The sequence below is a fragment of the Talpa europaea genome (assembly GCF_964194135.1).
Source record: "Talpa europaea genome assembly, chromosome: 12".
In the NCBI taxonomy this organism is placed as follows: domain Eukaryota; kingdom Metazoa; phylum Chordata; class Mammalia; order Eulipotyphla; family Talpidae; genus Talpa; species Talpa europaea.
Genome location: NC_140079.1, coordinates 24,380,624 through 24,443,828, shown reverse-complemented (window position 1 = coordinate 24,443,828; position 63,205 = coordinate 24,380,624). Strand labels below are relative to the sequence as shown.

The 63,205-nt window shown below is 37.8% G+C and overlaps 1 protein-coding gene across 1 annotated transcript; it reads right to left on the bottom strand.

Annotated features, from left to right (window-relative positions):
• Positions 1-13,066: 13,066 nt before the first annotated feature.
• Positions 13,067-58,356, bottom strand: CCDC15 (coiled-coil domain containing 15; the record flags this gene model as incomplete). Its single annotated transcript, XM_084249929.1, has 14 exons — positions 13,067-13,188; positions 14,245-14,393; positions 14,694-14,867; positions 34,742-34,845; positions 35,950-36,042; positions 37,534-37,656; positions 40,112-40,234; positions 40,784-40,864; positions 41,168-41,581; positions 41,841-41,960; positions 46,307-46,420; positions 53,918-54,106; positions 54,650-54,799; positions 58,180-58,356. 14 exons carry the CDS (start codon positions 58,354-58,356, stop codon positions 13,067-13,069), a joined length of 2,133 nt encoding a protein of 710 aa, XP_084106055.1.
• Between the last annotated feature and the right edge of the window lie 4,849 nt (positions 58,357-63,205).

Here is a 63,205-nt window from a genome sequence, read left to right as displayed (position 1 = left end):
ACTCAGCTAAACCTTCACTCCAGAATTTCTCTACAAAATTCTTCAGTACTGGCGTCAGATCCCTGGAGCATAGTACACTGCTGATATCCCTTCTAAAATACATAAATGATTATACTATGGTTGATCTTATCTACAATTCTGCAAATTTTAAGTAGCTCTGGAAAAGATCAGCTTTGCCTCTGATTGAACTACCAATTCAGCTTTCCTTTATCTATATAAATATCAGTATTTTTTCTCTTACTTTTTCTTAGAATCGGTCATAACATCTGCTTAAAGAGTAAAAGTCTTTAACATACATCCATCTGAATATCTGTGTGAGGTTGTTATTTTACCTTTCTCTGACAATTACCTTTCATAAATAGTTATCGTGTATGGAAGAAAATATATGTGCGACACAGAGTTACAAGTAGTACTCTATGTTTCAGCAGGAGTAATTGCTTGTGACTCAAGAAATCATGTTTTCATAGAGCAGGTGGTAGTAGTACTTTGCCTTCAGGGTTACTAGAATTTTAAGACTGAAAATTGAAAGGACATTTCATCAATCAAAAGACCTATTTATCCTAAGGGATTTTCAAACCAACTGATCCAAATATCACTAGCCACGACCCAGCACTCTGGGGTCACAGGAGAAGCCAGACTCAATCCCGTGAAATTCATGTGCAAACAATACCCAATTTGAAGCCAGTCTCCCTATATCTTATCCTGGCAAGCCTTACAACCCTGACTACTCAGTTGAGGACAGACTCCTGGCAAGCACAGAGCATGAGGTATGATAATAACTGGGATAACTGGCTCAACAATTCAAAGCAATGTGTCATATAGCAGAATGTCATATGGCAGAACTGTAGCCCAGCCTGAACAATTCCCTACTCCCTCCCACCTCAGTAGGCCAAGGACATGGTATACATAGATCTAATTGCATCTTACTTTGGGGTCAAGCTAATCTTCATTAACATTTCTTTATCTATACATTCCCAGTTTTCCAGTGTTTAAATGGAAGGGTAATATAAAAGGCTCAGAAAATGTAATAGAAAAATACAAATTTATATAAAAAAAAAACCAAATAATCTGTTAGCATCCTTTGATAATTACCTCTTTATGTGTATATAATAAAAATGGAATCAAGCAGTTTTTTAAAAAAAAAAAAAAAGAAAAAGATATTTAGCAGAGCAATCACCAAGTCTCCAAATAGCATTACTTGTCCGAAGTGACATTCCTTGATGTATGGATTTTCTAGCCTAAGCTATTATAAGTGAGTCTACCACTATTACTTTCTATAGACACTACAATGGAAGCCACTAAATATTAATCAACTAGACTACAAAAATAGCTCTAGTTTTTGAAGACTCATGTCTCAGTAAATGATGATTCCTATTGTGTTCACTCAAGCTCCAATGCTGCTCTACTTCAAATTCTCTTGCCCTTCATCTTCCATTGTCAATTTTAGTCTCAGTCCTGCCCCTTGCCTGTATCTGTGTAGTCTCTCTCCTAGTCTCAGTTCTGTTTCTGGTCCCCCACAACACCCCCTAACCCTCACCCCACAGCTGCCCCTCATCTATTATCTCAAATCAAGTTACTTGTGAGATAAGAACTCTAGAAGCCAGAGCTGTAGGCAGTCAAGGCTTATGTGTGGGATATAAAGTCCTAATGAGATAGAAAAAGATATGTTGGTCAGCTGGCTGACAACTGCTTTGAACTCCTTAAAGAAAACACAGTGCCCACCTGGGAAAACAGGGTAGGGCATGGCACTCCTCTGGCAGAACCATAACACAGTCTTGGCAATGTGATACGGTAGGTAGATCCTGTTGTATGAAAGTATCTACAGTTTTAAACCAGGAAGGATTTATTTATTCAATTTTATTTGACATAACATTGCATTATAACATTGTATGTTTCAGGTGTGCATCATTAAAAAACAATAAATCACCACTAAAAGTCCAGGAAGGATTTAAATGTAGGTAGCATCTCACCCTTTGGTTGAGCAATAAAAAGGTGTGCAAATTTGCCATTTAAATGACACGCCCATTCATTTGGCAGAGAGGCAAACTCTTTCCTTGATTCTCCACCTTCACAAAGCCTTGTTTATGTGGGAAATAGGTTCAGTGTAGGATGGAGCCATGAATAAAATCAAATAACCAAATGCAAATCAAATGTAAATGTCATCATAATCTAGGGAAGAGAAAATGTCATCATAGCTCAGAGAAAACTTTTTTCCTTAGGCATTAACGCAAAAGGCAAACTTGAATGTTCATAATCATACCTATCTAGCCCACTCGCAGCTAAAATCTCTGAAACATCAAGGATTCTGTGTCGAGTCAATGTAAGAGAAGGAGGTGTTGCCTCTTACTGCACTATGCTAACCACAGCAAATCTACTATCTCATTGAATTTTCACAACTCTGAAGTGCTACTATTATTCCCATTTTGCAGCAGATGATACTGAGGCACAGAAGTTAAATTATGTACTTAAGGTCGCACAGCTGTTAAGTGGCAGAATTGGGATTTGAAATGTGACTATGAGCCTAACCACTGTCTCACAGCAAACTCTCCCACAGCAATAGGCCTTTTGAAGACAGAAAGAACTTTGACAACAAAGAGCATATTTTTCAGTCTCTAGAAGATTCTATTCAGAGAGAAGACAGAAATAGATGACTCTTTCCATCTGTAATTTGAACCATGAAATGTTCTTACTCTCATCTCACCTTAAGATTTCAAAGCTCCTTTTACTTAATTACCATTTTCTCTTTTTGTCATTTCAGGGTTTTTCATCCCTGATCTCAAGTTTCATACGCCCCGCTAACTCACCAGATATACTTTATAAAGACAGGTGACTAGGTGTAGGTCAGGTTAATGAGTGTGAGCTATGTTAGGGGGCGTCCCTAGAGATCTGGCTTGATGGAACGAACCTAACTTTTATTTAATCAGTCTCCCTTATAGAAAGGCCACAAAATATTGCAGGCTTGGGTCTTTAGGTACCACTTGATAGTAACGACCATGTCAGAAGTCCCACAGCTAAGAGATACTACTTTCCTACCCAAGCCTCCTATTATTTGGGACAAGGGAAGAAGCGGGGATAGTCATAATGTTAACAAAACCTAAATATTTTGAAGTCAATTGTTTTTAAGAACATTCAAATATGCACAAAAATAGAGCAAAAAGTATAATGACACCTAGATTCACTGTTATCCAACTTTTGCCACACCTACATCCTCTTGTCTCATTTTGTGGAATTATTTTAAAGTAAATCTAAAATGTACTTATATTACATCCCTATATACTTCAGCACCTATAGGTGCATAGGTATTTTCTGATATTACTATAATGTCATCATCTTATCTAACAAAATGAGTAACTTAGTCTCTATTCCTATTTCCCTGATTGTTTCACTGCCACCTTTTTCAGACTATTTTTCCACATCAGTATCCTTACATTATATTCGGTGGTTGTCACCTCTGTAGGTAAGTCTTAATCTAGAAATACCTCCTCATTTTTTAAATTCAAGCCAATTAACTTAAAGAAATTGAGTCCATTTTCCTGTAGAACTGACTGAATTTCCACTCTCTCATGGCATAATTTGTTTCCCTCATGTCTTTTCTTTTTACATAAACTTATCAACTACGCCAGAAAACACAGAAAATGATTTTAGAGATTGTTTCCTCATTTCCTCCAAGGATGGTACAGAACAAGTACCATTCTAGGTGAGTAAATTTATTCCATACAATAGATGGCCTAGGGTAGAGGACTTAATTTTCTCCCAGAATCCAGATGAAAAAGGTTTCAAGTCTTGAGTATAGTCCGTTTCAACCTTTTTTTTTTAACAAAAATACTTCAGAGAAGGCATATAGGTCTCCTGTGCATCACCCCGGAGGCACAATGACTGCTGCTCCCAATTGAGTGAGGTGAGGCTGGAGTAGTGGGCTCAGAAGATGACCATGTCTAATAGTTCCATCCATTCATGGTTTCTGGAAATGTCTGGACTTAAGGGGAGCACTAAAGGCAAGAACCAAGTAATGTCTACCAAGGATGATCTCATCAAGGAGCCTGGATAGGATAATGACTCATAGTGGACAACACCAGACTGTCTTAATCAAAAGGAATCAGTTGGCTTATTCTTGGCATACCTCTCCTCTACCAGTGGTCACTACACAGAGAGCAAGGTGGAGCATTCATTTCTACCTTGAGAAAACTTCAAAAATCAAAGTTGATTTATTCAAAATCTTCTGCCCAGCAGAACAGGCCTAGCAGGCCTGTAGAACATTTCACCCTCCTCTATCACACTCCTAAACTCACAAATCTTTTTTTTCAGAGAAGCATGCCCACTCCAAGGTGGGCTACAAAGCTAATTATGCTCACTACACTTGGAAATTAAAGGAAATATTTTGCTTCTAAAACTGGAATCCAAGTCAGTACACAGAAACCTGCTGCTACCTCTTTTATCACAATTTAAATAGTTAGAAGAAATGAAAGCAGCTGTTTATTTTAGCCTCTGCACCCAGTGGGTGGTCAATCAATTGAAGGTGGGTAGTTGTTGAGATTCTTATTCTTGCCCATCATAAAAGGATTAATTAGGTAAGGGTGAGGCCTGGACAATTAAGTAATACACTAGAACAATTCTTAAAAATCAAAGCAATCAGAGCAAGCTGTTCTGCCTAGGAAGATGTGCAGTACGCCAGGTTTTTGACTGTTGCAACTGCAGGGAACTAGTAATGTGGATCTTTAGCTACTGCCATAATCCTGGACTTGCCTCTATTAATGCATGTTCTGTCTCTTGGCATGGATTCTGTAAGTTGATCAAGTTCCCTCCGGGAAACAGCAAGCTGAGCTTTCCTGGGGCTGTGCTGCTCTGGCTGGACATACACCCATACTTCCCTACACCTCTTGTTGTGCCCTCGTTTTTCCATTGTGACCTATGGAACTTGCATCTGCTCTGACAAGATCAGTGGTAGCCAGAGCAGAGGAGGATCAACTATTCCACCCTGTCTCATTGTCCACAGTGAAACCCACCACTAGTCCACAGCTTAGCATGAAAAGCAAGTGAAAGCTTGAGAGTGATGTTATAAGTTTGAAACACAATTAATAAATTCATAAAATAAGTTCCAGGGAAGATGGATGGTCGCTCGCTATAAACCCTCTTACTTTACAAAGGAGAAAACTGTACCCAGAGGATTGAAATTATTATTTGTCCCAAATCACACTTGGAATAAGGGAATGCAAAACAAAGTAAAATGAATTCTAAGGACCTTTTTGAGATCTAAAACATTAGGAAAAAGTACTAACCATGTAAAAGTATTTAGAATTTTTTTTTAATTTTTTAAAAGATTATTTATTTATACAAGAACTGGGGTACAGGTCAGAAGCACAGGAGGGTGAGAGAATTCACCAGAGCCAGAGCGGGGAGCAGAACAAGCAGATGGAGTGAAGACACTGCTGAGGGGAGCAGCGGGCGAGGCAGGAGAGGTTTGCTGCGCCATGTGGGGTTCTCCCTGGCCGGCGAGGAATCGAACCGGCACTGCAGAGGCTGCAGACAGCTTTGCAGGGCGCTCAACCGCTGCACCAAGGGGGAGGCCCAAAAGTATTTAGAATTTTAAAAAGCAGGTCTGGGGCCTCCCTGGTGGTGCAGCGGTTGAGCGCTGGGTTGCGAAGCTGCCCGCAGCCTCTGCAGAGCCAGTTTGATCCCCAGCTGCTCCCCGGCCACCGGAGGAGGGTCCCACATGGCGCGCAGACCTCTCCTGCCGCCCGCTGCTCCCCTCAGCAGTGTACTTCGGTCCTTCTGCCTGCTCTGCTCCCTGCTGTGGCTCTGGTGAATTCTCTCACCCTCCCGCGCTTCTGACTGTACCCAGTGCTTGTATAAATAAATAAATCTAAAAAAAAAAAAAAAGCAGGTCTGTTCATTAATTTAACCAATATTTACTGGGAGTCTATTGTGTGTCAAGTCTTAAGCACTGGGGATAGAATTTGAACAAAAACAACAAAATCCCTATCCTCCCTGTACATCTAGTAGAGAGAGGAAAAAATAAACATTTAGTAAAACATATAGTGCATCATACAGCTATGAATAGCATGAAGAAAGGCAGAGTAGGAAAAGGCACTCCTTTGGGAGTGGGTAGGAAATTTGTATTTTAAAAAAGGATGGTCAGAGAAGACACGTTAATAAGAGATGGTTGGATAAAAACTTAAAGGAAGTGGGCCTCCCTGGTGGACTAAGGGCTTAAGTATAAGCATTATCAAGCTATCGCCAGCCGCTGCAGCATGAGTTCGATATTAACCCACATGGCGTGGCAAACCTCTCTGGTCTCCCCCGCTGCTGCCCTCAGCAGTGTATTTCAGTAGATCTGCCTGTTCTTCTCCCTACTCTGTCTCTGGTGAATCCTTTCACCACCCCCCCCCCCCACCACAGCTCTGGCCTACACCCCAGTTCTTGTATGCATAAATACATATTAAAAAAAAAGACCTAAAGGAATTAAAGAAGTGAGCCAGACATTATCTGAAGGAGGTGTATCTCCAGGCAGAGCAAATAGCACATGAAAAGACCCTGAAGCAAGTGTCCCTGGAATGCCCAAGGTTAATGAGGCTGAGCAAGGCAGAATGAGCAAGAAGGAAAGTAGCAGGAGATAAGGCCTCAGAAGTAATTGGAACCAGAATTTATGGTGTTGTACTATGACATTGTAAGGAATCCAGCTTTTCCAAAATGAATAGCTGAAGGAGACTCTGAACAAGAGTACTTTAAGGGAAAAGTGCTCTCACTGCTGTGCTGAAGAATGGGCTATAGGGGTTAAGTATAGAGACAAGAAAACCAACTCAGATATGATGCCCTGACTTAAGACAGGGTTGCAGTGGGGCAGGTATACTGCAAAATTGTATTTTGAATATACTTTCAGGGTAGAAACAACAGGGATTAAATGTGAGTTGTATAAGGAAGAGAAAAGGTTGACTACTTGGGTTTTAACCAGAACAACTTGAAAGATAAGTTACTTACTGAGCTGAGAAGACTGTAGAAGGAAGAATTTTTTGTTTGATGTGTGGTGTGTGTGTATATGCAGGTATGTGTAGGGTGGAGATGAGAAGGTTGGCTTTTGAATGTGTTAAGTTTGGCTGCCGCATTGAGAAAGGACACAATTACTGAGGAAGTGATTACAGCACTGTATGAGAGAGGATGTGTCTGGCAGTAGAAGTAATATGAACTGGAGATAAGAGTTTGAAGGTTGAGCTGACACAATTTGCTGATGATGTAATGAAGGATTAAAGAGAGAAAAAGAGGGAAATGAACGATTTCTCCCAGGTTCTTCTCTCAATAACAAAACCAGTGGAACTAACTGATATAGGAAGACTGGGAAGAACAAATTTGAGGGAAACCAATGATGTAGAAATGCTAAGTAAGGGGCCTCCCTAGTGGCGCAGGCGGTTGAGCATAGAGCTGTGAAGCTGTCCACAGCCTCTGCAGCGCGGGTTCGATCCCAGCTGGCCGGGGAGATGCCCACATGGCGCGGCAGACCTCTCCTGTCTCACCCGCTGTTCCCCTCAGCAGTGGGAACAGTCAGTCTGCCTGTTCTGTTCCCTGCTGTCTCTGGTGAATCCTCTCACCCTCCCGTATATCTGGCCTGTACCCCTTTTCTTGTATGCATGAATAAATAAATCTTTAAAAAAAGAAATGTCAAGTAAAACAGGGTTATGTGAGTTTGGAGTTTCAGTGAATGGCCTAGACCAGATATATACAGTTAGGGGTTATCAGCGTGTAGGCAATATTTAAAGCCATGAGACATTTTAAAAGAAGTCACCAAAAGGGTCAGTGTAGATAGCAAAGAATTCCATGAACTAAACCCTAGGAAACTCTAATATTAGAAGATTAGAGATAGGGAAAAATGCAGCAAAGAAAAATAACAAAGTTCAATTGAAGTTGGAAAAAAACACTTTTGTTATGAACAGTTTTGTTATTTGTTATGACAAGTCACTTCAAAAAAATGCAGCGATCAATTGTTTAATTCTGTTGACAGGTCAAGTAAGATGAAGTCAGAGAATGACCACTGGATTTAGCAATGTGGAAAGTCACCAGTGACTTTGAAAAAGAGCAGGTTCATTGCAGAGATAAAGGCAGCTAGTCTTAGCAGAATGCATTCAAGAGAGAAGGCGAGAAGGGGAGCATCACACACAGACAGCTCAAGGAGTTTGTTATAAAGGAAAGCAGAGAATGTTGTTGGTGGCTGAAGGAGGATGCAGGGCATATAGCTTTATCTTTTTCATTTGTTTTTTTAATTGTTTTTTAAGATGCAGGAAATTACAGCAAGTTTATATACTGAAAGGAGTAGTCTGGTGGTTAGGGGAATATGAAGATACAGGGAAGAAATGCCAAGGCAATGTGTTTGAGTAGGTAGGAGGGAATAAGACTCAAGTCACAAGTCAGAATAGGCCTAAAAGGGGAGAACAAATAGTTCATCCATATTAAGAGGGCATTAGCATGTAACAGTTAGACAGATATGATGGTAAGGGTTTGGGAGAGTCCCTTTTTTCCCCCCATTTTTAAATTATTTTTTAAATTTTATATATTTTTTACATCATTTTTCATTTTTGCACAATGTATGCATTTTCATTTTGGTTATAGTCCCCATACAATTCCCATCCCCCCTTGTTTTGATCCTACTCCCTCCTCCCCTCCCCCCCATAGTGTGTCTGGTTTATAGTTGCTTGTTGATTTTTATTTTATTATAATTAGTCTTTTTCCTGGTCCCTTATTTAGGTTTTCTAGATTCCTGCTATGAGTGAGACCATCTGGTATTTTTCTTTTTCTTTCTGGCTTATTTCGCTGAGCATGATCCCTTCCAGCTCCATCCACGCTGCTGCAAATTGCATGAATTTATCTTTTCCGATTGCCGAGTAATATTCCATGGTGTATATGTACCACATCTTCTTGATGCAGTCATCTATTTTTGGGCATTTGGGTTGTTTCCATAGCTTAGCTATTGTAAATAGTGCTGCTATAAACATAGGGGTGCAGGTGCCCTTTTGAATTAATGTTTCTGTGTCCTTTGGGTAAATACCTAGGAGTGGAATTGCTGGATCATATGGAAGCTCCATCTTTAGCAGGTTAAGGAATCTCCACACAGCTTTCCATAGTGGTTGGGCCAGTTTGCACTCCCACCAGCAGTACAGTAAAGTTCCTTTTCCTCTGCATCCTCTCCAACATTTGTCGTTGCTAGTTTTTTTCATATGTGCCATTCTGGGAGGGTCCCTTTTGACTGCCTTTTTCAGCGATATAGGGAGCATCACCACCAAGAGTGAGTGAGAGGAAAAACCTACAGGAAAGTTGAGGAGAGTCAAGAAATGAAAGTTATCTGGAAAAGTGTTCATTCTTACTCAACTGTTTTTTTCTTGAAATGTCTGCCATCTAAATAGTGGGCACAAATCTAATCTTATCACCCTCTCTCTACCCAGAAATCAAAGTTTATCTCACTTAGGCTCGGTTCTTATCTCTAGACCTCTTCTTCCTTATAGTTTAGAAAATTTAGAAAATTTACAGAATTTTCCCAACCTTGATTTTAGACACTTGTAAATTCAGCAAACTCTTAGACTCCTGGCTTCTTTTCAGAGTACATTCATTCAGTTCAAACAGGATTGAATTCAGTTCAAACACTACCATCATAAAAGGTCATGAGACTCAGGTTTCTTCCTTGTAGCTACTAGCTGTACCAGCATTCTCCTCCCCCTTCACCCTTCCACCCCCAAGTAAATTATTAGATACTGTCCACATATGACCAATTACAAGGCAAAAACATACTCATTCACAGGTGAGATTTATATTCATTGACAGAACCTGAAGGAAGAGGACTTGAAAGTTCCCTAACCCTATGCAAGATCTATCTAGTCCTCTCATCAGACAAGTCAATGTACCTACTTCAGAAAACCAAGCTAGGGCCTCCCTGGTGGTGCAAGGTGTTAAGTGTCAGCACTAAGAAACTATCCACAGCTACTGCAGCACGAGTTCAATCCCCGGCCAGGGAGCTAACCCACATGGCGCAGCAGACCTCTCCTGTCTCGCCTGTTGCTCCCCTCAGCAGTGTATTTTAGTCAATCTACCTGTTCTGTTTCCCACTCTGTGTCTGATGAATCCTCTCACCCCCCACACCTCTGGTCTTATACCCCAGTTCTTGTATGTATAAATAAATAAATCTTAAAAAAAAAAAGAAAACCAAACCAAAAAAAAAAAAAAAGAACGAAACAAAAAACTTGATTTATGAGTCCAGAAAAATGAATAACAACCAATACAACTTATCCTAGGAATGAAAGGTTGGTTTAACATGTGAAAATCAATTCATCTAATGCATCTTATTAATAGAAAAAAGGCCAAAAAACATGGTAATCCTAATAGATGCAGTAAAAGAACTTGATAAAATCCAGTATCCTTTCATAATAAAAGTACTCAATAATAGTAATAGAAGGGAATTTACTCAAACTGATCAAGGGCATCCAAGAAAAACTGAGTCAACATCATACCTAAGGGTGAAAGACTAAATGCTTTCCCCCCAATACCAGGTATAAGACAGAGATGTCTACTTCATCATTCCTATTCAGCATTGCACTAGATGTTCCACCCAGGGTGCTTAGGCAAGAAAAGGAAATGAAAGGCATCCATATTGGAAAGGAAGAAGTAAAACTATGTCTACTTGCAAATAATAAGATCTTATATAGAAAAAAACCCTAAGGAATCCCCTAAAAAACTATTAGAAGTAAAAAATGAGTTCAGCAAGGTTGCAGGATACATGATCAATATACAAAAATTAATTGTATTTCTATACACCTCTGAAGAAAGCTATGAAAAAAATTCCATTTAAAATAGCACACAAAAAAACCCAAAATATTTTGGAATAAATTTAACAAAAGGAGTACAAATTTTATGCTTAGAAAACTACAAAACATTGTTGGAAGAAATGAAAGACTGAAGTGAATGAAAAGACATTACTGTGAAGTAAATCAGAAAGAGAAAGACAATACTCTAGTTTCCTCACGTGAATGCAATCGTTTATTATTTGTCTTTCTGTGACTGGCTTATGTCACTTAACAATGTCTTTATCAGTCATCCATGTTACAGAGTGTGACAGGTAATCTTTCTCATTAAGGCTGAAATTATTCAGTATTCCATTGTATATAGACCATATTTTGTTTATCTGTTCATCTTATGGACATTGGTGTTGCTTCTGCCTCTTGGCTATTGTGAATAATGCTGCAATGAACATGGGTGTACAAATATGTTTGAGGTTCTTCTTTCAATTCTTTTGGGTATATATCCAGATAGGACTGCTGGGTGATGGGTACTTCTCTTTATATTAACAAAGTGTTCCAAAAATTTTTTTTAATAGAGGCATGTTATTTATTAATTAATTAATTTGTTTATTTGTTTTGTTTATACATGCACTGGGTACAGTCAGAAGCACGGGAGGGTGAGAGAATTCACCAGAGCCAGAGCGGGGAGCAGAGCAGGCAGAAGGACCGAAGTACACAGCTGAGGGGAGCAGCGGGCGGCAGGAGAGGTCTGTGCGCCATGTGGGACCCTCCTCCAGTGGCTGGGGAGCAGTCAGGGATCGAACCAGGGCCGCAGAGGCTGCAGGCAGCTTCGCAACCCAGCACTCAACCGCTGCGCCACCGGGGAGGCCCATTAACAAAGTGTTCCAAAATTTGATAGTGGTGCTGGCTGCATAATCCTAGAATATACTAAAAACCACTGAATTATATATTTTAAATGGATGAATTGTATGGAATAAGCTGTATCTCAATAAAGCTGTTATAAAAACACAACTCTTAAAGACTGAATCAAGGCTAAGGTTACCTTAAGGATTTTGAATGCACAGGATAATTAAACTGGTTAAATGACCAGACAATTTTGTCATTCAGGTCATTTTGACTCTTATTTTCAATGAACTGGCTAGATGTTTAGGCATTCCTTGAGAAAACCTAAGGGTTTCTTCAACATTGAACATTAGAGGAAGTAGGAAAAAAAAACTTTCTGTACCTGTCTTTAATTCATAACACTAACTTCATATTTTGTGTCAGGAAATACTAAGAAATAGCAAGTTCATACTAATTATAGCAAATTTTATTTCATCTATTCTTTAGATGTACCATTCACCAGGTTTTTATTTTTTAAAAAGATTTAATTATTTATTTATATAAGAACCGGGGGACAGGCCAGATGCGCGGAGGGTGAGAGGATTCACCAGAGATAGAGTGAAGAACAGAACAGGCAGACTGATGAAACACACTGCTGAGGGGAGCAGTGGGCATGACAGGAGAGGTCTGTCGTGCCATGTGGGACCCTTGTTGGCCGGCCAGGATCGAAACGGCGCTGCAGGCTGCAGACAGCTTCACAGCGCGGTGCTCAACCACCTGCGCCACCAGGGGAGGCCCTCACCAGGTTTTTAAAAGAGAAAAAAGGTAGGTGTTTATTTAGAATTCAGATTCACTTTTGAAATGTCATGATTATTTCACATAGAAGATGCTCAAAAGACAGAAAATTTACCCTTATTTGCAATAAAAAGTCACAAAATTAAAAAGTTCTATGTCCAATGTCACTGACCATGGAAAGGGCAATAAATGTGCATCAAATTCAGATTCTTCTCCTCTCTCATTGTTACAAACAACTAGGAAACACAATAGAGACGACACCGACACTTGGAAATTCATTTTGCTTCACCATTTTCTTTTCAGCTTCATCCAGACATTTTCAATATTGTCAAGACTCAAAGATACAGCTTTAGAAAGATGAGATAATCTAAAGGATTTCTCATGATCTTTTTTTATCAGAGCAGAGTTAAGTAAGACAAAATTTACTGAACTGATCATTTTTAAAACAACAGGGTGCATATCATTTACAGCAAAGAGATAAGCTTGTAAATCAGCTTTCCATGCTGGTCCCATGGTGTGGCTGCAACAGTGGTTACCATCTCATTACAGCTAAAGTTGTTATATGGGACCGACGTTTCCAGATTACATTTTAAACACTTCAACAGCTTTCCTGAATAGTCTCTCAGGGTTGATTTTAAGGAAAGGCTGAAATACTAGCAATTGATTTCAGATACTTATTACAGATTTTCCAAAGTCCGTCTGCGTGCTGAAGCAAAATTATGAATGGCTACTCGAAGAGCTGAGCTCCCCTCAGGAAAATCACAGGAATTGATGACTGAATGTAGAGCCCGAGTATACGCTGCAAATAAAGGTTTGCACAGTGATGAAGTCAGATTCTAAACAACTCTCCTACTCTCTTTCCTATCAGTACTGCTTTTCAATTAATCACACATTGTATAAATATTTATTGAGTACTTTACTACCTGCTGAGTACTCTGTGAGAACAAAAAAGATAATGGAAAGAATGGACACAAAAATGACTAAATTGCAGTGTAATACTTCCAGACTAGATGCATATACAAAATGTCATCAAAGAATGAAGTTCAGAATGAATGTAAAGGGAAAGGTGACAAAGATTTCCAGAAGTGGTAACATTTCAGATGGTCATGAAGGATAAAGTAAGGAAAGTAGATATTCTAGGCAGAGAAATTAGTGTGTAAGGTGTAAAATGTATTTTAAAAATGGTGATGTATACTGGGAATAGCAAGTTTGATAAGGCTGAGCATCACCCACAGGAAAAACATGCCAATTATGTCATGCCTTTGGTACTGTAATGGGGAGGTCTGAGGTTTCAGAATAGAATGGTCACATGGTCAAATTTGTGTTTTTAAAATTTGTAACTCACAGTACTTATAAGAAATTCATATTCCACAAAGGGGGCATTAGGAATACAAATATTGGTAGCATTTTCGGTGTGTATATGAAGCCTACATTATCCTTACCCTACATAAATCAATATATTTAAGGACACAGAAACATTAGTGTCAAGGAAAGACCTCTGTTTTCTCAGGTAGTCACTCCTGATAAAGATAGGTTTACGCTGGACCTCGTTTTCCTCATTGTCCCCTGGTAAAACTGGCAGTCTAATGTGGACATAGAGGGGAGCAAGTAAAGTATTAGGATAACAGGGAATTCAACTGAACAGAGGCCTAACTGAGGTGACCATAAAAGACAAGCTCTCATATATATTTATCATGTATATATAATTATCATTTATGCTCTTCCATCATGCCTCAGAGTTGTTTGGTAAAGGGGTCATAACAGTCTTTGACATATAGTAAGCATTCAATAAGTGCTAAACTACCAATATCACTTTTTTTTTTAATTGCCACAAACATTCCTCTATGACACTTACCTCTGTGGTTTTTATAGAACATACAATTGTTGGCACAGGTGTCAGGATGAGCATCCCAAAATTCAGGACCACAGCAGCACAGTGGAGGTAAAGTAATATTATACAGTTGCATTTTCTCCTGTACCTGGGCCCTTAAAGCTTCTACATACCTAAAAAAATATAGCATTGATCCTGATCAGAAAAGTACACCAGGTAAAGTGAACCAGGAAGAGAATGAGCTGTAACTGTTAAAACTATTTCATATCTCTGCGCCCCGACTCTTCTTTGTACTGGGGGAAATGGAGTACTATTCCTGAGAGGTATCAGGCAATCAAGCAAGTTGGTGAAATTCTGCACTCCAAAGTAAGGAAAGGTATGAGAAGGCACAGTCAACTCTCTTAAGGAAAATGAGAACACCGACTTCCTATCAAGTCTCCTTGCAGAACTGCATGCAGAACTTTTCAAAGTACCTTAGGTATTCCTTTTCTTTCTGCTGTTTCTCTCTGGCTTCTTTCATTTCCTCAAGTTGTAGCTGGGCTAATATCTCACTCATCTTCTCCCCCGACTGTGGTTCTTCTTGAGAGTTCATCTGTAGTATCCTTTGCTCTTCAGCATAACGTTGCTGCTCTTTCTTTTTCTTAATTCTGAGAATAAAATTATAACATGTTAAGAATTTCATAAATTATTTATACCTTGTTTCAGATCAACTAATTCAAGAAATTCCCAGAAATAAGGAAATCAGTTTAATAGGCCTTAAAATAGCCTCAAAAATTTCTGATGACTGATTTTTTTTTTTTATCCCACACCTCATGCACATACATAGAATATCATATGGAAACTACCAATGGATACTACTAAGAGTTTTCTGTAAGGAACCTAATACAAATGCTTTCTCTAGCTAAAACTACAAATAGATAGGACTTATATGCTTTTGAATAAAACAAAGTAACAGAGACCAGATTTGCCCTCCTACTTTAAACAACCAAATAAGTAAATAAATCAACCATACAAAATATAAAAACACTGGTTTTCAAGACACTGAACATCAGGCAACAAAAGACAGCGAGTGATCCTTGACAGATGGTAAACAAATGACACGAAGCCTGTAACTGCCCAAGCCGTGGAGCTGAGGTGGAGGCCTGCGGACTCCCTGAGAAAGCGTTAATAGCAGCTTAGCACTTATTGAGTACTTATTATATGTCAAAGACATATGTTATATATTATAACCCCTTTACCAAATAATTCTCAGGCATGGTGGGAAGAACATAAATGATAACTATATATACATGATAAATATATAATAAATATCAGAGTTTGCCTTTTATAATCGTCTCACTTAGGCCTCCATTGATTTGAATGGAGCTGTTCAGTTTACCAAAGTCCAGGAAACAAGGGCAACTAGAGTTCATAGATCAGAATAGCAGAGGAGAGCGCAGTGAGAGAGAGGGAGAACCCTATAGATTTACAGAGGGTTTCCTTCTAATACCCAGCAGAGTGCTGTGCCTGTATGTGAGGAAATGACCGAAGGCTAGGGTCAGAACCATGCTAAAGGGTAACAGTGAACAGCGCCCTGTGCTCACACAGAGGTGAGAACAGTATCTGTTCCCACTAGCCAGACTTTAAAAACTCATAATTCACAGGGCATGGGTAATTTTCAGGGAGGTCTTATCTCAGTAGTAGAGAACAATAATTAATTCCAGAAAGAGCACTGCTCCAGATACACCTAACAAACAATAAAAGTAAGCTCCCCAGTAACAAAAAAATCTAAAAACAAAGCTCAGGAAAATATATAGGGATATAAAGATATTCAGCAACTAACAAGGTAAAATTCACAAAGTTGAACATCTAATCAAAGATTATTAGGCATGCAAAGAGGCAGGAAAATACAATTCATAATGAAGAGAATATCTAGGTCACAATGAACCTAGAATTGATAGTCAATAGAAGAACACAGAAGGCCATTGAAAGCTATTACAACTATACTCTATATATTCAAAAAGTTAAGATATAAAAGACTGAAGAAAGGCAGGGCCCAAGATGATAGAATAGAGAGTACTTATACTCAATCTCCTCGCATGATGACTACAAATCTACACCTAAAAATGGACTAATCTACACAGAAACAGATCTGAAACCCAAATGAACAGAGCTGCCAGAACAAAGGATTAAAAGGCTGTACCCAGAAAGGAAGACACAGAGACACTCTTGCCAAGGAAGAAATCCCATTACAAAGAGGCATAAACAGGAAGATATCACAAAACTTTTTTGTGCAAAACTTTTGTAAGTGGTGGTTTAAGTGATTTAAGGTAGGAATACAAATCTGTCCCCAATCAAGCCACATCTCTGCAGCCAAACAGGGCCCCCTGAAACACAGATGATTAGGGAGCAGACATGGTTACTGGCCATGCTCTCTGACAGCCCAAGGCCTGCAACACCCCACTCCTTATGGGCCCCACCCCCTACTGCAACATACACTAGCCAGGGTGGTGCCAGCATCACCACAACCCCCATGTGCTGCAGCAGAGGCACACCAAAAGCCCCAAGCCCATGCACCTAATACTATGGGGGTGGCAGTCAGTTGCCCTCTACATCTCAGCACTGTCAGCAGTTCGGCAGCATCCCCTGGCTGGGATGCAAACTAGGCCTGCCGTGCTACAAAGTCCACTGTGCCAGCAAGACCAATTATGCCTGTAAGGTCTGCAGTGAGGCTTCAGTTAAGTACTCTCAGTCACATTCCCAATATTATCTACAACCACAAGGCTCATCTTTCTACCAGAGACACGCCCACAAGGCCCCTACCACCAGGTCCCATACAGCTACCGCCTCTTGAGACTACAGACTGCTGCTGACCCAGTGAACACCAACATGGTAGGTAGCCTTGACAAACCAGTTCACGCCCAGAAACATCTCTGGGCAGCCACACGTTAAGGTTGGACCCAGAGCATTACCCAAACATATTAATTCCAAAGTTGAGGACAAATCCAAAGTACCACTGCCTGGCAAGACTGACAGCCCTAGACTGCCCAGGCACAGCAGGTAGGTGGATTGTAAACTAGGAGAAAATATTTGCAGAAAGTATACCTGATAAAGGAATGGTATCTAAAATACACAAAAAACTTTTAAGCAACAATAAGAAAATAAACCTGATTCTTAAATGGATCATACACCCAAATAGACACCTTAGCAAAGAAGATACACATATAGCAAGTAAGTATATGTAAAGATCATAATGTCATCAGGGAAATGCAAATTAACATAATAACTAGATACTACTATACTCCTAGAGGGGCCAAAATCTAGAATGCTGACATTATCAAATGCTGACAAGAATGTGGAGCAACAGGAACTCTCATTCACTGCTAGTAGAAATGCAAAATGTTACATTGACTTTACTGAACATATTCTAACTATATGATCCAGAAATCACACTATTTGGTAGTTAATCAAAGTTGAAAACTATGCCCACACAAACCCAATCCAAGGAGTAGATTTATTCATAACTGGCAACTCCTGGGAACAACCAAGATGTCCTTTAGTAGGTAAACTGGCTATGGTATATCCAGACAATGGAATTATCATTCAGTGCGTAAAAGAAATGAATTATTAAGTTATGAAAAGACACGGACAAAACTTAAATGCATGTTATTAAGTGAAAGTCAATATGAAAAGACTATATACTATATAATTCCTACTATATGATATTCTGGGAATAGCAAAACAGTCAAGACAATAAAAAGATCAGGCATTGCCAGGAGTTGGAGGGGAAAAGACGATTAGGCAGAACACAGAGGATTTTTAGGGCAGTGAAACTATTCTGTACTATACCATAGTGATGGATACATGTCATTTATACTGGCTATAGCCAGTGTAATCAGACAAGAAAGAGAAAAGACATCCAGATTTAAAGAAATAAAACTGTCTTTGTTTGATGATGTCATAATCACTACCTAAAAATATCCAACAGAATTCTGAATAAAGTTACAGGGTACAAGATCCATGTCCAAAAATTAACTGTGCATTTCCATATACTGGTTACATAAACATCAGAAATTGAAATTTCAAAAAACGTCATTTACAATAGCATCAAATACATGAAATACATATAGGTGATGAAAGATTAGAAAGACTTATACACTGAAAACTGTAACTGATAAAAATTAAAGACAATTTAAATAAATGGAGAGATTATAACTTTTTCATGGGTTGGGGCTCAGTATCATTAAGATGTCTATTCTCCCCCAAATTATCTACAGATTCAACACAATCCCAATCAACATCCAAGAAGACTTTTTTGTAGAAATTGACAAGCTAATTTTATATGACCTAAAACAGCCAAGACAACTCTGGTGGGAAGGGTAATTGGACAGCTAACCTATCTGATTTAAGCATTATTATAAAACTACAATAATCAGAATATCATGGTATTAACATAAAGATACATAGTATCTTTAGGACAGAAGAGAAAGTCAAGAAATAAATCCACACACGTGGACAACTCATTTTTAATAATATTTTTATGTATAATTTGTATATCATAAAATTCACCATCATCACAATACAATTTGAGAATATTTTAACACCTCCAAAGAAACCTGTACTTATTAATATTCACTCTCCACTACCTCTCCCCCAGTCCTTGACAACCACTAATCTATCTATAGATGCACATTTGCCTGTTCTAGACTTTTCATAGATATGGGATCATACAGTATGTGGCCCTTTGGGACTTTCATTTAGTGTAATGTTTTTAAAGTCTACTCATGTTGTAGCATGTATCAGTATTTCATTCCCTTTTATTACCAATATTCCACTGTATAATATAATTCCATATAAAAATTTGTATGTGAATATTCACAATAGCTATTTTGGTAATAGCTGAAAACTGGAAACAACCCAAATGTCTATCAACATACAAATGGATAGACAGACTGTTGTACAGTCATGCACAGCTTAACAACAGGGATACATTTTGAGAATGTGTGGTTAGATGATTCTGTTGGTGTGGGAATGTAACATAAATAAATGGAGAGATATAATACTAACCTAGGTGGTAGGGCCTACTACACACCTAGGCTATGTGGTAATAGCCTGTTTTTATTGGGACCGCCATTGTATGTGGTCCATCACTGACCTAGCCATTGGCTGAAATGTTGTTAGGCAACACATGACTGTATATCCATAACTGTAATAGTACTCAATAACAAAAAAGATGAACTATTAATACATACAACATCAGAGGTGAATCTTAAAATAATTATACTGAGTTAAACGAGAAGAGCACAAGAGTACATGTTGCATGATTCCAGAAAATGTAATATATAGTGACATAAAGCAGATGAATAGTAGCCTGGAATGGGGGGTTAGGAGGGACAGCAAGGAGTAGGAAAGAGGGGCTACTAAGGACATGAGGAAGCAATAAGTTCACTAGATTGACTACAGTAATGGTTTCATACATATATGTCAAAATATCTGTCTGTACTTTAAATGTGTGCAGTGTATTGAACATTAATTATACTTTTTATATTATATTTTTATATTTTATACTTTTTAAATTATATTTTTTAAAAACCCATCTAAAAGTAGAGAAAATAAGCAGCTTATTGAGAAAATCATCAGAAAACCTAAGAAGCTCTTGTTAAGAAATATGACTGATTCAAGCCTAGAACTTGTAAATATATGCTGATAACATCAGTTGCTAAAAATTACTTTGAAACAAATGAGCGATTGTTTTCTGAGTAAGTGGTATGAGGCCAACTCATACACACACCTCTTCAATACAGTATGACTGCTGAAAACCCTGGGTTTCTATTCATTTGTGGCAGGCTATTGACTCCAGGGAATTACAGCCTTCCTTTTAGTTTAACACAGGTATATGTTAAAAACCAGGAAGTCATCCTACAAAGGCTGAAAGATCAAGCACTGGAAAAGTACAAGGGACACAGTAGTTGTATTATAAGCAGAACTGAGGCCATGCAGATTCTGACAGCTAATCACAGGCCACTTCTAGCAGAGTGACAAGGCTACTTTAAACAAGGGTTTTCTTACAACTATTCTCCCACACTTGGTGTTCTTTCCTGAACTATAACTGTAAGTCCAAATTGAGTATTCCTCAAAGAATATACAACATAAACATAGCTTTTATGGTGTGATTCAAACTCAATGCAATATAAAGTTGTAATAAGGTAGAGGTGAGAAAATCTCAGTACTGCAGTTTGGGCAGAGAAATATGATTTTATCACAGTGAAGATCAAGGTTTAAAGGTATACAAGGCAGTCTAATAGGTATGTGAGAAAGGTAATGTGGAAAAAGGTCACAACAGGTGCATATACATATCACAATTGACTTTTTTTTAAAAAAGATTTATTTATTTATTTTTTATTTATACAAGCACTGGGTACAGTCAGAAGCACGGGAGGGTGAGAGATTTCACCAGAGCCAGAGCGGAGAACAAAACAAGGAAGTACACTGCTGAGGGGAGCAGCGGGCGGCAGGAGAGGTCAGCGCGCCATGTGGGACCCTCGCCCGGTGGCCAGGGATCGAACCAGCACTGCAGAGGCTGCGGGAAGCTTCGCAACCCAGTGCTCAACCACTGCACCACAGGGGAGACCCCACAATTGACTTTAAAACATATGTCACCATGCCATTACATATCACAATGCAATGTGTGAAATAAACAAGAGAGTGAAAAGAGTACAAAAATTAAAAGATGAGCCTAAGATCACAGCTACTCTGGCTAGGGATCTACATACAGACATCTTATCCCAAAGAGAACCAGTAAAGAAAAGTAAATCTTTTGAGGACATTCCTATTTGCTTAATTCAGTAATTCCTTACCTTGTGAAAAAGGAAAACTGAAAAGATTTCTCTGTAGATAATGAATCAAACAGATTTAAATGGATTCAAGTGAATGACAACAGAAAAGCTTAGTTAATAATATAATTCTCTATGTCAATTATTATCTAGTACCAGTAAACTAAGAGCTAAGGAAACAGCATTGTTTTCAAAATGTTGACACCTTAAGTTTTGGTAATAGGATAATTACTAAAAATAATGGACTCAGCCACTCCCTTTTGCCCCTAGTCATTACTCACCTTAAAGTTAATGTCTGTCTCTATTTCCCAATCTCCTCATCCACTCCAATGTGACTTTAGGACCCATCAATCACACCACCCAAAGAGCTCTATAAGATCAATAGTGGCCAACAGGTCATTCTATCCATCTAGAACATATATTCTCAATGAAAGCAATACTGTACTCAAGAGGGCAAAAACCAATTCAAAGGGCAAAAAAATAATAGATATTAAAATAGTTTTTGGCACTTCAAAGCATCTTAGCACGTAAACAAAAATACAATATTTCAGCCTCCCTGGTGGCACAAGGGGTTAAGCACAGCACGATGAAGCAATCCGCAGCCTCTTCAGCACAAGTTCCATCCCTGGCTGGCCAGGGAGCAACTCACATGGCAAAGCAGACCTCTCCTGTCTCGCCCGCTGCTCCCCTCAGCAGTGTATTTCAGTCGGTCTGCCTGTTCTGTTCCCCACTCTGTTTCTGGTGAATCCTCTCACCCCCTGCATCTCTGGCCTGTACTCCAGCTCTTGTATGGATAAATAAATAAATCTTTAAAAAAAAATACAGTATTTCTAGGCATTCTCCACTTCTTACACTATACCTTTTGTACGTCCTCTGCGCCATTTACCACCCACCACCACCTGTAATTCACAAAGCTATAGTTTTGGCATAGACTATGCCCCTGAGGTTCAAATGTCTTTAACAACCTGTCAATTTGACATCTCTGTGTCTCAAAAGTATTTTTCTGGGATAAGAATCCATAGCTTTGGTCAGATTCTCACATTAAGAACCATTGCCAAACAGTAGTTTCAAAAAGGATCATAAAAGCAACTAACAAATCTAACTAAAAAGGCTGATATAAACCATCATTCTACATCATTCTATATCATTCTTCTCTGAAGTCTTCTAAATCCTCTTATGCAAATATAACTTCCAGTTAACACACAACAGAAACTAAAGTAGGTCAGAAATCAACAAGTCAATATATTATCTTTTTCCCCAGAGCCCTGACATGAATACAATTACAGTTGTTTACTGGTGATGCCAAAAGGTATTCTGAAACCAGTGTCAGACTTTCAGTAAAAGAGAAGAAAGAATTATAACATTACCAACTGGTTTATAATGGGCGTTTGCACATCTAAACAGACAGACAATAATAATTGATATTTTGAAGATAATTCTGAAAATAAAGTTATCACAGGCACACTACATTAAAAATGCAATTAAAAATTACAATTCCAGCAACAATTCAAAAACTCTTGTTATTGATTATCCATGTGATAAGGCCACACCATTAATCCTTTACAAAGTTAAACTAAAATAGAAACCAAGAACCAAAAATGAGGACTACCTTGTTTGGCTCTATGAATTCTTTCTTCTTAAGCAATCACAGAAATTTGCCAACATCAATACTTTCAAATAAAAGTAATTCTGCTTCTAAGATTAAGAAACAGATTTATTTCAGGACTGAAAAAGGTACCTGTAAGAAAAACCTTCTCAAGCAAGTGGACGAAACCTTCTTTGGCAGAAGAGGATTAAGGTCTAATCTAGCATAGTCTAAATCTTTGCCTACTGATCTTGTGTTTCTATCAACCTTTCTCTGTGTCTCCCCACTTCCTAATTCTATTAATATTCTTCCTTAGTGATTTCTGAAATCATTCCTAAAAGTAACTAAAGTAGGTCAGAAATCAACAAGTCAATATATTGTTTTTTTTTCCCCAGAGCCCTGACGTGAATACAATTATAGTTGTTTACTATTTCCTAGTGGACTCTCTATTTGGATTTCCTTTATGCACGTCAACACAATATACCCCAAAATTAATTTACCCTCTCCACTTCTACTTCCTTCTTGGCAAATCTGCTTTACAGTATCCCATTTAACTACTGCCCCAAGCCATGAACTTGGGACTTATCCTTGAGTTCTCCTCTGACAAAATCTGACCAATTCTATGTCATGATTTTCTTAAAACTGCCTCCCTGTTACTACTATTCTAGTTCTGTCTTAAATGAGGCCATTTTAGAGATTTCAAAGAGATTAAGTGCCAGAGTCAAATAAATCTGGGGTTGAATACCAGTGCTGCCCCTTGCTAAGTGTGATCTTAATGTTAGGCAAATTACTTAATTCTTGGGCTCATTTTCTCATCTGTCAAATGAAAGAACAATAAATAAAATTTACCTCACAAGGTTATTAAAATAAGTAAATGAGCTAATGCCATATTCAACACTGCCTGGCACACCAGTAGCTACCACTACCCTGCAGAAACACATATTGATTCAATGACATGATAAGGTATTAACGCACAGTAAGTGTTTAATACACGATAATCTTTTTTAACAAATTGGTTTCACTTCTTTTCTTCTAAAGTATTACCTCAACAATTGCCTGACATAGTTTTAGCCATTTTATCGTTTCCTCACAATGCTTCCAAATAGCAGCTGTTTTCAGAATAAACCAAAGCTTTTCCTTATGACATACAAAGTTCTTGATGATCTTAACTTTCCTACCTCTTTTTTTTTTTAAGATTTATTTATTTATGCATACAAGAACTGGGGTACAGGCCAGAGATGCGGGGGGTGAGAGGATTCACCAGAGACAGAGTAGGGAACAGAAAAATTGTTGTTTTGGGTTTTTTTTGTGTGTGTATAGAAACATGAAAATATTTATTCTCAAAAGACAACATTGATCTTGGCAGTTGGTATTTTCAAGATGTAGATTCTGTTGGAATCATGCAAATTCCAATCCTAATATACAAAATTTTAGTAAAACAAGGGCTGCAGAACAGGCAGATTGACCGAAGTACACTGCTGAGGGGAGCAGCGGGCAAGTCAGGAGAGGTCTGCTGTGCCATGTGGGTTGCTCCCTGGTTGGGGATCGAACTCATGCTGCAAAGGTTGTGGAAAGCTTCATAGGTTGCATCTTAACCCCTTACACTACCAGGGAGGCCCAACTTTCCTACTTCTTAAGCTTATCTCTTGCATCCCTTTTGCTCCAATCACATTTACTGAGAAGTGTCATATTCTCTCATGAGCCACTGCTTTTACAGTGCTCTTCCTTTTGCCTAGAGTTCCTATTTACTCTTTTTCCTAATCCATTCCCATTTGATCTCATATACTATCATGTCTAATCCTTCAAACTCAGTCCAGGAAGTCTTACCTATCCTGCTTCATCATACCCTCAACACCGAGTTCAAAACTGCTTTTGTGCTCTCATACATTCTTGTTCTTTCTTTCTTCCAATATTAATATATTACTTGAGAACCTTACATTTATATTCTGAGAGAAATTACTTTGCAACATTGCTTTTTTATAATGTCTTTGTCAATTTGGCATCCAGGTTACAGTGGCCTCTAGAAATATTCGGATAATATTCCATTTTCCATTCACTAGAATATATTTTAGTCAAACTTTATTTTTCCCTAAAATATCTGACAACTAATGTTTATGCAGCACATATTATATGATAGATTCTGTATTTAGCACATTTACATCTTACCTCATTTATCCTCACAGAAACTTTATGAGGTATATAGCATTATTATCGCCATTTTATATAGAAGAAAGGGAGGCTTATGGAGGTTAACTTTCCCAAAGTCACAGAGCTGGTAGATAAGAGTGGAGACTTAAATACACATTTCACCAGGTTCTGTCTACGTGCTATATTGTCTTGTAAAACTTAATATGTGCCACTATAATTATGTATTCATTCATCTACCTCCCCATTAGTGAAACCTCCCTAGTAAGATTCATGAAGAGCGGGATCATGTCTTCAAATTTTTCATCCCCTCCTAAGTCTGGTATCATGTGCCAATCCCTAGTTGCTCAACAAATGGCTGTTACATGACTGAATGGAAACATATCATTAGATTCTTATAACAACTACGTGATGTAAAGCAGTTATTATCAATTCCTGTTTACAAAGCAGATGTATATTTTAGAATGCTGCTAAAGAGGTTTATCTTTAAATTGAATCAAATAATCTGTATAAAGAGAAGGCATAGTGAATTTAGTTTCTTCAATAAGAAAAAAGCAAAAGATAGTTTTTAATTATTTGCAAACTATCAACAAAATTTAATTTTCTGACACCATCTGTAAGGCAGAGACTCCATATTTTTTCTGGAGTCAAGAATATTAATCCAAGGAGAAAAAGATTATGCAGTAAGAAAACAGCAATAAAATAAAAGCCTTAAGCAGAAAAGCTTTCAAAGAAGGTCAGCAGTATAGTTAAAGAAGAATACCCCACTGACTATGCCATGTGGCAGGCATGTCATAAGAAGATTTAGGTTAGACATAAAAATACCCACAGCAAGGATAACTGGGTTTCAGTTAAATGAATGAAACTAAAACTTCATTCTGTCTTTGACCTGATGAGTCTATAAAATGCTTATCTATGGGCATGATAGAACTAAAAGAATTTTTTTATGCAGATCAGATCATAATTATGGCTGAATGGGTACATTATAGTAAGATAAATCTGATCTAGATATAAGAATGAACTTGCTGAGAGCCAACATCTTTAGATTCTGAAACTGTTATCCAGGGAGATTAATAATTACAGTCCTAAAGAACATTTAGAAAAGATTTTTGAAATATTTAAATAGAATCCTGTCTATAGGCTACACTAGATAACTTCATGAGGGCTTTTCGAAGCATCCTCTACCACAATCCAAAACACACCACACCCTTTGTTACTGCAAAAGTTACTTTTTGGACAATAGTACTGTAACATACTGGGGGAGAGGGGAATTAGGAAGGAGAGGGGAGAACAGCATGTAAGAATATATACAAAGGAACTATTATATACCTCACAGGAAAACCACTCTCACCTGTGGTTTACAACATGAAAATCTCAGAAATCCTTTCGCAAAGTAAATAGGTATTTCATTCAGTACCAAGGGGCCCTTTTCCTTATGATGCAGATATTGCTCCCCAAATCAAATATACTAATGATAAAAAATAAATTTAAAAAAATTAAGAGTTGCCAAAATAATAGAAACAATTACTTCTATTATCCAAAGGCAATTCCTAAGCATTTGGGATGCTTCATTTTAGTCAATTTTTTCCACAAATATTGTTGCAATAACCTTTCCTCCCATTGGTTCCAAGGCATGGGATGTTTAAGAAGCTGCCCTGGGGCAGGAGACAGAGGTTGTGGAAGAAGCACTAAGGACAGGAACCTCAAAGGCCATTGGACTAAAATTTTACTTGGGGATTTGGGGCATTTATGTTCATGAGAGAAATTAGTCTGTAATGTTGTTTTTTTGTAATGTCCTTTGTCAGGCTGGTATTAAAGTGATACTGGTCTCTACAATTATTTGGGAAGTATTCTTCTTTAAGTGATATGGAATTGCTAAGATTTCTATTTCTTCTTGGATTCATTTTTTTAAGGCATTGATTCACTTCATCAAACTGATTAATTTTTTCAATTTAAAGTTATTCATAATAGCCCCCTTTTAATCATCTAATGTCTGTAGGCTCAGTAGTAGTGAGTCCTTTTTCATTCATAATATTGGGAGGTTGTATTTTCCTCTTTTCTTTTCCTTACTGATTAGTAAAAGTGGTATGTCCTTGTTAACACTAAATTTTCAAAGAGCCAATTTTTGACTTTTTAATTTTCTCCACCATACACTCATGTTCTACTTCAAAAGATTTCTGCTCTTTATGACTTCTTTCCTGTGGTTTGCTTTGCTGTTTATTCTGTCTCTTAAGAAGAAAACTCAAAATAGTGATTTTTAGCCAATTTACTTTTTCTCGCAAATGCAGCTAAGGCTCTAACATTCCTTCTAAACACTACATTAGCTGCCTTTGACAGGTTTTGATATGATTTATCTTCATTATTTTTCTCTTCAAAATATTTCTCAATTTTCATAGCAACTTTAACTCAGAATTCTTTAGGAATATATTGCTTGATGATCTCTAGCTTAATATCAACATAGAGAACATACTCTGAGAATAAAGCAAGATGTGATCAATTTTGGTAAATGTGCCATAGGTACTTCAAAAGAATGTCTTTCATTGCTTTTCAATGTTTTAATGAATATATTTCTACCTTTCTTGAGGAAATATCTAGCAATAAAGTGACTGGGCCATACAGTAGGTGTATTTTTTTTTTTTTTTTTTATAGAGGCATGTTTTTCTTTATTTGTTTGCTTGTTTTTGTTTTGTTTATACATGCACTGGGTACAGTCAGAAGCGCGGGAGGGTGAGAGAATTCACCAGAGCCAGAGCGGGGAGCAGAGCAGGCAGAAGGACTGAAGTACACTGCTGAGGGGAGCAGCGGGCGGCAGGAGAGGTCTGCGCACCATGTGGGACCCTCCTCCGGTGGCCGGGGAGCAGCCGGGGATTGAACCAGCACCGCAGAGGCCGCGGGCAGCTTCGCAACCCAGCGCTCTACCGCTGCGCCACCGGGGAGGCCCCAGTAGGTGTATTTTTAACTATATAAAATTCTAAACAGTTTTTCAAAGTGGTTGTGCTCTTTTCCACTTTTCCTACCAATACATGAGCTACAGCTAATCTATATCCTTGTCAATGTCTGGTACTGTTAAGTTATTCTTTTACATTTTTTTTTAATCGATTCTGGAGAGTTTGAAATGGTGTCCCATTGGGTATCAGCTGAGTTCCTATTTTAAGATTATGTTTCAATTCTAGGTGATATATTTGATTCTATTTTATAGATTACAGTTATCTGGTGAAATCTGCCATATTTGCATTTATTTTATCCTTCTTTTACTCTATTTCTTAATATAAAACAATATCAATCAATTGTTTTAAAGTCCTCTGCTAATACCATTATCTGTGGCACCTTCTCCTTCTGTTGGCTCTTCTTTCTCTTGGGTTTTAGTCATTTGGTCCTATTTTTTAACATGTCTAGAAAATTTTGATTGAATGCTGAATATGACTTTTAGAAATTTTAGAGTCTCCAAATGATGTTATCTAACCAAAAAATGTTAAATCTTTCTTCTGCTAGGCAGAGAAAAGGTTTACTACCTCAAACTATTAAAGCTGTTTTACAATTTGGGTAAAGCTTATTCTGCAGTTGGTTAGGCCATCTTCTTAGTACATAGCTCTCTCGGGCTTCCAACTAAACACCTGATAGATCATTTGGGTCCTTGCTCCCTTACTTCACCCCAGTATGCTCTGAATTCTGCATCTCCTCAGTACCATAAGACTATAGAAAATTTCTGTTTCCCAGATGTTGCCAACTTAGCCCTTCAGCCTTCTTTTGTGTATAAATTTTGATTCTGGCAAATGTCTTGAGAAAATTGACCAAGTGTTTGAGACCCCTCAAATCTTCAATTTTGTTAATTCAGTTCCTGACACTAACAAAAGCTTTGCTTGTTTCTTTGTCCCTCAGAAGTTCTTGGTCCAAATTCACACTGAAACATTTACTAAAAATTCCTAAAGAAATCCTTAGTTCCCATTGCTCACAGGATTCTAGTTCCTTATTACCAGAAGTATAAAAGTCAGTCCTCCTTTAATAGTCAATAGGTTTCTCAGACTCAATGTTCAGAGCTAAACTCACTAGTTTCTGGTCAAGTCCGTTATTTGGATATTCCCTATTTGTATTAATATATACCATCACTCATTCAGTTATCTAAAAAAGAAAATTAGAAACTACTGTTGACTATTCAACACCAAACCAAATTGGTTATCAAATCCTATGGATTCTGCTTCTTAAGTTTTATTAAATATATGACTTTCTGTTCCCAAGGTCTTACCATCCTATTCAACTGTTATATTATAATAACTTCTTAATTGACTCTGCTTTAGTTTTCTGTTCTCTACAGAATTTTTTTTTTTTTCACTCTGCTGCCAGGGCGCTCTTTCTAAATACCGATCAGATCATAAGGTTCTTCCTTAAACTCTTTGAACAGTTTTGTTATAGCCCCATTTGCCACTTCACTTCCATTAGGTCAGCCATACCAAATTTTCACATTGTTTCCCAGACAGATCTTATACTTTCACACTAAGTTCTTTAACCATCTGGCAAATTCCAATTCATCTTTCAAGACCAGTATTAACTCATCTCTATTGTCTTTATTAACCTCTACACTATCCCTTTTTCATTTTTCATGTAGCATTATCAATATTATTTCTATATCTCTTTCTCCTTTTATCTGGCTCCCATTAGTATTATCCTACTCACCATCATCATCAATACCATCATCACCACCAATTATCATTGTGGCAGTAATTATTATTATGATCTTATTAAATGCCAGAATCAGTATTAAATATTTTATATGTATTTCTCCACTTAATTCCATCAATAGCCTAGAAGAAGAGTGTCATAATTCTCATTTTTTAATTAAGAATACTGAATTTCATCAGTTCAGTAAAGTGGCAGGATACAAAATCAACACGCAAAAGTCAGTAGCCTTCCTATACACAAACAATAAATCTGAAGAAGAAGAAATCAAAAAAACAATCCCTTTTATTATTGAAACAAAAAAAAATCAAATATTTGGGAATAAATCTAACAAAAGAGGTAAAGGACCTATACAAAGAAAACTATAAAACACTGTTAAAAGAAATAGAAGAAGACACAAAGAAATGGAAAGACATCCCCTGCTCATGGATTGGAAGAATAAACATTATTAAAATGGCCATCCTACCAAAAGCAACATACAGATTCAATGCTATTCCAATCAAAATTTCAATGTCATTCTTCAAAGAAATAGAACTATTATTGATGAAATTCATATGGAATCACAAAAAAAAAACCCGAATAGCCAAAGCTCTCCTGAAAAAAAAAAAAGAAGGGAATGGAGGCATCACACTCCCAGACTTCAAACTATACTACAAAGCCATAATCATCAAAACTGCATGGTATTGGAACAAGAACAGACATACAGACCAATGGAATCAAATAGAAAATCCAGAAATAGGGCCTCCACGGTGGCGCAGCGGTTGAGCGCTGGGTTGCAAAGCTGCCCGCAGCCTCTGCGGCGCGGGTTCAATCCCCAGCTGCTCCCCGGCCACCGGAGGAGGGTCCCACATGGCACGCAGACCTCTCCTGCAGCCCACTGCTCCCCTCAGCAGTGTACTTTGGTCCTTCTGCCTGTTCTGCTCCCTGCTCTGGCTCTGGTGAATTCTCTCACCCGCCCGCGCTTCTGACTGTGCCCAGTGCATGTATAAACAAACAAACAAATAAATAAATAAAACATGCCTCTATTAAAAAAAAATTAAAAAAAAAAAATCCAGAAATAAACTCACAGATTTATGGTCAACTAATCTTTGACAAAGGAGCAAAGACTATGCATTGGAGCAAAGAAAGTTTGTTCAATAAATGGTGCTGGGAAAACTGGGTCGCTACATGCAAAAGAATGAAGCTTGACCACTACCTCACACCATACACGAAAATCAACTCAAAATGGATTAAAGAACTAGACATAAGACCTGAAACCATAAAATATATAGAAGGAAATATAGGCGAAACACTACGTGATTTGCACATCAAAGACATCTTTACAGACACATCACCCAAAGCAGTGATAGTGAAGGCAAAGATAAACAGCTGGGACTACATCAAATTAAAGAGCTTCTGCACAGCAAAAGAGACAATAACAAAAACAAAGAGAAACCCCACCGACTGGGAGAACATTTTTGCACCCAACACTAATGATAAAGGACTGATCACAAAAATCTGCAAAGAGCTGATGAGACTCAACAACAACAAAGAAAATAATCCAGTCAAAAAATGGGCAGAAGAGCTAAAAAGAAACTTCTCTGAAGAGGAAATGCAAATGGCCAACAGGCATATGAAAAAATGTTCAACATCACTTGTAATCAGGGAAATGCAAATCAAAACTACCATGAGATACCATCTTACACCAGTGAGAATGGCACATATTAAAAAAACTAGCAACAACAAATGTTGGCGAGGGTGTGGAGAAAAAGGAACTCTTCTGCACTGTTAGTGGGAGTGCAAACTGGTCCAACCACTATGGAGAGCTGTGTGGAGATTTCTGGACCTACTAAACATAGAGCTTCCATATGATCCAGCAATTCCACTCCTAGGTATTTACCCAAAGGACACAGAAACATCAATTCCAAAGAACACCTGCACCCCTATGTTTATAGCAGCACTATTTACAATAGCTAAGCTTTGGAAACAGCCCAAATGCCCAAAAATAGATGACTGGATCAAGAAGATGTGGTACATATATACCATGGAATATTACTCAGCATTCAAAAAAGATAAAACACATGCAATTTGCAGCAACATGGATGGCGCTGGAAGGGATCATGCTCAGCGAAATAAGCCAAAAAGAAAAAGAAAAATACAGGATGGTCTCACTCATAGCAGGAATCTAGAAAACTTAAATAAGGGACCAGGAAAATGAATAACTATAAGAAAGTGAAAATCAAAATCAACAAAAAACTATGAACCAGAGACACTTTTTTGGGGGGGGGGCGGGAGGGGAGGGATTGGGGTCAGAATGGGGGGGTTGCAATTGTATGGGGAATATAAAAATAAAATTTATTATTAAAAAAATTAAAAAATTAAAAAATTAAAAAATAAAATAAAATTCAAAAAAAAAAAGAATACTGAATTTCAGAGGTGAAGAAACATATCCCAAAAATGGCAAATTCAAATCTAAGTCTAATTCTAAACCTGTACTATGAACCACTATACTGCCATATATTCACATTTTACATTCGCAGCATAGAGTATAGTATTTGGTATGTGGAAGGCGCTCAATAAATGTTTGTTTGATTATAAAAAGTATCAAGCAAGATAATATATGAAAGCCCTTATAAATTATAAAATTCTGCATGTATATTATTTCCTTCTACCCTGATTCAGTTCGTGTTAATTTTTTTTCCTTCACCATTCTTCCCCACTTCCCCAATAAATATACATTTACCCATCTAGGAACAACTGAAATATAATAATTTCTCTAAATTTCCAGATGGAATTAGTAACCCTTCTCTCAAGGATTCTTTATCTACTTCTTCTCTTGTACTAATGATATTATTTATTTGTATACAGTTGTTACCTCATCTACCTTAGATTATGAGTTTGTCAGAAAGGGAACCATATTGTATTTTTCTTCGTATCTTGGAAGTTGTGCCTAGCACACTGCCAGGATATGAAAGATGCCAAATTAATGTTTGCCGAATAAATGCAGAATCACTCCTAGAACTGCGTAAGAAGGGAGGTTCTTTGGAATCCACATCCTCCTACCTCCCAGCTTTGAATTGAATATAATTAACAAATAATATTGTGCAACTTTAAGGTATACAGTGAGATGATCTAATATACACATATATCATAAAATGACTGCCAGAATAAGATAACACAACCATCACCTCACATTGTTATCTTGTGTTGTGTGTATGAGTATGTTTGATGAGAACATTTAAGAATTACTCTTGGCAAATTTCAAGCATAAATACAGTATTGTGGACTACAGTCACCAAGCTGAATATTATTAGATTCCCAGAAATTACTCTGTTATAACTAAAAGCTTGAAAATGAGAAAATTCCTCACTTTCTCTATCCTCCAGGTTCTGGCAACCACTAATCTATTCTGTTTCTATAAATTTGACTTTTTAAGATTTCACATATAAATGATATCATAAAGTTCTCAGTTTGTCTTATTGCACTTAGTATAATGCACTTAAGGTTCATTCACATTGTCACAAAAAGCACAATTCACAAAAGGAGTAATTGATATGTTGGACTTCATTCAAATTCAAAACCTCTGCTCTGCAAAAGGCATTGTCAAGAGAATGAGAATTAAAGCTATGGAGTAAGAGAAAATGATCTGCAAAAGACACACCTGTTGATAAAGGACTATTTCTAAAATATTAAGAACTCTTAAAACTCAAAAAGAACTCTTAAAACTCAAAAATCAGAAAACAACTCAATTGAAAAAATGGACCAAAGATCTAGACATCTCATCAAAGAAGATACACAGATGGCAAATAACCACAGGAAAAGCTGCTCCACATCATCTTTAACATTAGGGAACTGCAAATTAAAACAACAGTGAGGTACTACTAACACGCATATTAGAATGATCCAAAACACTGACAACATTAAATGCTGGTGAGGGTGTGGAGCAACAGGAACTCTCACTCACTGCTGGTAGAATGCAAAAATAATAGAGCACTTTGGAAGATGATTTTGCAGTTGTTACAAAACTAAATATATTTTTACCAGTTGACTCAGTAAATGCACTCCTTGTTATTTACCCAAAGGAACTGAAAACTTAAGTCCACACAAACCTGCACATGGATGTATGCAACAGTTTTATTCATAACTGCCAAATCTTGGAGGCAACCAAGATGTCCTTGTAGGTGAATTGATAAAGTGTGATACATCCATGCAATGAAATTATTATTAAGCACTAAAAAGAAATGAACTATCAAGCTATGAAAAAAAAGGCAGTGAAGGAACCTTAAATGCATATTACTAAGTGAAAAAAGCCAATATGAAAGGCTACACTGTATGATTCCTACTATATGACATTGAAAATGGTATAACAGTGGAGACAGTGAAAAGTTTAATGGTTTCTCATTAATTCCAAAGAGCACCTGCACCCCTATGTTTATAGCAGCACTATTTACAATAGCTAAGCTTTGGAAACAACCCAAATGCCCAAAAATAGATGACTGGATCAAGAAGATGTGGTACATATACACCATGGAATATTACTCAGCATTCAAAAAAGATAAACTCATGCAATTTGCAGCAACATGGATGGCGCTGGAAGGGATCATGCTCAGCGAAATAAGCCAGAAAGAAAAAGAAAAATACCGGATGGTCTCACTCATAGCAGGAATCTAGAAAACCTAAATATGGACCAGGAAAAAGAGTAACTATAAGAAAGAAAAAAATCAAAATCAACAAACAACTATGAACCAGAGACACTCTTTGGGGGGGAAGGAGGGACTGGGGTCAAAATTAGGGTTGCAATTGTATGGGGAATACAAAAATAAAAAAAAAAAGAAGAAAAAAAAGTTTAATGGTTTCTGGGGTAGGGAGGAGAGAGGTGGAGTACAAAGAATTTTTAAGACAATAAAACTATTCTGTACACTATAATGGTGGGTATATTTGTCCCGACCCATAAATACACAACACCAAGAATGAACCCTAATGTAAACTATGAACTTTGGGTGATAATAATGTGTCAATATAGGTTTATCAGTTGCAACAAATGTACTACTGTAGTGTGAATGTTAATAGTTGTGGAGGTAGTCCATTTGTAGGACTAGGAACAAACAGGAATTCTCTGTACTTTCTGTTCAATTTTACTGTGAACTTAGATCTGTTCTTAAAAAAATAAGTCTATTTGAAAAAACAGCTCTTTACTTGCTTTTAATAAGTCTACCAATGTCAAAAAGTTTTTTCCACTATGGTTCAGGAGGTAAAATGGCCTCATTATTTCTAGAAATCATCTTAATTGATAATTAAGGTTTACAATGAGGATCAAAGAACTTACTTTTCAATTTTCTTCTTAAGTTCTTTTTGTCTTTGTCGTTCTTTTACTTGTTCTCTTTCAATATCCATGAAAAGTCGCCTATACCACAGGTATTGCTTTTGACGCTAACGGAAAGAGGTTAAAATTGTTACTAGGAAGGAAAATACTCTGCGTCATAGACAAAAAAGTGATATGACACATAAGTCACATGGAACTAAGTACTTAATTTCCTTCTATTTTTTGATGACTCAGGATAATATGACATACAGCAAATGCTTTATATCTTCAAGCACACAGCTATTAGATATTGCAGACAAAGCAGAGAAAGAAGTCCTAAGTTAGTTTACCCTTAGATAATCCCTTACAGTACTTGAGGAATTGATTATATTTGATGTGATAAGATATACACTATATTTACTCTGTTCCCAAGCAGCAACTGCTCAGGGAAGAATGTGAGAGCTACTTTATAAAAGACCAAGAGCCACCTTAATTTTTAAAACCATACCACAAAAGCATATTCTAAGTCTAGCAAAATATGGGGGGATGAGGGAGAGGGCTGAGGAACACCAGAGTTATCATACTCCTAAAGGGAAAAAATAAGTAAAAGCAAGTGCTTCTACCTTGTGTGTGATCTGCTTATATCTTATGTATACACACTCTCTTTAAAGGACACACACTATTCAAAGAGCGCTAATATACACAAATTTTTTTGTGCAGTGAGTGCTTGTGTCCTTTTAGTAGACTCAGTTTTCAATCCTGAGGATAAATCACAATCATCAGTGGTATTTTTCAAAACACAAATGCTCCAACCCTACTTTTTTTCAGAACTGATTCAGGATATCCAGTTTGGATTCAGGTATTTGCATTTTGAAAAAAGCTGCACATCTGATTCTGGTGCACGGCCAATATTAACAACTGTAGGTTTAAACTAAATTTACATTGAAAAGAAAGGAAAAAAAGGGCAGGCATAAATTTAAAGTCTTCCTTTGTGGGACATACATACACAACCTGAGAAATTCACTAGGATCAGATCACTGATTTCTTCGGAAGGTACCCTGAATCCTAGAATACTGGGAAAGAAGTTCAACAAATTATGAAGACACAAGCAACTTCTTTGCCTTTATCTATGAAATCTGTAGTATTAGTTCTTGTGTGAGGACACAACAAAATTTCCAATTTCACACGTACTATTATAATAGAAAGTGATGTTCAAAAGTATCACTATATACCTCTTTCCTGTCTTCCTCTTGATTTACTCCAGACTGAAGTGCCAGTGTTTTCTGGAATTTAGTGTTCAATCTTGATTGATATTCATCACAAACCTGTCAGAAAAGTCCAGTCACACAAAGTGATAAAAACTGCCAAAAGCTAGCCATGTGCAGACCTTTGACATAGAGTTGTAAACTAATGCTATCGCAATGAAATTTTTTTAACTAAATAAGGACTTAGGAATAAATTTAACAGAGGATTTCCTCTTTGGGGAAGTTTCTTTTTAGCTCTACTGCCCTTTTTTTTTTTTTACTGGATTATTTTCTTTGTTTTTGTTGAGTCTCATTAGCTCTTTGTAGATTTTTGTGATCAGTCCTTTACCATTAGTGCTGTGTGCAAAAATTTTCTCCCTATCAGTGGGGTTTCTCTTTGTTTTGGTTATTGTCTCTTTTGCTGTACAGAAGCTCTTTAATTTGATGTAGTCCCAAGTGTTTATCTTTGCCTTCACTATCACTGCTTTGGGTGATGTGTCTTTAAAGATGTTACTGAGGTATATGTCACGCAGTGTTTCGCCTACAGTTCCTTTTATGTTTTTTATGGCTTCAGGTCTTATGTCTAGTTCTTTAATACCAGATGGCCTCACTCATAGTAAGAATTTAAAAAACTTAAAATAAGGGACCAGGAAAAAGACTAATTATAATAAAGTAAAAATCAAAATCAACAAAATCAACTATAAACCAGAGACACAGTACAGCAGTTGGGGAGAGAGGAAGTAGGATCAAAACAAGGGGAGCGGGAATTGTATGGTGACTATAACCAAGATGAAAATGCATACATTGTGCAAAAATGAAAAATGAGGTAAAATATATATAAAATAAAATTAAAAAAAAGAATACAAGGTGCTGTTAACTGAAAAAAAAAATTTAACAGAGGAAAGATAAATTTTATACTCTGAAACTTACAAACATTGGTCAAAGAAAGAAAGAAGATCTAAACAAATGAAAAGACAGTCTCAAGTTCATGGATGGAAAGACTTAATATTGTTAAAATTGCAGTACTCCCCCAAATTGGTCAATCGATTTAATGCAATCACCATCAAAATTTCAGTTGACTACTTTGTAGAGGTTGACATGATCTTAATTCAATACACCAAATTTAGGCAACATAATTTTAACATGTTCTAGCCCAAAGCCTGAATAGTTTATTTCTTGGTAATCTTGCCTTATGCTCTACCAGCTTACTCATGGAGATCTAGTTGTGGTCATTGGGTAGAAAAGCCTCCTGACCCTGCCTCCTCAGAAACCAATCATTTCTTCCCCTCTCACACCATAAAAGACAATAAACACCAAAAATTAAACCTTTTATAAAACAACAAGCACATAAAACATAGTTTTTCCAATAGGCAACAAGTGGTTCCAATAATATTCTAGGTTTTAAGGCTCTCTAGTGAGAGTCTTAAAGTAATCTTAGGTCAGGTAGATTTTTATACACCTATCCTGAAATAAAACGAGAATCTGCTTTTTGGTCAGCCTTACTGCTCCCAGCTCAGTAGGTACCTATAATCTTGTTGAAACCTGTTGCTCATACTGTACAGTCTGGGCTACCTTTCTTCTGCTGGAAACCTCTCGCTGGTGCTTAGATGGAAGAGGCTGACGGCCATCCAGACACAGATCTTCTCTCCATCTTTCAACTTTTCCAACAGGTGGCTGCTGTCTGAGGCGCAAGTTCTAAATATACAAAAGCACTCACAGTCTGATACATTATGGCATAAAAGTAGACATTATACTTCTTGCCACTATTATGGTTCTTAACTGTATTTAGAAAGCAATCATAAATTTCTTCAACTATAAAAGAACAATAATAGTATCTATCTCCCAGAGTTATTGTGAGAATCAAGAGATAACAGATACAAAGTTCTAGAAAGTTCTGTAATTCTTTGCCTATGGTAAGTGCTTAGCAAATGTAAATACTTATTCAAAATAGTATCAATAACATTATTGATAGTAATAATATGGGATAACACTATCATCATCACTGTTGTTAAAACAGCTCTGGTAAGTCCAGCTCAAACTCTAATTTATTTCTTACTGCTTACACTTCACTATACTCTACCTGCTCTCTGGCGGAGCATGGATCCTGCATTGCATGTAAAACATATTCGTGGCACTCTGGAAATAACTCCTTTCTCCAGCTCTCATTTGTCACATTACAAGTGGCAGAACCATAGCTTCTGTGCTAAAAGACAACATAAACACTGAGTATCAATTGTCCCCACAGGAGCATCACAGCAAAGCAATAGTAAACGCTTCATTGAAAAGACCTGAAGTAATTTCCATAGATCAGATGGTCTGATAAATCACGGAGAAGATATCATTATATCATGACTCTTTAATATTAACCTAAACATTAAATCGCTGAAGAAGTTACTACATTACCCTGTCAATCTGGAGCTAAAGCTAAGCAATTTACTCTCTGCTCCTAACTCCTCACTATATTCTGTTCTATTTATTCTCTGATGGGGGCTAGGTCTTGAATATTGGATGAAACAAACTGATGGCACTCCCAAAGCAATGCCTCTTTCAATCGACCATTTCTCAAAAGATGAGGGTTGCTTGATATACTTATTCTAAAGAAACAACCGAATACAAAACTGCCTTCACAAAATGATAATTAGAGAAAACCTCAAAATAAAGATACTAGGAGAAGATGATATAACACAGTTAGGGATGTACATATTTATGTATAAAGTTCCCAAACATACATCAAAATGTAAAAAGAATAGTATAACTTATCTCAAGATATCTATCATGCAGCTTCAACAATCAGCAACATATTCCATTTACCTCTTCTACTTTTTCCTGGAGTATTTTAAGGCAAATCTCACATTATTCTGACACTTTTTTTTCTTTACACTGGGCAATTCTTCACTTAGCAATACATTTTAGGGAAGAAAAGGCAACAAGACAGTATTTTTATACAGTTGCCAATATTTTCCCAATGTAAAACTAGGAAAGCTGTGTTATTTCCACAAGCACTCCTGCTGAAGGTCCCTGTTAACTTCAGGGACAAACACAGAAGGTGGTGAAGTCCAGGAAGTTTTGAGGCAGCAAACAGCTTGTTTTGTCCTTCATCATAATTGTTTTGTAAACTGGATCCCTGATGTTGGTATACCAGTTCAGTTAACCAAGAGAGGAATCCCTTCAGTGTTAATAGGACTGAATGTATAAAGCCTAAAATATGCTTGAGGATTTAAGTTTTAGAAAAATAATTTACTATTAACCCACCAATATTATATAAAAATCTGTCTTTTCTTTAGCCCAAGTGATAGCAGTATGTTTTCTCATCTGGAATCTTTATATCTGGTACATTTTTAAATAACTGAAAACATGATACTCTTAGCCAAACTCTAGAAGCCTAGTTCCATGTATGTTACATACAAGTCGGCTTGACAAGGGCCAACCCAAATCTTTAGTAATTTTATTTTTGTTAACTCTTTGAGAAAGGAGACAATCCTCCCACTGTATTCTGCTTTACCTCATCTCTAAGGGAGGCTTGGTCCAGGATTTTAGGTTTAACATAGTAATGATACTCCAGAGGCACTTCCTCTCTTGGTCTCTCTTCTTTCATAAAATACCAGGGTTGCTCAAGAAACACATTCTGAAGGAACAAAGAAAATGGAAAACAAATTGTCTAATGTGGGCAATATGAGAATCACAGCAATGTAGGCTTCAGTGAGGACGTCAGGGAAAATGATTCCAGGTAAGGATATTTTGATATACTTTGATCTGAATGAGGGTATTACCCTCTTAGCCCAACTCTGTAGAACTTCTTATTCTCAAATCATGTACATGCTAATCTGACAAATTCCCCCAAATTTAAGTAATTTAGGATCTGCAACTCTTCCCTATATTGTTCAGATAGGGACAATATGCTTGTGGTAATATTGAGGGGATTTGGCAAAACGTTGTAGCATAATCTTAGTAAATTAAAATAATCTGATTCTACAGTAAGAATATAAACATGATTTATTAGTCCTCAGAACGACAGAACTGATTTGACTGATATAGTTCAGTAGACCAATGTCTTTTACACCTGATACTATACTTCACATTACCAGTTGTTGAGAATGTATAAAATCCAGTTACTTTACTTCCTGTTTATTTCTCTTTTATTCTGTTCTACCTGATCGCTGATGCAGGCCTCGTCCTGGAGTGTAGGAGGCAGACACTGATAACCTGACAGGAAAAAGTCCTCTTTCCCTTTCTCATCTGTCATATCAAAATATGGCTCCTCAAAAAGCACTTTCTAACGGAGGGAAAAATAACAAATTGCCCAGTAAACATGACGCAAAAAGATTTAAAGCTTTACGAGAACCTTACAATATTTTTTTAAACTCAAGTGAAATATAAAATAAATGACAAAAAAAAAAATAAAACTATACTTTTTAAAATCAGTTCTGAAATCTAGCTGAGAATAATCTTTACTAGCTCCAAACTAAATCCTAAGCAATTCAGTTCCTGCTGGTCTCTCTCTTTCTGTCCTACCTTGTCCCTGATGAAGGAATGATCTCTGTGCCTATGCAGAAAATCCTGGTGGATATCCAGAGGAAATACCTCCCTCTTTCCCCTACCTATCACAATTAATGCTGGCTGCTTCCAATATGCTTTCTAAAAAAGAAAAAACAGAAAATATCAATTGCTCAATTAAGAAAAACAGGTTAAACACTAATACTTTAGGCTATAGGGGGAACTGTGTAGTTACGTGAGATCAGAGTATAACTGGACATTTTATGGAATAAAACAAAACCCTATACTTTATCCCATAAAGGTCCAGTCACAACCCTAAGTAATTTACTTGTTGTTGATCCCTTTCTACCTCCTTTTGGTATAACTGATTTCTTTGGGAAGGCTGTCCTTGGAATCGGGGTAGAAGATACTGCTGGACTCTGGCAGGCTAATCCTTTATCTATATTTCAACTATTAAAGTAAACAATGGCTGCCAAAAATATTTTTCCTAATGGAGATTTAAACAAAAAAAAGGTAAATAATCCAGATAGGGATTATTACTAATCATAATTTAATATTTAATGAAAACCCTGGAAATCTGAGAAATCAATAATGAAACTATTTTATCCAACTATGGCTCTCCAAATCAACTGCCTCACTGTCCCTACAAATTCCACTCCATAGGTTAAGTAGCTTATTTATTCTTGCAAAATCTCCTTTGCACTCTATTTACCTGATCTTCAGGTAGAAAATCCTGGTCCTGCCATGGGATTAGAAAATTTTCATCACTGGAGAGAACATGCTGGTCTTTGGGTACAAAATCCTCAACTTCCGACATAATTCTGCCATCTTCTCGTTCACTAGCTTGGGCTTCTGGCATAATACCACGAGTATCTGTTTTAACAGCTTCATTAACAGGTTCAATGGTCTGGGCTTTGGGCACAACTGCTTGATCTTCCAGTTCAATAGCCTGGGTATCTGGCTTAACACGCTGGACTCCTATTAAGTTACCCTCAGTTTCTACTAGATCACCTTTGGCTTCTGGAAAATCGTTCTGGGTTTGTGAGAGAATATCCTCAGGGTACTGTAATTGTTTTAGTTTTTCTTCTTCTATCACAGCAAATAATGGGCTTTTGAACTGCACTTTCTAAAAATGAACATAAACATCAAATACAGAATGTCAGGTAGTAGCCATACTCTAGGTTTCTGTGAGAATCCTAAAATAATCTTAAAAAGGATATGGTAAGTCAAACAAACAACTAGAATAAAATGTAAAAGTATAGTCTTTGGCCAATTTAACAGAACCTAAATCTGCAATCCCAAACCAATACAACAGTGCTAGCATCCCTAGTCCAAATCATAATTAGTTTAATTTCTATTATACTACCTGTTTCATTCTGTCTTACCTGAACTCTGCTAGAAGGTATGTTGTCTTCAGGAAGGTGATCCTTCTGATATTTCCAAAACAAATTCTCTCTCTCTTTCTCCTCTATCATAGTCGATGAATATTCTTCAGAATTAGGCTCCTAAAGAATAAGCAAACAATAAAACAACAAATTCATCTATTACAGGAAGAAACAATGTGGACTGCAATAAAATCCTAGGCTTCTGTAAACTAATATAATTTTAGTAGGTCAGTATAGTCAAATATAAAAAAATAGGCATTATAAAAGTAATTTATGACTGTACAAATAAAATTACAAAAGAAAGAAGACATCCCATGTTCATGGATCTCAGAGGACAATATTGTTAAGAGGGCAATAAATCCTCACATTTACAGTAAATTGACCTTCTACAAGAATGCCAAGATAATACAATGAAATGAGAATAATCTTTTCAACAAATGGTGCTGAAATAAGTGGCTATCCAATAAAACTATGCAAAAGAATTGTTAGACCACTTCCTTACACCATATATAAAAGTTAACATGATCACAGACCTAAATATAAGCTAAAATTATAAAATTCTTAGAACATACAGGAAGAAATCTTCATGACCTTAGATTAACCAAATGCTTATTAGATACTATACCAAAAGCCAAAGACAAAGAAAAACTGGACTACATCAAAATTTAATATTTTGTGCTACAAATGATGGCATTAAGAAAGTGAAATGACAACCCACAGAATGGGAGAAAAATATTTGTAAGTCATATATCTGATGAGACTTGTATTCATAATATTCTTTCAACTCATAATTAAAAAGACAATCCAATTTAAAAAATGGACACAGTATCTGAATAGACATTTTCTCCACAAGAGATATATAAATGAGCAATATGAACATAAAAAGATATTAAAGATCATTAATCATGAAGAAAATGCAAATCAAAAGTATACTGAATCACCACACCCACTATAATCAAAAACTGATGGGCAAGTGTTGGAAAAGTTTATATTACTATGGAAATAGTAATAGCTTAGCAGTACCTGAAAATATTAAACATTGAATTACCATGTGACCCCAAAATTCCACTACTAGAGAATAAATGCCCACACAAAGATGGGTATACAACTGCTAATAGCACATTTATAAAACTCAAGAAATGTAAACAACCCAGATGCTATCAACTACTGCATGCATATACCAAATGTGCAGTAACCAAACAATGGAATATTATTCAGTAATACAAAGGAATGAAGTACTGATACATGAATTCAGCAAAGATGAACTCTAAAAACATTATACAAAATCAAAGAAGCCAGTCACAAAAGACTGTGTAACACATGATTCCATTTATAGCAAATGACCAGAATAAGCAACTCTATGGACAAAAAGTAGATTTGGCATTGCACAGTACTGGGATAGAGACAAGAAGGGAACAGGGAGTGAAAGCTAATTTGGAAGTAACTGGGTTTCTTTTGGGGTGAGGAAAATGCTCTAAATTAGATTGTGGTGGCAGATGCACAATCCTGTGAATATACTAAAAAACACTGATTTTTATATTTTGAATGGGTAAATTGTGTGATATGGGAATTAAGTCTCAATAAAAATTTTTTAAAAATGGACATTATAATCTTAACCTATCCTTCATTAGCTGTGGATATTTCTAATAATCCATTATTTTTCCCTCTACTTTTCAGATTTTTCTACATTATTTTCCATAAATATCTGGTTATGTATAGTAATTAAAGGGCAATTCTTCTCCCCTTCTTATATTTATCATGAGGAATCTTGGTTTCCTAATGTCTTTTGGAAAAAAGAGAAAAATCAATACAAATAGTGGTCTATAAAAAGTAGTATGTTTATGCTGAGTTTTTGTGAAAAATCTAGAGTAATCATAGTGGGTAGAATAAAGAAAAACAGGGAGTTCTACCTCAAAATGTTAAAACAAATTACTCAGATGTCAAACACATGAACTGAAATAAGCTGGTAGAAAAATTTATTAACTTTACAAATGATAATTTGTCCCAATTCTAGCCAGTAACAATTTAGAAGGTTTATGATTTTGTGTTGGTGACCTGACAGTGGGCTAGTATATCTTCTATTTCTAGCTCCAAATCTGAAACAAAAATAACAATCTTACACATTCTAATGTCAATCAGAGAAAGTCTAATGTCTAACAAGTAAGTCTAACGAGGAAATAAAAACAGAGTTAACTGGATTATATAGACTACTCTCCCCTCTGAAGCAGATTCCCACTTTACATAACTGAGCGGGTAGAAAACTCTCAGATCTGAGACAACAACTACATATTTGACATAAATAAGAGAAATGTCACTAATTTCTTAGCTCTTTCTCAATTATATGGAGTAGATTGTGACGCTTTACCTGAAAAACACAAATGCACAGTTCAGAAGCAAGCAGTCAGTCTGAATTCATCACTATCATCATCATAATAAGTTACACTTAAATGGCACCTCTGACGTAAATAAAACTGGTTTACATAAGGTATGTTATCTTAGACTTAATCCGCCCTGCTACTGGATAATTATTTCAGTCAGATCTGTGAAAAGTGCTCTTTCTGGAAAAACATCAACTGAAAAGTTTGAACACAGGCTCCACACAACATAAAATATTAGCCTCTGATAACCCATTTTTTGTCTAGCTTTTGGAATGTGTCCAATCACCTCATTCTAATGGCCTAAACTATAGTACCACCAAATCTATGATAGTTATAAAAATTGTCATGAAATCATACTGCTGAGAAGACTTTAGGTACAAAAGAAACTCTGTGTTAAGTCACAGCAAGGCAATACTATAAAAAAGATAATCATACTAATCACATCTAGGATGGAATGCCATGTATAGGCACAAATTCATGCCCATTTGTTTTTTATATTTAATTATAAGTCTCTTAATTGTAACTTAAGAAGGAGACATTAGAATTACCAAATGTAAACACGAGACAAATGTTTTTGATGGCTTATTGAGATACCTGAGGTAAAAAAGACAAAATTCAATTCATAGATATACTTAAGATTCCAATTAGGAAGTGACTCTGGTAAAGAATTAAATAATACAGTTAATGATAGCAAAAAAAAAAAACCAACAAAGTAAAAAAGGCCAAAGATCCATTTGACTAGATGTTGCCTATCAAAACTTGAAATTAATACTAAAATTAAGTAAACACCAGAAAATGCATGGGTTTAGCAATGATATTTGTGAACTCTGATGATTAACAGGTATCAAATAAACAGGTAGCAAAACAAAGACATTTTACAAGTATAGCTTTAAATATCCTATTAAGTCTAGCTCCACATTTGCATTCCAATAATTCACTCTAATTTTACATTTTCTTTTTTTTTTAAAGATTTATTTATTTATGCATACAAGAGCTGGGGGTACAGGCCAGAGGTGTGGAGGGTGAGAGGATTCACCAGAGACAGAGTGGGGAACAGAACAGGCAGAGTGACTGAAATACACTGCTAAAGGGAGCAGTGGGTGAGTCAGGAGAGGTTGCTCCCTGGCCACCCCAGGGATCGAACTCGTGCTGCAGAGGCTGAGGACAGCTTCACAGTGCGGTGCCTAATCCCTTGCGCCACCAGGGAGGCACTCTAATTTCACATTTTCAATCAGAAGTATTTCCTTATTTCAAAAAAAATTGGCATTAATATTTTTCTGATTAGAAAGTAAAAAATAAGCATGATGGAAAATTTTTTAAGTAAAAACCAAAATAAGAAATTACAAAGCTGGGCCTCCCTGGTGGCGCAAGGGGTTAAGTACCGCACTATGAAGCAATCGGAAGCCTCTGCAGCATGAGTTTGATCCCCGGCCCGCCAGGGGGCAGCCCACATGACGCAGCAGACCTCTCCTGTCTCGCCCAGCTGCTCTCCTCAGCAGTGTATTTCAATTAGTCTGCCTGTTCTGTTCCCCCGCTGTCTCTGGTGGATCCTCTCACCCCCCACATCTCTGGCCTGTGCCCCAGCTCTTGCATGCATAAATAAATAAATCTTTAAAAAAAAAAAGAAAAGAAATTGCAGAGCACCTGTAATAATACTACCCATAAATAATTAGTATTAACCTCTTGGTCCATTTCTTTCCAAGCTTTTATCTATGCAAACAACTTTCTCCATGTCTTTTGCATTCTTTTTTTCCATAGCACTTATTTGAAATTGTGATATTTGTTTACTTATTATATGCTTATTATAGTACAATAACTCCTTGAGGGATATTTTTCTTTTCACCACTGTAAGACCTGTTTCCAGACCAATGACTAGCGATTATAGGCATTCCATAGATGTTTGTTCAATTAATTTTTTAATTGAAATTCTACTGTATGTAATTTTGTATACTGCTTTTTTCACTTAACTTTATATCATAGACTTTCCTTGTCTTCAGAGGATGATTATTTTATAGTTCTAAGTAATGTTGAGATGTAAGTAAACCTTTATCTGTATTTTTTAAAAGAATTTATTAGAAATTAATTTACCTCTTGAGTGGAAACGCTTTTCCTTCTACTATCTGGAGATTCTGATGCATTTTTTTTACTCACTGTTTTAAAGGATGCCAGTCGGTGACGTGCTTGTTTCATGGACTGCCTAAGCTGCCAGGGAGAGGGAAAAAAACAAACAAAAACAGGCTAAAGTCTTAATACCAAACTCACTTAAGTGTTCCAACAGGAAAACAGGTCCCTATTATTAAAAAATGCCAGACCTAAGACAAGAGGATTACTTGCAAAGGAGATTTTGATCTGCTGATAGTGTTTTTACAACATTTTTTTCATTATTCTAAAAGAGTGAATTTCATAACTTGCCATAAGTACTGTTTTATAATAATACATACTTTATATTAAGTGTAAACACAAAAATATCAGAATCTAAAAATCTAAACTAATACACTTGGATATTACTGAGCAGGTGCATTTCTTACAGTCTATCCATCTTCTTAATAAGAAGTTACTTGCTTGCATGCCTAATCACTTTCAATATTCCTTCACTAATATTCTTAGTCTCTCTAAAAACCTTCTATTATTTACACAAATCCCTTCTCCAATCCTAACATTTGAAGATTACAACTATTTAAAGTCTTTTCTCAAAGTTCCCTCCTTCTAAAACATCTTCTTAACTTGGAACATAAATTCAAATATCATAATAGAACCAATTTGTTCAAATAATGAATATTAATATTAAATTTGTTGACTTTTTCATTCACATATAAATATATATGTCCACTCCTTATCTCCACCTAGAAACTTCAGTAAACACCTCTTTTAATTTCTTTGAAATTAAAAATTTTAAATACATTTTTAAATAAAAACACCTCTTAATTTATTTTTCAAAGACGCAGTCTATTACATATTTCACAAATCTGCACAGATTGTGCCTCCAAAAATTTTTTTTGATTTATTTTCTTCAGTTCTTTTTAATTTGTTCACGTACTTTTTTAGACAATTAGGAATCTAAAAGATTGATTGAAATATAACTTTTAAGTAAAACAGTACAATAATACTATGTAGGTCATGGGAAAAGAGTATAGATGAGACCTAACATTTATAGAAATTTACCCACTCTACAGCCATGGAAGCCTAATATCAATTTTGAAAGTATAATAATACCATAAAAATCTACCCAAAGTTGAATTCTATTCAAGTACAAAGAAGTTTATTAGTAAATGATTACATACTGATTTTCAAATGTATTAGACTTTTCAATGGCCACAAAAATATTATACAATTAAAACTTCAACACACATGAGCCACTTATTATAGTCCAGGAACACCAATGCAACGATCAGTTGCATTAACTTTCTTTTATCACTAACTAGGCATACCAAGCTATATGCTGGCCATTAACCTAGACTTAACACAAATAAGCAAGCTGGGCAAATAAAAGATTTCTTATCTTACATAATGGACTAGGAAGTATTCAGAAGAAAAAGCCAGAGGCAGGAACTGAACCTAAACGGTTCCAAATGAAGAAAGAGACTAAAAGAGACTAAAACCAGATAGTAATAGAAAAATAAGTAAATAAATGATAAGCACACAGGTAGAGACGTGGAGGCCATTTCTCCCAGTTGGCTGGAACTGTCCCAGCTTTAGCACTGAAATTCTCATGCTGGGAACCTCTCAATCTTGGACAAATGAGAAAGGCTGGTCACCCTGTGAGAACAACTGAATCAATCAAATTAATGATTAAATACTTGTATGAAGATCAAAGATTCCATGCTGTTAGGATCACTGGAGCTACCTCAAATGCAGAAAAAGTCTTCAGTCATAGACTCCTTTAGAGAATTTGGATTTCTGATTTTGCTTTTACACCCCAAATAAAATATATTTCATTTACTCTGTAAAAAACATTGCACTTGCTTGAGTTAGCCTGAATTCTTACAGTCCAAAGAGCCTAATTAATTTTTTCAATGATAAATTACAGAAAACTTAGCATGTTATTTCATATTACTTAATACTTTACTTAACAAAATTAACAGTTTTCCAGCTTTAAAAAGCTGGAAATCCTGTATTATAGAAAATAAAAGTTAAAAGTAGGATAAGACAAAATTCAGTGCAAAACAAATCAAAAGTTGGAATATACCATGCTATATTTAATAGTCAATAGAGAAATAAAAAGTCACTATATGGTGAAAAAAAATGATGATCAATTGTTCTTTAAGTCCCCACCAAAATGAAGTTAACAAGAGATACTAGAGAAACTCAGTACTGGAGGTAAATATTAGTCCTAGGCTAGTTCCAGCAGAGAAGGCTCATTCTATCTTATGTGATCACTTGAAATTTCTTCCAGCTTTAGTTTAGGTTCTAACTTTAGGTGTCAAATCTTATCTGATCTTAGAACAAGTAGGTAATACCAAGTATATTATCAGTGGAGGATGAGATGGAGTGCAAAATCACATTCAGCACAGTAATATGTTCAGTTTTGAAGGTCATATTTGAAAAGAGCATTGAAAAACTAAATGGCATTGAGAAGAAATCAACCAAGACTAATCTGAGAGTCTGTACTCTGGAAATCAAACTATTATATAAAAAATGACTGAAAGAAAGTAGAAACCCAAAAAGAGGAAATTGATAGATACAACCAAATACTTGAAGTATTCTTAAATGTTCATGCTATTTTAGTCTCTGTTAATGGAAGTGCAAAACTAGGACCAATGGGTAAAAGTTACGTGAAGATTTTGACTAAATATGTTGAAAAATAGTTCTATGAATTTCAAAGCTTCTAAAGATTAAAGGAACAGTCTGAAAAAGTAAAGAGCTGCCCAAAGGGAAGTGTTGTGGCAGAAACTAGATGGCCCTAGGTACAAATCAGAGATGTAATAAAAATAATTCCTTAGACAAAGGTTAGACTCAGTAGTATCTCTTCTAAATAAATTTAAACATACAGAGAAATCGACAGAATGCTATAATGAACCTCCACATACACATCTACCAGCTTTAAATATATCAATATTCTGGCCAATCATGTTCTGTAACCCCACCCCCAGCCCCAACTTTACCTCACCCTTGTATTATTTTGAAATGTATCCCAGATATCAAATTACTTCATCCTTAAATATTTCGATATGTCAGATGAACTTCCAACTTCAAGAATCTATGTTTCTATTGCTTTGACCCCCCAAAAACTGAAAAGTCCACTAACATCCAGAAAGAAAATTATGTTCACTATTTACTCAATTAGTTCTAGATAAATCAAGAAAGTTGGTGCTTGACTAGTTTCTCTGCCTAGTTCTTAGTGACATCTAGTGGATAAAAACTGCAAAGAAACAGTAAGATTAAAAAGCAACTATTGTCATGACATTGTATGGACAAAAGTGCGTAGGTTGAAAGTAGTTGAAGTCACCAAACATTCTTCAGTAGTTTATCTTCTTTTAAGGAAAAAAAAAGATTATAAAAACTTTTTAAATTTTGTAACATTTAAGGTTTTTCATAAGCTGATTTCCTCCTTCCCACACTCACTTTATTATTCTCCGCTATTAAACTATTAGAAAAGTTCCATCACCTATTCCCAAGTATTCCAAACTCACTACATATTCTATGCTTTTAACTGCTCTCCTAACTCAAAATTCTCTTGAATTTACCAATTCAATTGTGCTTACCAACTCAAAATACATAGCTCAATTCCACCTATTCAGAAATTCTTTCCCAACTATTTCCTTAAAATTTAAAAATTTTGCAGTCCAAGTACAGCAAATATCTCCATTTTAGATTGGGGGTCTATTAGCTTTTGAGGGTTTCTATTTAGAAATATAAATCCATTGAAAGTTCTAATTCATATTCATTAGTATCCCTACAATGTTTAACTAACAGTGTAGATTCAAGTATCTGTGATTCAAGTGTTATGCGGATCAAATAAAGTACTCACTACAGTGGGACTTAAGAGCCACAGTAGGAAAGAACTGTGTCAACCAATGTTCCATCCTTTGTACTTTATATAGTACCTGGCTCAATATTTTCTAAACAAATCATTCATAATCTTAAAAGAGCAAACAAAAATGATTATAAATACAGCTAGTACAAACCAAACAAGAAAAATCATAGCCTTTGACAAAGAAAAAAAAATTTTAAGCATTTCAACAGAACATGTTTCTAAAACTTTTCCTATTATTAATAATGGCACAGATTTGCTTCATACTTATGACCAAGCATGTTAGCTTAGGCATTATATAATTTTCATTTTCACATTGTGATCATTTTCCCTCTTCTCACTATGCCTAGCAATACATTTTTAATTGATAAGGTGAAGAATTATTCCCATAGCAGGGTTGAAGAATATGATATCAATTGGACAAAAGCTCAGGTGTACTAAGGAGGGAGCTGATTGAATGATGTTAAGTGATTTGAGTGGGTTAATCTACTCATGATGATCAATTTTTTAAATAGCAGAATGAATACTTTAAAAAGTTACATTAAAACGGGCCTCCCTGGTGGCGCAGCGGTTGAGCGCTGGGTTGCGAAGCTGCCTGCAGCCTCTGCAGCACCGGTTCAATCCCCGCTGCTCCCCGGCCACCGGAGGAGGGTCCCACATGGCGCGCAGACCTCTCCTGACGCCCGCTGCTCCCCTCAGCAGTGTACTTCGGTCCTCCTGCCTGCTCTGCTCCCCGCTCTAGCTCTGGTGAATTCTCTTACCCTCCCGCGCTTCTGACTGTACCCAGTGCTTGTATGTATAAATAAATAAATAAATCTTTAAAAATAAATAAATAAAAAGTTACACTAAAAAACACTGGATACATTGAGTGTTTACCCTAGTATTATTTCATCCATAGATCTATTTATTAAGGTCATATAGGGTAAGGAAAAAGTATCAGGCTTTTCTGCCCTCCTGCCATTAGGATAGATGAGGGAACCCTGTGGTCCTGAATGCATGCCTGATGGCGGGCACCTGAAGTGGGTACACCTGGGCTGAGAGACTGAGTTTATAAGGGCGGCGTCATGGGGACACCAGCAGAAGCCAAGAACAAATGGAAGCTGAGGGAAGAAGAGAAGCAGAGAGAACACCAGAGAGAGCCCAATAAAGTGAAGATTTGCTGGGGCTGGGAGGAGCGCCAGCCTCCCAGCCCCCCAGCATCCCTGCCTGCCATATGCCTGGCAAATCTAAATAAAAGACCTGCAAAAGCCACTGAGGACTCTGACTCCTCCTTTACCCGGTCTGCTGGATCATTGAAAACCTGCCTAGTGTCCCTTCCTGCCTTACAATTGGTGTAAGTCGGCAAGATGATCCATGCAGACGGGTATTGGAGCCCTCCGAAGACCTGGAGGGACTGAGGAGTAGCAGACTGTGTTTGCCTGTGACGACACTGGAGGCATCATGGCGGCACAGGAGATGGACAAGGTCCAGGAGCTACAGGATAAGACCACGCCTGGAGGAGGAGATGCCCAAGAGGACCAGCCAATGACCCCCGAGGCAGCAAGAATCGTCGGGGAAGAGAGGACCACGATTCGGAGCTTGCCAGTGCTGATGGCAGAGAGAGGCCTAATGGACTTGGACTAAAGGGCTTGGACTGATGGACTTGGACTGATGATACCGCCAGAAGGCAGAGGAACCTTAGCAGGTTGATATGTTTTGGGACCTGGGGGTGGAACAGTTTCATTTGTAAACCCCAGGAGATGGGAATCTGGGGGTGGCCAGTGGGCCTTGATGGCCAAAAGCAGCCTGTGTATACCCAGCAGCTAGGCAGAGGAGAAAAGCCAACTGAGAAGGCAAAAGCTGGTAGTGATGCTAAGTTTGGGAAGCCCTGAGTGGCTGTTAAGCACTAAGTAAGCTGAGGAAGGCCAGTGAGTCTCATAAAATCACCTGTGGGAGATGCCCTGCTCGTTCTCTAGTGAGGGTGAGGAGCTGAGGAACCCGTCCTTGGGGGACAGGTGGGGAACGTGGCTTGGGGTGGAGCCCAAGCCGAAGAGGGGACCCGAGAGAGGCCACATGTGGAGTTTGGAACCCCGACCCAAGTGCTTGTGCAGGGGTTGGCCTGAGTGCAGGGGTCTGCGTATCGCACTGGTAGCTGTGAAAGCCGAGTGTTGGAGCGACCACAGACGGAAACCCTGAGGGTTGGCAATTACCCCCAACAGTAGAATAGAATCGCCAATCCCAGAGTGAGTGCATCCTGGGGATGGATGCGGTGTGTGGCTTGTAGCCGAGACTACAGCCAGAGAAGGCCAGGAAGCCTGACAGCTCCTGGTGTGTTACAGTAGATGCCGTGAGTGGTTCCCCTCCCTCGTACGAGCAGTGCCTTCGGCAGCAGATTTGGTGGCTCATCTGCTGGTGCCAATAATTGTCTTTTGCCACTAGGTTGGTGCCCTGCCTGGAATTATTTGTGTTCTGTTGTATTTTATGTATTTTGTTGTTCTACTATGATGCACATTATTTGTTTTTGTGGGCCACTGCTGCAGTGTTCTATTGCCAAGAAAAACGTATGTGACTTGTGTAGATTGTATGGCAGAAAACCCTGAGGGGGTGGACTATAGGGTAAGGAAAAAGTATCAGGCTTTTCTGCCCTCCCGCCATTAGGATAGATGAGGGAACCCTGTGGTCCTGAATGCATGCCTGATGGCAGGCACCTGAAGTGGTACACCTGGGCTGGGAGACTAAGTTTATAAGGGCGGCGTCGTAGGGACAAGAACGGAAGCCGAGAGAAGAAGAGAAGCAGAGAGAATGCCAGAGAGAGCCCACATAGTGAAGATTTGCTGGGGGCTTGGAGGACTGCCAGCCTCCCGTCCCCCAAGGACCCCTGCCTGCCATATGCCTGGTAACTCTAAATAAAAGACCTGCAAAAGCCACTGAGGACTCTGACTCCTCCTTTACCCAGTCTGCTGGATCAGAAAACCTGCTCAATGGCATGTCCTGCCTCTACAGGTCATCAGATTAAAGGACAGAAAAAAAAGACACAAAAACAGTGAATGAAATGCCCCATATATCTACTGAACCTCTCTGTAATATAGTTTAGGAATCACTTCTATCCATATGCTACAAACTGATAGCAACTTATCTATAATACAATTTCAGTGTAACTGGAAAAATTTATGTTCTTTGACTTATATAAAACTCTTTCTAATAAGTTTTGAACTCTTAACACATTAGCATCTTTCTTTAGATCATTCTGAAGTGTCTTACAAAAATAAGTATAAACTTAAAATATAAAAAGTAAAATTTATCCCACTGTTAAAAATACCCCACTTTGGGCCTCCCCGGTGGCGCAGCGGTTGAGCGCTGGGTTGCGAAGCTGCCCGCAGCCTCTGCAGCGCCGGTTTGATACCTGCTCCCCAGCCACCGGAGGAGGGTCCCACATGGCCCGCAGACCTCTCCTGCCGCCCGCTGCTCCCCTCAGCAGTGTACTTCGGTCCTTCTGCCTGCTCTGCTCCCTGCTCTGGCTCTGGTGAATTCTCTCACCCTCCCGCGCTTCTGACTGTACGCAGTGCTTGTATAAATAAATAAATAAATCTTTAAAAAAAAAACCCATTTTACAAAAGAAATAAAAAGGAAATAATAAGTGAATAAGTTGGATATAATACCTCTTAATCTCTACTACTACATGTCCTAGATATGTCATATTTTTAGTGGATAAGAAAAAATCTTAAGACATAAAATGAATATGTACTTACAGGCTGGGCTTGTTGAAATAATTCATTCTGATTCTCTCTGTCTTCTATTCCATCCCAAAGCCTCTGGGAAGACAGTAAGCTAACATTTCCAATAGCAGCATTCAATTTTTTTGGAAAAACACTTGTTCTTTTAGGAGTTAAGTGTATTGGATCTGAAGACTTCATGACCCTGGAATCTTCTTTTTCTGCCTGCATACAGGAAGAAAAAGTGAGCTTCTAGTGAGAGTCCACTCCAATCCAATGCAATCAAGTAATGCCTCTAAGCAGCCTAAATTGGATCTGGGTTGGGGGAGAAACAGGGAAGCTTCACCTAGGGCAGGAACTAGCATTTACCAGGTACCTACCATGTGTTAATAATTTACGTTATCTATTTCTCACCACAATCCTGAGAGAAGTATCATATCCCCATTTTAAAGATGAAGAAAATACAGTCCAGAAAATTTAAGTAATTAGTCCAAGATCACATAAGCTAGTAAATGGCAAAGCCAGAATTCACATCCAAGTCTGAGCCCCAAACTCTCACATTGTTTTTAACTATTTAGTGAAGGCAAAAAAGTGAATCAAAACAACACAATAATAAAACAGTTTCTCTAAATAAAAATCTTCTACACTCAGTAGTAAAGCAGATTATACAAAGCATGTAATCAAAGGAAGTGATTCTGTTACTGCCTAATAACCTATCTCAACACACTTTCCAGTCAATCTTTACTCAGGTTCATTTTTTTAACTTACAGCTTCAGAAGACCTCTGAAGTTGTTGCTTTTTTCTCAGTCTAATTTGTCGATTTACTCGGTGTTTGACTTGTCTCTGAAAATGCTTCAAAGCTTCTTGTTTTTTCCTTAGCTGTTCCTTTAGTTCTTCTTCAATCTTATATGCTAAAGTCTTTAAAGATGAAAGATAGAAAATAAATTTAAATGTCAGCAGCTCTGCCCACTAGGGCTCTGTTATAAATACAAAGGAGGGCCTCCCTCGTGGCACAAGGGGTTAAGACACAACCTATGAAGCTATCCAGAGCCACTGCAGCATGAGTTCGATCCCCAGCCAGGGAGCTGCCCACATGGCGCAGCAGACCTCTCCTGTTTCGCCCACTGCTCCCTTCAGCAGTGTATTTCAGTCAGTCTGCCTATTCTGCTTCCCATTCTATCTCTGATGAATCCTCCCACCCCTCACACCTATGTCCTGTACCCCAGGTCTTGTATCCATAAATAAATAAATCTTTAAAAAAATACAAAGCAGTCAGGATACAATGTCAAAAAAATAATAATTTAATTCAATAATCAAATAAATACAATGAATTATAAAATAATGCTATAGCCATATATGCTGATAAAAGTGCACTGTCTTGATGCTAATTTAACTAATGGGGGGTTCTGAATCTATGGCACTTTTATGCCAAGTGAGTAAGTCTCACAGAAAAAGACAAATACTATATGATCTCACTTCTATGTGGAATCTAACAAACACACATACTGAACTGATAGAGAACAGATTGGTGGTTACCATAGATAGGCAGTAGGGGGCGGGCAAAATGGATGAAAGGTGTCAAAAGGTACAAACTTCCAGTTATAAAATAAATAAGTCATGGGATACAATGGACAGCTTGGTGGCTATAATTAATAATACTGTGGTATATGTTTGAAAGTTGCAAAGAAAGTAAATCTTAAAAGTTCCCATCATAAGAAAAAAATATTTTATGTATGATGATAGATATTATTGTGGTAACCATTTCACAATATGTACAAATATCAAATCATTATACATTTAAAATTAATAAAATGTTATATGTCAATTATATCTCATTTAAAAAAATTTCAAAGGAGAGGGACAGGAAAAAAGTAGCCAGAAGCAAAATGGAATATGGTGGTGGGCTATGGGTGGTTTGGTGGTGGGTGCTGTGTGGCAACACCTGAAAAGGGGGAACCTATATTTCTGCAACACAAATGTTATAAACCAATGTTACCCCAATAAAACCTAATAAAAATCTTTTAAAATAGCCTATAAAAATAAATTTTAAAAAGTACAAGCCCCTCATGAATCTCAGTTGTTTCAATCCTGCACTTGTGCTCTGAAGAATCCTTACAATAAATCATGCATAATTTTTAAAAGAAAAGAAATAAAGCCTAATGCAGAAGCAGCATCTGCCAATGTTATCCGTAACGGGGCCTCCAAGAAGGACATACTTCATGACTCCGAAGAGCAACTCTCCTAATCGAAAGTTTCCTGCCAGAAGCTTCCTGACACCCCTCATCTCTTCCTTTATCCTACAGGAAAGGGCAAATAATTCAAATCCTCGTTTTACAGAAAATGCAACTTAAGCTCCCAAGGGGTAAGAGGTCCCAGAGCTCAGGGGGTAGGAATGGGAGACTTTGAAAAGCATACAATCCCAGGCTTAGCCCTATCCACTCAGTCTTCTGTGGGGCGGTGGGGAAGCACATGAAAGTGCATTTTTAAAAATCTTGCCCAAGTACTTATAACAAAACAAGCCAGGCCTAGCCCAGGGACAAGGGGGAGTAAGAAGAGGGAAGTGGGGTGGCGGGAGGAAGAGGTGTCAATAACTTAAAACCAAAACACCTGTATACCACAAATCTTACTGATTCTTCTGAGATATTTCTTGCATTTATCCCTTTTCATCCCCACTTCAACCACCCCTTTCCAGACTTTCCCACTCCATTTCCTACCGCTAAGCAAGTCCTGATGCTACACTTCACATTATTAAATTGTTATGATTATATCCTTATTTGTCTCCCAGTAGCCAATCTCTTCCTAAACTTCAAAAACCTAGAAGCAATTAATCTAATCAAAACACTGCTTGGTCATGAAATTCATATGTAAATGCTAACTAATGAATGAAATTAATCCTGTCTCAAAATTTCCTACTACCTCTATTTTCCGCAATCCTGTCAACCTCTCTAAACTTTTCACTAAACCTTCCACTCCAGTCAATGAAGTCTCACCCACCCTTAGGATCCTGAACATACCTTTCTTATATCCTACTCTCTCCAATCTCCTTAATTGGAGAATCATCCCCTTCTTTTCATTGATTATCCAAACTCTTCATTAAACATTCCTTAGTCACATCAACCCAAGGCTGTACCTTTCTTCTTTGCAAGTATCATAGTCTTAGAATTTAATCCTATACTACCCAGACTGTTAAAATCCTTCCTGAATATAGCTAAAGTAGGAATAAATGAATAAATATATACATAAACACAAAGCTAAGTAAAATGAATGAATAAAATAAATGAATTACATTTATTTTAAAATGTGTGTCATTTCTTCTCTGAGATCAAAGATCACTAAGGGAACAAACATCACACTTTTCACCTGACATGCAGCACCCTGTCTAGACATTCAAGAAGACCTTCACACATTTTGTGTATTCTGTATTAACCAAATGCCTATATTTATTAAGCACTAAGGCAAAAGTGGGGATGTAGAGAAAAGTAGAAATGTAAACAACTTACTATAAATATCACGTGGTAAGTGTTACAACGAAATGTGTACATGACTAAAAAGCACAGTTCAGTAAAATATCAAACATCTTACAAAATTGTTCTCACTAGCTAATTACTAAGTATGAAAGTCACCGTGTAAACAGGCACACTTGTAGATGTTGAAAATTTCCCTTCATTTGCAGTGTCCTCTCTACCATCTGTATCTAGTCTTTCTGTTCTTTAAGGACTGACTATATTTCCTCATTCATTCATTCATTCATTCATGAACTATTTCCACAAGATCTACTATATATCAGGACAGGAATGAATAAAACATAAAGGTCCTTGTTCTCATGGAATTTATAGTGAAACTGAGAATTCCAATCAGAATGAATCTCTTCCTCTTTAATTTTTTTTATTGCATCTGAATCTTACTAAATCTCCTTATCAGAAATTCTAAACAATCTGTTAACGTCACATGAAGTGTAGCCAACAGTCATCCCTACCTTGTGGGGTCTAGAATGTACATACAGTGCCTACCTAGGTCGTGTGAATGCCAGCATCAAGAATTTGTGATGTAACCTGAAATATATATCTGTGTGTGTGTAATTACTATTTTATTAAAGCAGATAAAGGAAGCTGCAAGTTATGGAAAATATATATTTGCTCTAATTATCTGAATACAAAATATATTTATAACAGAGTACAAACAACATTTCCAGACTGTTCATCTTTATCTAAGCACCAGGGATTATAGAAGACTAGTCAAAAAAAAAAAAAAAAAGCTGGGGGAAGAAACCCCACCATATATGGATTAAACTGACTCACATATGCTGGGATTTCCGAACTATGTGGCGAGGCAGGTTCCACCCATGCCCCAACTGGTACTACAGCCTGGTTCCTTTCAGCCAGCACTGCCAGCACGTCCTTGCTCTTCAGGGGGTTTAAAGCCAGGGGCACCCTTGTATTTCGAGGCTTCCTGAGAGGGGCCATACTCCCTGGCATCTGCGATTCCTGGTTAGAAGAAAGGAAAAACTCAAAATCTTCAACCGACCGCATTCAAAGCCCAGTCTCCTAACACTTGAGCCGTTGTCTGAAACGGAGATGCCCAGGAGGAGGCAAAAGCCTGACAGGGAGTGGAGGAACAAAGATTTGGGGGGAAGAGGAAAGAAGGAAAGAGAAGCGGGAAAAAAATTAAAAGGGAAGGAAAGGTTTAGATTGTCTGCGGGAATAAAGGAGGATGAGGGGAGAGAAAAAAGATCTGACTGAAAACGAAGATCGTGCCCAGGGGTGGCACAACGCAGGAAAGGGAGGAATGCCCGGAGCAGCCAGAGGGAAAAGGGCCTGCAGGTAGGAACCTGGGTCTGAGGCAGAGTCCAAATAATCGGTATCCGGATATGGGGGGAAGCGCTAAATGGCGGGGAGTCCCGGACCAGATAAAAGCCCGCTTCTGGGGCACTGGGGTCGCACTCCAGCTGAGGTAGCACCGGCGGGGTAAAGAATGGCAGCTCGCAAGGGACTCAAACTCCTGGGACACCAAGGTAACCGCCTCCAATAAACCGCCACTTTTGGGTGGGCAGCCCTACTCCGCCTCGCCCCGCCTCCCCCGGACACCCCCTACCCCGCCCCAAGTCTTAAGTCCACCTCTTCCGCTTTCCCCGTTTGCATCACGTCCGGGGGCAGGGGCTTGTGAGGGGCGGGACTTAGGGCCCCGGTGTTCCGTCACTTCCGCTTCCTGTCTGGACACGGGTGGGCGTGATGGCGGCTGGGAGGGGCTGGTACGGAGGGGTCCTGGCGCCTGTGACTTTGGCAGGCGGGCGGCGCGGCGATGTTCTTGCCGCTGGACAGCTTCCCAAATCCGCCAGGGAAAGGACCCGTTCCGCTGAAGAGCTGACGTGATGGGGCGGGCCTGGGTCCCAGTCGAGAGAAACATGGGGAAAGGATGGTAGAAGAAGGAGGACTTGACCGGGCTTCCTCGAGGCGCAAGCTTAGTTGAAGCCTGATGAGGTCGACCTAAGAGAGGGGGGAGGAACTGGGGACAGCGATTTTAGACAAATCTTTCGATAAGATTTGTTTTAAAGGGACACAGAAATGGGTAGCTGAAAGGAGAGAGACTCATAGGAGGGTGTTTTAAGATCATCGCCCATATTTTTTGTTGATGGGGATTACCCAGTAGACGGGGAGGAAGCTGGCTGTACGGGAGAGAGACAGAGTTTTTGCCCCTCTGTCTTCAGAGAGAATGGGATCTAGTGATCAGTGAAGGGATTGGCTTGAGATAGCAAGAGACTTCTGGCTCACGATGATAATAGCAGAGAAGTAGACAACTGGTATCCGAGTAATACAGTGGTGGGAGCTAGTAGAAGTTCTCTTCTGATTGCTGTTTTATTTTATTTTGTAGAATAGTACAATTAGCCTAGAAGATAACCTCTAACGGTCCCTACCTCCTGGTGTTCACACCTTTTCACACTGTACCAGGGGTGAGTCTGGGTGATCAATGGAATATGGCAGAAGTAAGGTTATAAAAGAAATATGTCCTTGTTCTCACTTTCACTCAGAACACTTGCTCTGGGGGAAGTCATAGCAACCCTATAAAATGGTCCACATGCCCAGGAACTGAATCCTTCTGCCAGCTGCCCTGTGAATGCTTTTCAAAGACGATCTTCCAGCCCCAATCAAGTCTCCAGAGACTAGTCTCAGCAACAACTTGACTGCAGCCTCCTACCAGACCCTGAACCAGACCACTCAGCCAGCCAGAAGTTGTGTGAGATAATGTTTGTTGTTTTGAGATGCTAAGTTTTGGTGTAAGCAAGCGATGACTAGTACAATAGGGAGGTCACCAATAAATAAAGTGGAAGAAATGTTGGAGGTTTGAAGAAGGAAGCTAAAGTATAAATGAGAGGGCACAGGGAGGTTGATTTGTGCATGTAGAGGCACGCTCACCCAGCATTGAGAAGTGTTATTAGGTAGCTCTTTGCTCTCTAACCCCTACCTCAAGTTATGTGCTTCCCACTACAGCCAGGCCAGTGTTTTCATATGAATCTTTATGTCCAGAGAGATCGCATTTTACTCCCTGCTCCTACTTTCTGACCTTTTCACAGGACTCATCATCTATATGGCCAGTTAGTTTTTCAACAAGGCAATTATTTGCTTAGAAATGTCAATTTTCCGAAACTGAAGAATGGGTGGTGCTGGTGTTAGAGTCTTGAGGTCCTGCTGCAGAGACCTCCCCCTTAGAACTGGATAATTCCTTTTATGTGCCTGGGGGATCCCCAGCCATCTCTGCACAAAGCCCTGAGTCACTGGCCCTTGGCAGCTGTCCACTTGGCACAGAACTGGTTTTTAGATGAACACCGGGGGTCATTTGCTGTTTGGTCACCACGATGTTATTTGTGGCTGACTGATCCACACCTCTAACAAGTTAGAAAACTTGGTCACCTGTTAGTCCTAAGGGACTGTTTCAGAATCTGCTTCCAGGAGAACCCAACTATGACAGCCTGAGTGCTGTTAAGCTTCAGAGACGAGGCACAGACACTCCTCAGATCCTCTGAGTGTTGAAATCCATAGACTCCTTATCATTCCTTTCTCTCAGATACTCATGGCATTTCAAGGAGAGGGTCTAATCACAATTTAAAGTTCCTCCTATTTTCTCTTGATACTTTTTGAGCCTCTGGAGTCAGTTACTCTCAAGGCTACCCCACCTCTGGACTTTCGAAAAAAGTGTGTCAATAAGGTTCTTTATTATTAGCGCCAATTTGCATTAGGTTTTATATTATCGATAACAAAGAACACTGAGATGAGCCAAATAGAGGGAGTCAGTCAGTAAAGACAGGATAATAGAGCAGATAAGCATAACGATCAGGGCTTCCTGTAAAACTTGGTTCTGGAGCTGTCTCAATGCTTGGACTGTCCATTTCCAGATGCCTGTTGTCAATGTGTCTCTCTTCTGATGGTTAACTTCACCAAATGTCTGTTCCTTGAAGTCAAAAAATGTTGACTAAGATAGGAGACTGCCCTTACATAAAGCTGGTTTGGACCCAAATGATTTTATCTATAAATTGTGACCTATGTTAATTTACCATACTTTTGGCTTTTTTAGAAATTATTCCTAAAATATAAAAACTGCAGTTATGAGAGTTACTTTAAAAAAAATACATTGCAGGCACTAAAAGCAATTTCACAAGAGGAATTTCAAAAATGTTTTATAGAATAAGTGGCAAGAGACTCAAGATAGCTAGGTGAAGAAAACCAAGCCATTAATTCATGTGTGCTCTGCTATGATCGTTATAATTACCCACTATTAATAGTCACATTTTTTAATATCCCAAATCTCTAGAGACTGCATATTATAGAACCGAGAATAGACCTATTAGAAACAAACTTAGATTTAAATTCTGACTGCAAATTACTGTCTGTGGTCAAATCACATAATCTGACTCTTGTTTTTCATCTGCAAACTAGCGGAATCATTGACCTTTCAGAGAATGAGTGGGTTTGTGTGTGTGTGTGTGTGTGTGTGCATGCATGAAAATTAAAGTGATACAGATGAAATGCATGACATATAATAGATTTTCAATAACTGCTTGCTGAATTTTCTTTTTTCAAAGGCAAGATGAAAGTCATTTCTTCTACATTTAGGAGATTTTGGTTTGTCTGCCCAGCATCCCTGCTCTTGGTCTGGCAATACACCACCCCACCTCTGACTGTGGGGTTAGGCACATGGCGCACCAGCCTGTAATAGTATTCTGTTCTCCTGCCTGTAGGGACTGAGCCAAAGCAGTGCAAGTGGCCTATGATAAGCCAGCCTCAGGCCTTCACCAAGATTTTTAACTAGCTTCATCAAAAGTGTCCTCCCTAGATGACAAGTCACCCTGTCCATTATATTAACCACTAACAACGTCGTTGGAGCCATCTTTGAAGAAACCTTCTTTCTCCCAATGTTGAATCTTATGTATCACAAATCCATCTTCGTAGGGGAAACCCCTGTATTATCTTGCTTTATTTTTTGTGAGTTTACTGCCTGCTTTAACCTTCTCACATCTTGTCTTAGAGTCCTACTGTAGTCTATCAACTTTTCAATTTTGGGCCCAGTGGAAGGCAGCCCTTTTTAGCACTATACTATATGAACGCTAAACTAAAGCACAAGCAGACTCTGGGCCATTCTGGCTACATAATGTAAGGTTTTTGAACAGGTTGTTTAACCTCTCTGAGCTTCATGTCCCTCCTTGAAAAAAAAATTCTTACCAGGCCTCCTTGGTGGTATGAGGGTTAAGAAGCAACCTATGAAGCAATCTGCAATATCTGCAGCAAGAGTTCAATCCCAGCCAGCCAGCGAGCAACCCACATGGTGCAGCAGACCTCTCCTGACTCGCCTGCTGCTCCCCTCAGCAGTGCATTTCACTCAGTCTGCCTGTTCTGTTCCCCGCTCTGTCTGTGGTGAATCCTCTCACCCCCCACACCTCTGGTCTGTGCCCCAGCTCTTATATGCATAAATAAATAAATCTTTAAAAAAAAATCTTACCACACAGAGTTGGTGGAAGATTAAATATCTTTAAAGATCATTTGTAAGGGTCAATGCAAATGTACTATCAGTTGTACCTATTTATAGATTTAGATATAGCCTTCCCAACTATGTTTAAGCACCTACAAGGGGAATGTGTCTTCTATGACTTGAATGAGCTACCCAATGTGCCTCCCACATACCACTCCTCTAGTTAAAGTCTGGAACATGGAGTGCTTTTCACACAGTAGGCAATTATTAGATGCTGACTAACTAATTTCCATTTCTGTGCCTCCCGCTTTGAGAGAAGGGTAAGAGAGGGAGGAGGGAGTGAATCCTTCCCCGGGACATGGTTGG